The sequence below is a fragment of the Perna viridis genome, chromosome 2 (assembly GCF_037379345.1).
Source record: "Perna viridis isolate PV_CMFRI_1.1 ecotype Kerala chromosome 2, ASM3737934v1, whole genome shotgun sequence".
NCBI classification, from domain to species: Eukaryota; Metazoa; Mollusca; class Bivalvia; order Mytilida; family Mytilidae; genus Perna; species Perna viridis.
This window is the reverse complement of record NC_142446.1, coordinates 35,191,469-35,263,557: the sequence shown is the minus strand read 5'-3', so window position 1 is coordinate 35,263,557 and position 72,089 is coordinate 35,191,469. Positions and strand designations below refer to the sequence as shown.

The 72,089-nt window shown below is 32.6% G+C and overlaps 1 protein-coding gene and 2 long non-coding RNA genes across 5 annotated transcripts; all 3 read left to right on the top strand.

Annotated features, from left to right (window-relative positions):
• The first annotated feature begins 25,945 nt into the window (after positions 1-25,945).
• LOC148624815 (somatostatin receptor type 2-like) lies at positions 25,946-33,965 on the top strand. 3 transcript variants are annotated; one of them, XM_088567736.1, is made up of 3 exons: positions 25,946-26,188; positions 30,389-30,505; positions 32,526-33,965. In XM_088567736.1, exon 3 carries the CDS (start codon positions 32,538-32,540, stop codon positions 33,741-33,743), a length of 1,206 nt encoding a protein of 401 aa, XP_088423862.1. In that variant the 5' UTR covers positions 25,946-26,188; positions 30,389-30,505; positions 32,526-32,537; the 3' UTR covers positions 33,744-33,965. The 3 variants fall into 3 exon arrangements, with proteins under 3 accessions (XP_088423862.1, XP_088423863.1, XP_088423864.1); XM_088567737.1 differs by lacking the exon at positions 30,389-30,505; XM_088567738.1 differs by lacking the exons at positions 25,946-26,188; positions 30,389-30,505 and adding an exon at positions 31,169-31,225.
• A 7,955-nt stretch (positions 33,966-41,920) lies between these two features.
• LOC148624814 (uncharacterized) lies at positions 41,921-63,235 on the top strand. The gene is made up of 3 exons (XR_015920175.1): positions 41,921-42,009; positions 43,215-43,290; positions 63,083-63,235. It is a non-coding gene; the product is annotated as an uncharacterized LOC148624814 (long non-coding RNA).
• Positions 63,236-64,324: 1,089 nt separating this feature from the next.
• LOC148624813 (uncharacterized) lies at positions 64,325-71,846 on the top strand. The gene is made up of 4 exons (XR_015919783.1): positions 64,325-64,455; positions 65,589-65,702; positions 69,001-69,086; positions 70,031-71,846. It is a non-coding gene; the product is annotated as an uncharacterized LOC148624813 (long non-coding RNA).
• Positions 71,847-72,089: the final 243 nt, after the last annotated feature.

Sequence of the window (72,089 nt, the reverse complement as noted above, 5' to 3'; positions counted from 1 at the left end):
GACTTTAATGTTGGAAAATCCAAGTTTTTTGTCTTCTTTAATGTTGGAAAATCCAATTTTTTTGTCTACTTTAATGTTGGAAAATCCAAGTTTTTTGTCTACTTTAATGTTTGAATTTTCAACTTTTTATAGTTTCTTTTTGTTGACTTCAATGTTTGAATTTTCAACTCTAATGTTGGAAATTATAACATCAATGTTAGAAATTCCGACTTTAAAATCAGTACTTTCAACATTTAAGTTGGTAATACCAACATTATAGTTGGTAAGTCCAACATAAATTCGAAAATTCCAACGTTAAAGTTAGTTATTCCAACAATAAGTCGAAAATTCCAACTTGAAAGTCGACAATTCAAAAATTAAATAAGAACAGTGACTCTAATGGGCTTTAACGGAAGCCTATTAGGGCCATCTTTTTTATTTATTTTTTTTTTTCAAATTGCCGACTTCAATCTTGGAATTATCAATTTTAATCTTGGAATTTCCTATGAACGTCGGACGAATGAGTGTCAGACCAGTCGACAATTAGAAAAAAAAGAATGGCCCTAATACGCTTCACCTTCATGTGTCCATAGATTTGAACCTAGGAAGTTTACATGATGAGTAAGTCTAAAACAGACCTTGATTTCATCAAAAAGATGATAGATTTATTAAATCTGTTGACATTTATCTTTTTATCGGTATCAGTAAAATATGATCAAATGGATCAACTATGAAAGGAAACTAGATGGATAATTCTGTCAGAAAAGCAAGATAACTCTATGACTAGTGTTGGAGATCAACAAACTTATTGACATTGTCATAAAATAAAAACAAAGTAAGATCAACACAAAAAGATCATTCATATTTTGGAATCCGCATATAGAACACAATTGTATTACAAAAAAATTAGTTTGTTATGAATTGCATGTTTTATATTTGGACCAATATTATTATCAAAACTCGGCTATTTAAATCGGTCTGCTATACAGTTACCAGTCTCTTCTGCAAACCTTTAACTGCATCATAATTTCCTACATATTTGTCCGCTCTGTTTTACTTTCTGCGCAGTAGATTAACTGTAAAGAAATGTACGTTTTTATGATTGTAAAATGTTATATAAAGTTTATGCTATTACACTATTTACGGACATTGGTTTTGGAACAAACCATTATAACTTATACGTATATATTCTTCACTTAAGTGCATGCTACTATTTGCTTAATCAGTGTATTATTTATTTAATGTGTGTGTGTAAATCTACAAACTCTTAAAATTAAACATTCATGACACCACCAAAATTAAAACATTCTGTGTTTATTAAAAGCAAATATAGCTTTGCAAGTAGGTATATAATTAATTATTTATACGAAAGCAAAAATGTCCACTGGGCGTCTTCGTTTTCAACATGTAAGTGTTATACGTAAAACATGCCATCAGAGTTAAATAATCTGCGAAATAGATTGATACAATACATAGGAACATAAATCTGTATTTAAATATATAAACGAGAGTCATGATGTCTATGTACAAACGATGAAATATACAACATCAAAATAACACTGTTGAGTATTAAGTAGAAGTCTTAGATAAATCAAATGTGCAAAAATTATGAACGAAGCTGATGAAGAAGTTCGCTTTTAAGGTGCTTTCGTACATTTGTAATTAATAACGTTTGTTAGGTTAGGTTTAAAAAACAATTCGTACTGAAAGAACTCGAACTTTATGTATGTTGTTCACTTCACATGTTTTTGTTCAAAGAATTTTAACAGACCTAGCTTTTTTTCTTGTTTTTATTTATTACTTTTGTTTTTCTATTTTCACAGTTTTTGTAGCGCAATTATAATGGAAATTGAAGAATATACTCAGAATCTAACCATTTAATATCGCAATTTTAACCATGAATTTCAAATTTTGCGATAAGCAGAAATATTTTTGTGTTTCGATGTTTTGGAGACAGTTAATGCGAGAGTGACATTACCTAATGTATTTCCCATATAAATTATCAAAAAATTCATTACACATGGAATATTCGTTAAATCAGGTTTCTATATAATAAAAGTGTGTTATCAATTCGGTTGTTAGCTGTATGTTCATCAATTTATATCAATCAATATCTGGTTTTAAAAAGTGCATATTTCCTTAAAAAAAAACAGGTATGCTGTCTTATACAAGATTAAAAAGTTAAATGTACTGAACGTAATACCTTCAAACATGTAAATTATCAATGTTGTCTTGTATTAAGAAAGATTGGTTTATTGCTTGTTGGAGTTTAACGCCCGAGCATCAATATTTCAGCGATATATTGTAGTATTTATACACGAAAGTTTTTAAAATTAGTGAATTTCACTGTTTATTACCTATACTGTTTCTGTAAACCTAAGCTGCTGCACTTTTATTTTGGCACGTAGGCAAACATATACATGGATCATTATAATTCCACTTTTTACCATTTAAAATTTAACATAACAACAATGACTGTTCACGCGCATAGATGTACATTTATATTCACAGCACAGAAAAACTGTCATCATATAGCGTTTAATGACGAAATTTTAGTTAACTTGTTTCGGATGTTATGCATTGGAAATATTAATATTTAACAGTTATGAAATAGGATTGTGTATCCGTTTATTATATCAAAGATATCCGATATAAATAAGATGCACGCCAACAACACCAAATTAATTCAATTAGCAACCAGCATATTGAACGTTAATTGTGATTTTGATTTCCGTCGATGTGACACCATACATCCGGTACAATATTTGAAATACTTTCACATTATGGTTAAATGTTTTCTTGCTTAATTTATTTTGGGACAGACATGTTTAGCTGCGTGTAGTGTTGAATGATTGTGACAGTATTTTGTACAATACGAATAACTATGTCCGGGCTTCTAATGCGGGGGCCCCGTGCAGGTCCGGATGTTAAAAGAATAAACCTGCAGCAGCGCTAAGCTTGTCGTAAAAGGCGACTAAACAGTGCTCAGAAACCTAGCCGGGGGCTAGGCGCTCTGCCCACAGAGCAACTGGGATGTGTGCCCCAGGTGGTGGAATGGGGTACCCCTGGCGTGTTACATGCTGGGGTTGTCAGGCTATAATACGGAAAACCTGACCGCAATCCATAGTGGTGCACCGTGTTGGGAAAGATGCCACGTTCCTCGCACGTTAAAGAACCCTGCTGTGGTATTCGATAGGAGTAGGAACCTTTGCGCTCCGCCACAGGAGGCTTAATTGCCCGACCTTACCCATCCCCCCTTTTTCCAGTGGCAATCAAAATTTGTCGACCCTATTATCCTTGTGACCCATCCTTTCTTTTTTTCATTTCATGTACATTTTATCATCCATTTCATGTTCATTGTCTGAATATAGCTGAAATATTGCTGCTCGGACGTTAAACCCCAACAAACAAACAAACAAACAAACTAATGCGGGGGAACTTTATATTTTGATATTACAGCTGCGATAGCCTTGATATATTGTGGAGTCCACATTAATTGTTACTTTGCTGTTTCTTTTCTATAAATGCTGTATAAGGATCATACTTGACTAGTAAAAGAGTTGAAATGATACAATAGTAATATATAAGATATAATTTGATCGAATTTTTTTAGCACAATTTGTTGAGCAAAGATATGAATCGCTTTATATTTGTTGACATCATCATTTTTGAAACCACCTCTGATATCCCAAACTGACTTACAGCAAAATCTGTTTGTGTAAAGATATGAATATTTTTGACGACAACTCGGATTAATTTATCTTAAAATCAAATGTTGTATGATTAAAAATCATCTGAACTTAGATGGCGTTTACCGGAACGTAATAAGTAAGTTTTATGAGTAAGAATCAAACAACGTATGGTGTAAACATTTAAGTTAAAAAGTGGCTTAGAAAAATAAATTGTTAAACAAAATCATACCATGATACACGTGTAAATGTTTATTAACGGTAGTACAGTTATATGTCAAACCGGTCTCAGCATGTTTGCGAACAAATGTTAACTCTTTACCATATACGTCGATTATTAAGACAGAGTAATTGTTATTTAGAAATTAACACACCAAAGAAAAACACGCAAACGTTTGTAATAAACTACATTGATTTAACTTAAGAGCAATGAACAGCATGGTACCAATTTTATCGCTAAGTCACGCTTACTATAAAAAATATCTTTAAATAACTGGTTACTAATTCTCTACAGCAAAGCACCATTAAGCAACATTAAACAGGCAAGTTGTGTGATCTTATCGTGAAAACTTACAGACAAAAACAACTGTTCAAAAGTTCCCTTCTCGCCCGCTTTACGGGAATATCGACCAGTCATCATGCCCGTGTGTTCACACTATTTTTTGTGACATTTATCAAAGAACTTGATTTCAATTTAAGCAAAATATTTCGGGCAATGAGTTCAAGACAAAATTGTACTCTTGCATTTATGAAGTCTAGGTGTCAATGACAGCTATTGATGTTTCTATATTTTTGATAGTTTGAAAAATTACATTTAATGGGAAAATATTCAGGTTTACTGTGAATAAACTATATGCTGGTCACAAATCAGAAAATAAACACCTAACAATTAGCACAGCAGTTTTAGTTTTAATGCGAGAATGATGATTAATAGAACAAATCTGTAACACAGATTCAATGGTGTGAAAATATGTCTTCAACTTTGAATGCCTGCCTACATTTATTACTTTTGTAAGAATATCAACTGTATTGTTTGTAGTTTAGTATATCAGCGTACTTATTGTCGCCCCATTGCAATTAACACTCTAATTACAGACACATATCTCAAGGAAAAGCATACCTAGTACTTACTATTTAACAACCCTTGAAATGTCAAACACAAAAAATAATGTACTCACAGAAACGATAACAAAGTATGTTGTTTTTTTTTAGGAGGATTGATCGATTGATTGTTGGGGTTTAACGCCCGAGCACCAATATTTCAGCTTTATCCAGGCGATGATGGGTGATAAAATGAAAAGAAAAATGGGATGGCATACAAGGATAGTAGGATCAACCAATGTTGACTGCCACTTGAAATAAGGAGAGGTGGGTCAGGTCTGGCAATTTAGCCTCTGCAGCCGAACGCAAAGGTTTCTACTACTATTGAATACCACAGCAGGGTTCTTTAACGTGCGAGGATCGTGGCTTCTTTCCCAACACGATGCACCGCTATGGTTTGCGGCCAGGGTTTCCATATTATGGTCTGACGACCCCAGCATGTATCACACCACGGGTATCTCATTCCACCACCTGGGCCACACAACCAAGTTGCTCTGTGGGCAGAGGGCCCTAGCCCCGACAAGGTTCTGAGCACTATTTAGCAGTCTTTTACGACAAGCTTAGCGCTGCTGCGGGCCTATTCGTTTGACACCCGGACCCACAAGTGGATATATATATATATATATATATATATATATATATATATATATATATATATATATATATATATATATATATATATATATATATATATATATATATATCGGGGCCTTTATAATGTTTATGATCTATGTAGTTATCGCCAGTAATCGGAACTTCTTAGCCTTTCTAGTTATACATATAGTTATGTTTCAGTGTAGCAGAAATGGCCGAGTAGTTCTGATTGTCATTGCAAGTTGTTTAATCTGGTTCCTAATCTTTTTCACTGATTAATATCATAAGTGACCCAAAGATCGTAATCAGTCTTTTCCGCTACACTAAAAAAAAATAACTCTTTAGTAAAACTAGAAAAGCTGAGGAGTTCGTAGCCAAAGAATTTGTGGATTGAAAACATTACTCGCACTTCCTGGTAACCAGTTGATTTGTTTGAGAAAATGCAGGTCATCACTGTTACAGATGAGTTATTATATCAAGGAAACCAAGAGTCTGACAAAAGTCACCCCATTTTTGAGCAGATCGCATTCGTGCCATTTCGGATGTTGAAAGCAAGCCAAATTCAGTGGTATACAATATTTGACGATTAACTCTTTTGAAGACTCCAGTCATTGATTATTAAGCAATGACATAGTTGAAAGAATATATCATTGTGAGGTCAACGGGTCAGCAATGCTATGAAATTGGAAATAAACCAGCTTGGAGTAATACATCGGAAGTCAAAAAGAAAAGTTGGTAAGCATAGACCCTATAAACAAAATGAACTAAAACCTATACAGATAATGCAAACACTTTAACTAATTAAAAACAAATATCCGTATTTTGCAATGTTTCAGTTTTATATTTTATATTACACAGTGGTACAATGTAGTTTACATCATGAAATTGAACTCTCAGTTGATGTACGATACAGTCCTCTCATCAAGAAGCATATTTAAAAGGGCTTGGGCCAAATTTCCCGTTATTTTGTTCGTTGAAAAGTAAATGATATTAAGCGTTTAAATACGTCACGAATCGATGAGTTATTTGTTTGATTGGAAAACATCTGGAAAACAAATGTAACAACGTGAACTTTTCAAAAGACAAACTTTCCTATGATAAATTATTATAAATAGATTATCTTAAGTAAGCAATGGCATTTAAATAATAACATTTTTACCAAAAAATCGAAACATATAATGTATTCCCGGGTTAAACCCGAACCAAAAACCTTCGCATTTTAACCAATAGAGAGTACGACCACTTTCTAACCACTTTGGCTGCAGACGCTACATGATTAAGGTCGTAATAAGCTAGTAAGCTACATATTGTTTACTGTTTCATTGTCTTGTATTTTTAACGAAAATCATGTTACTTTTTTATCTAAAAGCACATTACCAACCATCTAGTGCTTATAGAAAATGTGTTTTTCTAAAATAACACTACCAAAAAAAATCATACACTGTGATGGTTGCAGATGTGTTCCAATGGAAATTCCCGACTCAAAGTATTCTATTAGACAAAAAATGTGAAAAATGCATTTTCAACGATTTGTGTTGCAAATTTTTGTACTTTTCATTAATCCAAATTTCCACAAATTTGCATTTTTGGCATCAACAAGAGTTTGTTCTATTAACTCCAGTGAAAATTCCGGACAAGTCGATACTTTTTTAAATTGGCCCTACTTATGGTCAGAATCCTGTAGAAAATGGTCCAGGTCCTTTTAATGTTTTACATGTATTTATTCTTATTTTCATTCCGACTGATTTAAATTAAAATACAATTTTATATTAAAACTGGGGACAATTTAAAGCAACAAACCGCAAGTAAGAGCACACGTGCTCCAGAAGGATATGCGTATAAAGGTTAACATGCATATCTTGTGAGGGGTAATCACATAGTACGTATTATTTGAAAAGCGCAAAAACTCAAGTGCGTGAATGCGCAAAATAAAAAGTGCAAATGCTCTGTTTTTTTAACTAAATGAGAGCATTATAGTTGTTTTGATAAAACTTTACTTCAAAATAAGTTAGCATTACATGCCATGTTAATTACCAACTACAATTTTACAACCAATAAACATCAAAATTTCTGGTTATTACAGTTGAATAAAGGCTGATCTATATTTTACCAACCTAATAACATTAACGACACACAGCTCCCGGTGATGATAATATGTATTCAATTTGGCTCTTGATTTTAATTTGCGGTGAAACATTGCAGATTTATTCAATAATGAACAAACGTACTTGAATAAAAATATGTAGAACATTGCTTCAGACGATAAAAAAATCTAACAATTTGAAAAGTAAAAGTGCACGACCAATAAAAGTTATTTCAAGACGTCATTGAAACACTTTACTATGTATACAAAGATTTACACTTCTTTCAATGGGACAATACAATGATAAAGTGAATAACTGCTAGAAAAGGCTATCCGGTAATATCCCCGCACCTCTCTCTAGAAACCGTACAATGCATGATACCCCAACGTGTATTCCGATGGAAAAACCAAATAGGATGTGCACAATGGCAAAAATCGTTCATGCTAATTAAATTCCACACATATAGCAGGTTCATAATTCCATTACTATATTGTTATGTCCATGTACAGGATGATAGTGCTACACAGCAATCTCTAACTGACGTCGAATGCAGACGCTTCATGTGAAAATTCATTGTCCATTAAATAATACAAATATTCAAACTACAAATAGTACTTTCTTTCGAATGTATCAATTAATTCTAATTTTTGAAAATTTTTAATTGGTACAACAGTAACTTAGAGACCCCAACCTTCATATGGCTCATGTTCTTGCTTTATATTGATAATTTGAGACCAATTTACCATGACACTAATTTAATATACACCTTAACCATCTCGGTCATCTATTGGTAGTGTTCGTGTCGAGTGAAAAAAGGTCGATGGTCGATCCAACATTGCGGAATATAGGAAACAGAGTGACGCCTGGTCTGAATTATGTGTCAGAGTGGTGCGGCATCATCCCTGCATGCGACTGTTGCTTCTAGCACCCCCCCCCCAAAAAAAAAAAAACCAAACAAACAAACAAACAAACAAACAAACAAACAAAAATACGAAATCCGACATAGCATGTTAGCGTGTCAGATTAATACACAGCAGTTTCTTTTTTTTTTTTTTTTTGATTGGTCAAACGTTCTTCATAACTCTGTCATAGAACGTTCATGCACTGTCCATCTATTAATATTACTTAAGTCTGAACGTCAGACAATGTCTTTACAGAACAAAGTCGCTACCCATTAAGGGTAACTCATTAGAAAGGTTTCACTTAATACAAAAATATCTTCTTCATCGGAATATTATTTGCGACACTTCCGGTGTTCAACGTAGCCCATCGATTACTTTCAAGAATATATTGTTAATCTTATCAGTGCCTTGCATCCAGTCCGCTCGAGGGTATTTTTGTCACTACAAAATTTGCTATATGTCAACTGTTTTGTCTGATAAGGGTTTATAGGCGACTTGTTATACGATTTAATAAGTCTGTCTCATCATGTCATGTAATCACCCTTCAATTAATTTAATCGGATTTGATCTTCTGACATAATAGAAGGCTGTAAATTATATTTTATTTTTTTAAATAAGCTTGTTCACTGACACGTGTTAAACGCGATGGTTATTGACATTTGTTGAGAATGAAATGCACCGATTTTCTCAGTTCACTTTCTCACAGGGGGATTATTTTATTGGTTTTGACATATTTCTTGATACTAAAAGTTTTAATTGTGACACGTGATAACACTTTGCATTCTCTCTGGTTCACCAATAAGTTGAATTTCAAACTTGTATTATCAAAGAATAAGATACTATTGTGGCATGTCATCGTTACCTAAACATTTATTAATCTATTTATACAAATATTTTACCACTATACTCCGAACCCTTCTATACATGGCAGTATAAGGACAGCATTGCCCGAAATCTACATCATGGAGACTTCGGGTTATAATATGTAAAATCGAAACACATTTCTTAAGTTAAAAAAATCGAAAATAAAGCATCGACCCTTATGTGTGGAATAAGCTATGGGAAACCATGGGAACCAGGATCCGAACGGTAAAAACAATTATCTAGGTATAACGATTTGAAGAAGACAACAGACGACAAAACCAACAAATTACGAATACTGGAACAAAACTTATGAGCACCCCGGACGCCAGTATTAACCGGGAGTAAGTACTACTGCACTGGAAATGTAAGCGGAAACAACCGATATCCAAGGATCTGGCTAAACAGTGGTGCATCTCTTTTGTTGTACGTGTGTATAATGATGTTCTGAGGGCAGCTGCAGCCCATCCTGTGGTATGAGGGTTTACCTGTCGTTCATTGAAAACCAATGGGTGGCCTTGGGCTGAAATTGACAACAGGGTAGGGTTGTTGTCTCTTTGACATATACACCATACCTATCCTCGTTATATGAATATCTTCGTTTGGTCAGTGTATTTTTAGCATGTCAACATGCCTTAGAGTCCTATGGTGCTCTTCTTAACATTCCGAGACTTAAATGGCTCATTGTCAACGATAGTCGAAGTGAATTCAGAAATGCCGACAACGTATACGCATCCGGTTGTATTTTCGAATGAAAAAAAGCTATATTGATCCTCATGTTGGCTTATTTGAAGTCCATATTGGATAGGGCAATAAGACGTATGGGATTTGTTAGTCAATTAAGGTATAAATGCGTAATGTTTCCAATTATGGAGAGTTGTTGGTACTCGGCTGACCACATTAGACTGGTCCTCTTAGTCCATTACGGCTATATTACATTATATAAACCAGATAAACTTATACGAAATTACGATCACAGTGATACATAACTTTTGTATTCTCCAATATTAGGCGAACAGTAAGATGGTACCATATAAGTTTGAAAACAAGTTAATTTCTGTTTCACCTATTCTACACCAGTTACATGTATGAACCGTTTAAATTGATACAGCATAGCAATGCAGAATTGTAAACCCAAATTTGTTCTATCGCTTGACTGTTTTACTCCCAAAAATCAACGACAGTTATTACATTTTTTTTTCAAATTTTTTAATCACCTTCTATCAACTAAATGATTATCTTGGTGACGAATTCGTATTGGCACTATCTTGGTAAGTGCAAGCATTAGTTATGATATTCATAATTTTTTAAGTTTAATTTTTCGGTTAACAACTAGAACTTTCCTCAGAATAACAAAAGACAATCCATTATATGGTGTTAATGAGGTACATGAGAGCTACTTAAATCATAACGGTTTCTCTTGTTGTTTTCCGCTATATTGACCATAGTAGGACATGATTCTATTATATTATACTTCATATAACAATCTTGAATCTGATTGGGTAATGGTTGATGTGATATTTTAGTGTAATCCCTGCACATCCTTATTTGCCCCGCCCCCACTGAACGGTGATTGGCTGCTTGATATATCATCCTACCCCCGTGCAGGTCCGGGTGTTAAAAGAATAGGCCTGCAGCAGCGCTAAGCTTGTCGTATAAGGCGACTAAATAGTGCTCAGAAACCTAGCCGGGGGCTAGGCGCTCTGCCCACAGAGCAACTGGGATGTGTGCCCCAGGTGGTGGAATGGGGTACCCCTGGCGTGTTACATGCTGGGGTTGTCAGGCTATAATACGGAAAACCTGACCGCAAACCATAGTGGTGCACCGTGTTGGGAAAGATGTCACGTTCCTCGCACGTTAAAGAACCCTGCTGTGGTATTCGATAGGAGTAGGAACCTTTGCGCTCCGCCACAGGAGGCTAAATTGCCCGACCTTACCCATCCCCCCTTTTTCCAGTAGCAATCAAAATTTGTCGACCCTATTATCCTTGTGACCCATCCTTTCTTTTTTTCATTTCATGTTCATTTTATCATCCATTTCATGTTCATTGTCTGAATATAGCTGAAATATTGCTGCTCGGACGTTAAACCCCAACAAACAAAACAAAAACAATCTCTCTCCTCTCGATATATCACCCTCCTTTCGGATATATCACCCTCTCGCCTCCCAATATATCACACTCTCCACCGGAAATAGTGTTTCGGACTCGAAAGCGTTCCGGACTTTAAAATAATTTTTGCACTTCTATAAACACCAGACGACAATCAGTCAAATTCAGTATTTCGTATTCTCTTAATTATGGCGACGTTCGCCGACGTTGATGAGGATGATATACAACAACTTCTAGCTGGCAAAGATTCACAACAAGCTAAAAGAGCAGTAGATTTCCTATATGCAAATGAAAATTTACAAAACAGTCCCTTTGACAATTCTATGGATCAGAGCATTCAAAACCAAGCACCAAATCAGGTTATGGCGACATCTTCAAATCAAATGTCCGGCCAAGTTCTCCCTAATCAATTAAACCCGATGCAGTTTAACAATCTTCTGGAATCCACAAACAGGAATGTGGTGCCATATGTGTTGAACAATAATTGTAACGTGAATTTTCACTTTCATTTGAGATAAACTTTCTAATTTTCAAATTTGTTAACCTTTTTTGTTGACACATTACTTTATTAAATTTTTGAAACATAATTTATATTTTATTTTATTTAATGATATGTTAACGATATTTCACCCCTCTCCACCCGATATATCACACTCTCGTATTCAATATAACATATACTGCCTGTAGTAGAGGGTGTTACGCTTCGTATCACACTGTAAATATAACACACTCGACTTCGTCTCGGATGATATATATACCTCGTGTGATACTCTAGAGGCAGTATGTGTATAATGTCAATCAGACGTATGCATATTACTTATTACCAAGTCCAGTAAAATACACATGTAGGTACATGCTTATTTTCATTATATAAAATGATAATGTTTCATAATTGTATAGCGAATGGATATTAGGTAGAGCGTAATCTATTCTGCACCAAAAAAACTTATTGACTACTAAACGTAATTATTTTAGGTAGAAGTGACGTTTAAGTTAAGACATTTAAACAAGTTAAATGATTGGACAAGATAAAAATTTCTTATATTTTTTACCACTGTTGGCACAGACTCAAAAACCCTTTGAATCTTCTGAAAATTGTTCTGATATCATGTTAATAAAAAATAAAAAAACACCTTCTCGAAGTACTGTAACACTTTAGAAAACAATGTCGGTAAGTGGAAGACGATATTAATTTTACTTTCACACAATATGCACATTATCTAAACCACTCGGATGATTGTCGCTCCGTCCTTTGAATAATAGGTAATATACGACTATGCTTATCATAAGTTTGTTAATTGTTAACATGTTATGGAAAAGAAACTGTATAAGATGTTTTAAAGGGTAAATATTGTACTATAATTTTGCCGATTTCAAAGAATGATAACTGCGATTTTATAGTGTTTATTATGTTAAAGTAAATGAGCAACTCTGACTCCGATAAAAACTTGGAGCATGGACGAGGTGCACAGATAGGGTAAGTGTCCTCTGCTTTTCTAGATACACCCTCCGAGTTGCGCATAAAAAGTCAAGTCTGGGATAGACGATAGAGGAAACGAAAACTATAACATGATAAACAAATCGGTTCTTATGGTCAAGATGGATCATAAATCGTAACGATACACGAGTTCATGATTGCGACCTTAAAACTTCGGTAGTGATGACTTCGATCTGGTAGCAATATAACCCTGTTCCAGAAGCCTAATTATAAGAGTCCTAGCGCGATACAAGAAGTCGGCGTAGGTACGACAAGCTCTGGCATAACGTATGAGTTGTAATATGAAAACTCCATACGTAGGTGCTGAAGGGATGTTGCCACAGATGAAAGGTAAGTTGACAATTCTGAATGAAAAGTCATCACGTTTGTCGTAAAGTTTGGTCAATAGTTTTCCTTTACCATCGATCTCTAAGTGTAGGTCAAAATATACGACTGACTTCACAGTGTCTGTAGTATCCTTTATGTCAAGTTCTTGGTAGATGCGATGTATCAAGTCCCCGAAACTAGGATTGTTTAAAGATAATACGTCATCTATGAAACTGAGATTAAAGTATCTAGCTAAACGACATTCGTTCTTTCGGATCAGATCTGCTATAGTCAGCCTCAAAAGAGTGAAGGAATTGGTCAGCAAGTAGAGGAGCACAATTTGTTCCCATTGGAATACCGACCGTTTGTTGAAAAACGCGTCCAACACACTGGACAAATATGTTGTCGATCAAAAACCTCCAGCATTTTAAAAACATCTTCTGTATATTTGGAAGATGAGTTGGAATTATTTTTATACAAAGTATGAGGGATCGAGGAGTACGATCTTTTTTTTTTTTTTTTTTAAGAAACAACGATGTAGTACGTTTTTGAGTAAGAATTTTAACTCAGTATGAGGTGAGGAATATATGTATACAGTGTTGAAAAATCATAGGTTTTAAGTTATCTTTATGATTTTTGGCTAGATATTGTAAGTCTTCCATTGTGCTACAGATTCGAATGGCTTAATGGCTTGACTGTATGATGTTCTTTAGTTTCGTAAGGTGGCATGATTTTTTATGTAGATATAAATGTACATCCGTTGGTTTCGTGTACAGAGTTGCCATGCTGAGCTTTTGTGACTTTTGTGTCCAGAAAGGGGATGTTTGTATCGCTTATTAATTTCTATATATTTAATATTCATGCCAAGTAAGTCCCGGTCACGGGACGTTCACGTTATACCTTTTATATTCTGTTCTACCGCTAAACCGCAATGGTTGTACTTAAGGTGATTTATTAATTTATGTAACAGTCCTGAAGACGCCAACCCCGTGACGAAATTTGTCGGCAAATTAAAATATACCACAACTTGAGATAGCTTAGTATTGTTGTCTTTATAAGTTCATTTAAATTAAGTATTTTTTAAAGTAGGTCATATGAGCTACATTATTGTAGCACAATCATTAGTTCAAGGAATGGAACCTCAGTGTTGTAGGGTTCCGAATTTTGTACTTATATGGCTAAATTATGTATCTTTGTAGCTCACCTGGGCGAAGGCCATGTGAGCCATTGCCTCACTTGGTGTCCGTCGTCGTCGTTAACATTTTTTTAAAACCATCTCCTCTGACACTACTTGACCAATTGGAATTAAACTTGGTATGAATGTTCCTTGGAGTATCCTGCAAAGAAATGATATAGGGAATTCTGATCCGTCGAAAAAAAAAAACAGGCCGCCGTTACAATTAGATTATTTAATATTTTTTCAACGAGAGGGGGTTTCTCATGTTTATCTCGTCGAGCGAAATCTAGCTGTGGTCAAATTTGCGTTTAAATTTGTTAAGCCATGTTGGAGTAATTGCCCTTTTTCGACGTTTTCTGCTAATTTTAATGTTATTTATTTTAAAAATCTCCCCCTCTGACACTACTTAACCAATTGGAATCAAATTTGGTATGAATGTTTCTTAGGTTATCCTACATAGAACTGACATGTGGATTTTTGATTCGTCAAAAACATGGCCGCCGTTACTTAAAATAGAACATAGGAGTTGGACAATAGTTTTTCGCATATTATATCTCCAAAACCGTTAGTTTAATAAAAATTCTTTCTGTTGCTTAAATAATTCTTATTATAAGGTCTTCAAAAGTCTCTAGGGATCTCGAAGTTGTCAGACGACTTCTTGTAAGAGTTTTTGCAGATGAAGGTACGATTTCACGGTTGTTTTTTACAGTTTTTCAGCCAATATCTTGAAAACTATAATAGATATAAATAAACTTTAAATTGCTGAAATGATCCTTATGTTAAGTCCTACCGAAGTCTTTATGAGTCAAAATTGTAGGACTACTCTTTGCCATATTTATTGCCCATAAAAGGCAAAATCCAACCAGGTGAGCGATTCAGGCTCCTAATTGGAACCTATTGTTGAAAGAATTGTCAATGTATTTTTTAGAATGTCAACATGCTGTGTGGTCTTGTGGTGCTCTTCTTAAAATCGTTAATTGGAGTGAATGTACTTGCTGACTTCCTGGTGTTCATGTGCATGCTTGAATCCCTTTTAACCAATTTCGGAAATATTGGGGTTGAAACGATTTTTAAATACCCTGTCACACAAAAAATAACGTTGGCTAGTTGTAATGTAACTTTAAATACCCCGTCACTCAAAAAATTACATCTACTATTTTTAATGTTACGATACGGTATTTAAGGCTCAAAATCGGCAAAAATAGTACGTGGAATCGTACACCTCTTAGTTCGATAATTCGTATTAAATATATGTTAATTTGAGATGAAAGACCATGGTCTCATCGATACTTATGGAAGTTTTCAGTTTTGTACTGTTAAGACACGAGTGTGCTAATTTATTTGTTATACAAAATATAGTAATACATGTATAATTATTGATGTAGTTACGCATATCCAGCATTTCTCATTGTTTTGAAAGAAAATATACTAAAATCTGGAATCGAATGCAGTGTTAACATAAATGAGAAGTACGAATAATAATGAAACTATTTTTAATCCGGGAAATGGTTAAACAATAAGTAACAAAATAAAGTTTTATTCCTCGTCTCTAAAATGACTGCATAGCCAATGTAGACCCGTTACCACATTGAGATCGATCAAAGTTTGTTCTGATAACGGTATGCATTCATGATGATAAAGCGAAAGGGTTAAATTTGACATATTTTTAATTTAGCGTATGTAAATTGAAATAAGATACCTTTTTTTTCATTAAGGAAAACTTTTGTTTACTTTTTTTCTTGCAGACGATATTCATTCCATTTTTACACTGGAATGAAAAACGCTTGTTATATATATGTTTTTTTTCATACACATGATCTTATTTAAATTAATCCTTCCTATAATACAATGTAATATATTTAAAAAGGAATCAAAAGTGTACGACTCTACTGCAAATGCTAATCGAATCCTCCTACAAAGTAGGGCAATTAGCTTCTAAATTATACACGGTACAGCATTGGTTTGTTCCTTAAGAAACGTCTGGCGTTTTTCATGCCAAATTTAAATAGTGTTTATCTGCTTATGAAAATCCCTTTATTGTGTAAGTATTTGATCTAGAAACTCTTCCAAAAGTTTGTATTTTCGTATCTACCCCCCCCCCCCCAATTTCGAGTTACTTTACTCGAGTACGACACGGATTTACTGTCCTAAGTATTTGGTGTAGGATATTTTACAATTTTGTGTTATTGATTGTATATTTGAAATATTGTTTTGTATTGTGTTCAGGAAATAGTGTTTTTTTATTTTGCATTTTGTTGAATTTACCTGCTTTTACTGCCAATAGATTTGTGTTGGAAAGATGCTCATCGTTTGGCAATACACGACAATGCAATAAAACTGGTCAAACTTTAAAGTCATCCCGTAGTAATAAAGGACGGAACAGTAAATTAGCACTCTGACTTGAGCACTTCAAAATGACAGTTTCTGAAACCAACAATCGTCTCCTTTCACCAACACCGAAGGAATAAGAAATTTACGAAACAAAGAGAGACTATCACTTTGGACAACTTAGTCAATCATGAAATCGTGTGGATTCTTCTCTGAAAAGTAACGTAAATACAGATGATTCGCAAAACATTGCAAGAAAAAAGAAAAGCTCTCTAGACATTACAATTCGTTTTTTGTTTCCAAGCTACGAGGCTGCCAAGAAATTCTTAATCAAGACATTACACAACAAAGTGAAGAGGATTCGACTCATCGACTTCTATTATCCCAAAATAAAATATGTGAGGGAAATGGGTTTTTTTAACTGGACAATCATGCTGAACGTTTCTATGTATCGGAAAAGACAACAGATTCAGGTCTTTATCATCGTGATGTAAAGCACCAGGGACAGCACTTCGCCACGGGAGCAATAAGGAGCGTTAGTTACTGGACAGCAGGAGAAAAACGCCTTATTTTGTCGAGTCTTCACAATTGCGTAATTTGTCGATTGAGAGCCAAATCAGAACTTGTGTCGGATTTATCCGAGGATAGAATCACTCCTAGTGCACCACTTCTCTCTATCGGAATAGACACTTTCGGACCTTGGTCCGTCGTAACACTAAAACTCGAGGAGGACAGGCCAACAGTAAATGCTGGACCCAACTGATAACTTGCTTGAATACACGTGCGATCCATATCGATATTTTGATGTTGCGTTGAAAGGCAGTAACGATTAAATTCGTGCAGACCGTGGAACTAATTTTATTGGGTTGATTGACAGCTTGGACGTAAACGCAATAAATGTTGAAGACGGTTGTGTGAGAAACTTTCTTCAGGATAATTGCACAGTTTGGAAGTTCAATCCTCTTTACTCCTCCCACATTTCTGATGTGATTCTTTTGATGAATACCTCTAACTAGCCCAATCATTCTATTGTGACGATTGCATTGAATATCTCATTCATTTTGTTGGTTGAATTGACATTCTATTCATTAGAGTAATTTTGTTTTTGATAAGAGTGGCATCAGACAGATACCAGGTGGGGAGTGTTCTGATTCCCTTTTTATCAGGCGCTCCATTGTTTAAAAAACGCAATTTCCGGTTTCAGTATTTTGGACAAACATCTATATACGTGACAAATGTTCTTTAAATATTTTGTTTGATAATTCCCTAATGTTGAAAGCCCATAGTGTTGAAGACACGAAACAACTTAAATTTGCAAAACACTAAATTGCAAATCTTGCGTCGCTTTTTCTTCAATCTACCATGTCATGTGAGTAACCATTGGATGCAGATTTGCATTGGATTTGATAAAATGCATTTTGTTTTACAATATTTACTAAAATAAATTTGTAGTTACAATTTTAAATTCATGGGATTTTTTTCTCCCATGGGATTTTTTTGTCCGATGGGATTATTTTTGTCCAAATGGATTTTTGTTTGTAATTCAATACAGTTATAAACATAAAAAAAACGGGTACATTTGTATAAAGAGGTATTATGATAAGATACCAGAAAGTACAAACGGATGTGTAGATTGAATGAAGCTATAGAATTTAAATAATTTTACATCTCTATTATTTATAAGCAAGTAATAACCAATGCTTTGTCACATTTAGTAAGTATACAGTGTATTTATTACTTTATTAAATTTTATAAGGAATATGCATGCTTTTATGTATTAAATAATTAAACTAAAAAAAGAATTGAAGCTACATTATCTTGATAAGTGTTATTTCTTGAACATGCTTTATAACAAAATATAGTTCTTTTTTTTTTTGCATTGCAAAAGTACTGATATTGTTGACGAACTACAAAAAGGTTAGTATTTCATAACATTTCATAACCATATCCACATTCAACACTAAAGTATCTGTATTTTTTGGCATTTTATGTCCATTCTTACAGACAAATCATTATATTGAAAAAGTCTATTATGCAGTTCAATACATTCTGTACATTACTGCAGATACAAAAAGTGTTAAAATGCAAAATCAACTTTATTTAATACACCCCCCATTTTGTGTAAAAATTGGGTTGATTTTGTGCAAACTTTTGGCAAAAATGAGCAAACTAAAGCCTGAAAACCCTCTACACCCCTCTTTTATAATTTCTAAGGATATGAAATAGTTGCCCATGCAATACATTTTTTGTAATTTAGTGTTAAAACGTACCTACCTTTCAGAATAAGTGTTTCAGATAATTTTCCATACAGTCAGATATTGATTTTTACACCTAGATACAAATCTATAGTTCTTGGTAGAGATTCCTCATACTTTGTAAGACATAATTCCAAATCATCTTCCAAATATACAGAGGAATATGTTTACAAAATGCTGGAATTTTTAATCGACAACATATTTGTCCAGTGTGGTGGACGTGTTTTTCAACAAACAGTCGGCATTCCAAAGGGAACAAATTGTGCTCTTTTACTTGCTGACCTATTCCTTCACTCTTATGATGCTGACTTCATAGCTGATCTGATCAGAAAGAATATCGTTTAGCTAGATCCTTCAATCTCAGTTTCCGCTATATAGATGACGTATCTTTAAACAATTCTAATATCGGGGATTTGATACATCGCATCTGCTCAAAAGAACTTGAGATAAAGGATACTACAGTCACTGTGAAGTTAGCCTCATATCTTGACCTACACTTAGAAATCGATGATAAAGGAAAACTATTGACCAAACTTTACGACAAACGTGATGACTTTTCATTCAGAATTGTCAACTTTCCTACGCAGACTTTTTGTATCGCGCTAGAACAAATAGGCTTCTGGAACAGGGTTATGTTGCGCTACAAGATTGAAGTCATCACTACAGAAGTTTTATGGTCGTCATCATGAACTCGTGGTTCATTATAGTGTATCCATCAGCACCATGAAAACTGATTTATTCAACGGGTCATAGTTTTCCCTTCCTCGTTTGTCTACCCCGGACTTGACTTTTTATGAGCAACTCGGCGGGTGTTTCTAGAAAAGCAGAGGACGCTTACCCTACCGGTGCACCAGGTCCATGCTCCCAGTTTTTAGTGGAGTCCGAGTTGCTCATTTACTTTTGTTACTTTGTATGTATGATTTTAGTTACTTTATGTTCTTTGTTGTGTATGTCTGTTTTCCATGTCTGGTCTTTGTCCCTGGATTACATTCTTTTGATTACCACTATAACCTTGGTTCCCTTGAATACTCTTTCTATGTAAACATTTTGACAATTACGTATTTTATCAGTTTAATAACTTTTATGTATTATTAATCTGTTTATACTGCCAATAGATTTGTGATGAAAAGATGCTCATCTTTTGGCAATACAAGACATTGCAATAAAACTGGTCAAACGTAAAGTCATTCCCCGGGATGAAGACTGATCAAGGGTGAATGCAAACAACATCAACAAAAAAAATGCAATAGACTTCTGTGTCATTCTTTATAAAAGGAATAAACATACATAAAAGGTTTGACAAATAAGCACATAAATAAAATGAATATGTTTGTTTTTATCTCAGTTTGAAGCAAACGTACTCATAAAACATACCAAGAAAAACTTTTTACGATTTAATAAGATCATGCAACTAACTTAAAGTGTGTTGAATACTTCATTGTAAACAGGCTTTCAAAATTATTAGATTAGTGAAGTATGTGAATACATATTACGTTCCTTGCTATGGGTCACATAAAAACATAAAAGCTTCTTTATACCGAGTTCAAGCAAATTAACCAACACAGACTGGTTAAATATTACTACTTGCTATCTAAAGGCTACGTTTGTATTTGATATCATTTGAATCAATTTACTTCGTATAAAGATATTCACAATATTAAGAGACTGTCCATGTAGAAATCAGAAAATCCCATAAAACATTTGTTCCAGTGTAATGTTTATATCATATGTGTCTAATAGTACAAATATTTTTTTAAAACGACAATGGATGGCTCAGAAAAAATTTTAAAGTTTATTAAGAAAGCAACCAAATTTTGCACAAAATGAAAGAGTTATCTCCCTTTTTAAATGAACTTTAATGTTGTCTGTGTAATTTATTTTTTCAACTGTTGAATTTAATCAAAGACCAGCATTCAACTTTGAGCAAGGATGAATGGATGAATATTTCTTGAAAACTGAAATTGTCATGTGCCACCACCGTCTTGTTGTTAATAAATTAAATAAACAGAAACCTACCCTCATTCCAAGTAACTATAAAGTAAGACTTTGTCAACTATTCTATATTTATAAAAAAAACACATAATAATCATTGTTTCTGTTATAATCCTTCCCCTTCAGTTTTCTATTACATTTTCGTATTCCGATGTTTCATACGACTTGGCTTTTTAGTTCTTGGTAAAGAAATGTTACCAAATGAGTTTCTTTCTCTGGTAATCGTCTTTATTTCATCATATTTCTATCATGTTACCAGAATAAATTGTACCTATCCATTTTATGATTGATGTGTTTTCAATAAGCGTAATATAAACTTAGGTCCTCTGAAAGTATGAAGGTTCAATTTGACATTCCGATTAGCTACGTGGATCCAAATATTTGACAAATTTTTGATTTGAAATGAGGTCTCCACGTCAATATTACAACACCAAAGATACTTCCTGGTGCCATTGAGTAATACAAGTACAAACAAAAAGATACTAATCACATTACATATTACAAATTTGTGTTTACTGTACACGTGTTTGAATGATGTCATCAGCATCATAAGGACCAAATACTTAGTCTTTCTATTTCATATAGAAAATTCAAAGGTAAAGTATAATAATGTGTAATATATATATATAGTTAACACAAAGTTCTCAAAACCAAAAATATTTAAAAAAGAAGCTCGATTAGTTCCGATTAGTACAATGTAAGACAAGATTCGGAAAAATGAACCTCATTATTGTAGCCTAATCTTAATAGAAGGAACTTAAGGGTTTCAAATTTTGTTCTACTGCAAAATTCTGATCGAATCTTCCTAGTAATTTGTGCAATTTTTCATAGAAGGTATTCAATCTGTCCATATATTTACGTCTGGAGTTTATCATGCCGAATCAAGTAATGTGATTATGTTATTATTATCGTTATCTGCGTTTATTGTATTTTTGTTTTCAGTTTTGGGTTGTATTCAGATTGGTCATTGGGGTAGGTGCACACAAAGATAAGTCTATTGGAATATTCCTTTCTGTAAGGTTAATATGACGTGAAAGGCAAGACATTAATAACGCATTAATAAATTGGATATGTTTTATTTTATTGCAATTAGAAACAAACGTGTACAGTGAACACTTCAAAAGACCTACTTGATGTGTCAAGGTCATGCATTGTATGTATGTAATTAAAACTTATCAAATAATTCGTCGTAAACATGCTTTCTATGTTATTAGAGTTGTGCTAAGTCTGTGAATTTATATGTAGTTCCCGACTATGCGTATTCATGATTTAGAAATGTCAGTCAAAGGACGTCTTTCTATCAGACTTACGCAAATTAACCAACGGAGACTCGGTAAATGTTGTTACTTGCTATAAAATGGCTACGTTCGTGTCATATACAAAATGAATCAATGTACTTTGTGTAAACATGTTCTGATAAAGCATTTATTATGCTATTGTACAAATCTTATTCTCTTTTCAACGAACTACTTCCCAATAAGGTTCATTTGTTTCATCTATCTATTGGACGGCTAGATATTTTGCGGTATCACATCACGAGGAAAGTGATATAATAAAATTCGCTGTTTTGATTGGTTGTTATGCAATTGAGACGCATAATCGATTAAATCGTAGAACACCTTGTGACTTCATTGATTTCCGTCAAACGACAAAATATACCAGGGGAAAAGTAGAGGAAAATGTTTCATAACTCGTGAAACTTGAATATTGCAAAATTTCAAGTGGCGTTTTTCAAATTCAACATCACAAGAAACTTTTGTTGATTAAATTACTTGAGTTGATATTTTGCGATATTCAACTTTCACTTGTTATACAATTCATAAGTCAAATATTCTATCTGGAAAAAAATGTCATATGTTAATCAATGTTTTTAGTTATTAAATGTTTTATGTTGAATTTCGTTCTTTTTCGGCGTCTAATTTCGTCTTACAGATGTCTTTCTGTTTTGGTTTTGATTGTAATTTATATAAGAAAAACTCACGTCTATAGTCTTAAAGAAGGGATGACCGTATATACAAATGACTATTTCTGAACTTGACACGATAAGCAATAATAAATGTGTATTCATAATGAGAATCTCACCACTTTTTAAATGAAATTCTCAACTCATACTAAAATAATTGACATTGCAAATATGGCTTTCATGGGAATAGAAACATGTTTTTGTCCAGTGTGGTGGACACATTTTTCAACAAACGGTCGGCATTCCAATAGAGTCAACTTGTGCTCCTCTATTTGCTGGCCTATTCCTTCACTCTTATGTGGCTGACTTTATAGCTGATCTGATCGGAAAGAAAGAATATCGTTTAGCTAGATCCTTTGAACTTAGTTTCCGCTATATAGAGATGACGTATTATTTAAAACAATCCTTATTTTGGGGATTTGATACATCGCATCTATCCTAAAGAACTTGGGATAAAGGATACTACAGACACTATGAAGTCAGCCTCATATCATGACCTTTTCTTAGAAATCGATGGTAAAGGAAAACTATTGATCAAACTTTACGACAAACGTGATGACTTTTTCATTCAAAATTTCCTTTCACCTGTGGCAACACCCCTTCAGCATCTGCGTATGGGGTCATCATATCACAACTCAAATGTTATGCTAGAGCTTACCGAGACTACGCAGACATTTTGTATCGCGCTAGAATTCGAACAAAATGGCTTCTGGAGCAGGGTTATGTTGCTACAAGATTGAGATAATCACTACAAAAGTTATATGGTCGTCATCATGAATTCGTGGATCGTTACGGTGTATCCATCTGCGCCATGAAAACTGATTTGTTCAACGGGTCATAGTTTTCCTTTCCTCTTTCGTCAACCCTGGACTTGATTTTTTTTGTGACCAACTCGGCGGGTGTTTTTGGAAAAGCAGAGGACGCTTACCCTACCTGTGCACATGGTCCATGCTCCCACTTTTGTAGTGGAGTCCGAGTTGCTCATTTGCTTTTGTTACTTTGTATGTATAATTTTAGTTACTTCATTTTCGTCTGTTTTCCATGGCAAGTGTTTGTCCTTGGATTGCATTCTTTTGATTACTGCTATAACTTTGGTGACCTTGATTACTCTTTAATATCCATCCAGTGTGATGAAAAAGGCAAGAAACAAAATTAGTAAACAATTCAATAAACTAAAGGTTGATATCAATAAACAACATAACATTTGCTGTGATTGTTACGCAATAACTTGTTTTGATACCAGTAACTTTCAGACATTAATGTTCAAATTGCATGTTTATAATGTTTACCACAATGCAATGTAACAGAAGACATGAATAATTCCCGTCAAAATATTTTCTTTGAGAAATATTTTTTTTTATATTTATCTAGTTTGTTTCACGCAGATACAAATTTAAAAAAAACACCTATTATGCATTTATTGCTGGGTATATAAATAAAAATCAAAAATATTATTTTATTTCCGAGTCTATAACTCATAAATTGTACATTTGTCATTAATTTTAGATAGTAATACTTATAATCATGTACGAAATAAATATTTATTTTTGTGGCATACTATTGACTGAACAACACATCTCCCTTTCAGACATTAAAATACATTTCCTTTGGCTTAATAGTTTGTTCTGTATTGTTATGGTGCAAACATTATTCAAAGCAGCAGTCACAATGAATTTACAAATGAAACAATTGCTTTTACAAACATTGACTGCATATAATGATGCAAGTTACTGTCTCTTATGAAACCTTGCTATGTTTTTTCTTTCTTGGAGTGATGCCTATCCTGAAATAGTTATGGACTGCCTACAGTGTTCAATAGCGTTCATACTATGGCTGGCAAAAATGTTTTCATGACCTTTCCAAAATTGTTTCCTACAAAATAAATACTAATCTACTACTACGACACTGACAGCTTTGAAATAGTCGTTTTGTATATATTGTAAAGTGTTTGAAATTCAGTCTTACATGTCAAAAGATAAAAATGAATCGTTTAATGCCGGCTTTTGCTTGATTTATTGGAGGAACTATACTTAAGATTCTCACTGCACGGACAAGAAAAATAATTTGAGTACAACTGAACCAATCAAATACCATCCTACTGCCAAATCAGTTCAGTAGTATAACGTTTATCCGTACTTGATACAATTTTCCTTCTTTAAATCAAATTTGATAATCAGCGTTCATTTATTGTGTTCCAGCATTCGATTCGAACAACGATGCAAACAAGTTTCTCCGTTTCAATATTAGGTTACATTTCATATAGAATGCCAGTTTTCCATTTATTAAAATCAACGAATGCATGCTAATAAAAATGCTTTTAGTGCGTAAGTTTGACGTGACGCGAATTCCAATATGTAAATTGAATTGAACGCACAAAAATAACAGTACGAAAAATATGGCTTGTATTTAGATACCATATTTTTAGAAATAAAACATTAAATATTCATAATGCATAATTTAGTGATTTCAATGTTTTTTAACGGTATTCTGAATAGAATTTGATATTGTTAGACGAGTTTTAATTCATATGTTGAAAGATAATAACATAAATAGGCAACCTACGTAACAGTTTATTGGAAAATCTGTATATGTAACAAAAAAGCAACTAACAATTCATTTCCTTCAAAATTATATTTAATACTTTCAGCACATTCGTCTTATATATACACTTGTTGTCACTTTAACAAAATTCTCGTTATATTATTCAAGTTTGCTTGTAAAAGTAAAAACAAAACTTTCAACAGAAGCTTTGTCAATCACATATAATAATACATATTATGTTAATTCCTCAAACATGTTTTACAATCTGACCATTACAATTACATATGTATTTGTTGACATTTATATCTAGTTTTGACAATTACTTATCTTTATTACAATCTTAACTAAAAGCCGGTAATCCTCATCAAGAAGAATTATTGGGTTTTCTACCACTTGAATGCCAGATCCATTACTTTTAAAATAATAAAATGGTATCGCAATACGGATGACTGTTTGCCCTATCGTCATGATGAACCAGTAAAATGTCAATAATCAGTAGTACGTTATAATGAAAGTATTTGACGCTCAGTTTATTGGATAACGTATAGAAGGAAGCTATTCTCTTTCTATGTACGATCTAATGCTAATCAGTAGGTAACCATCGCCAAGTCAGATAAAGAGTCTTTGAACTCGTCTCTTACAATGACTTATACATACGGTCACGGTGAATGAATTAGGCAAATAAATTACTAAAATTGGTTGATATAGACATTCGTATAACTCGGTCTGATTATGTGTTTACAGAAAGTTAACTGATTGCATTCACATGAGGATAAATATGACGCGACGCAATGTTGATAACTTGTAGGTAAGTGAAGTCAGTTATATGACATTGTCAAATTAGGAATTATCCTCAGGAAACGAAAAATTATTTAAATCTTTGAAATATATTGATTATAATTCAGATGTATTTTGATGATTATTTTTCGTACATGTACCTATGGTTACAGATATGATTAGATAATGACCGAATGGTTGTCATAACTGATATTGTCAGTTATATGAGTGATTTTATTGTGAGACTAAATAGCCTATATTCTTTGCAAGTCTTTTAAATTTGGTCGTGGCAATTGTCTCATCAATTGTGCTAACTTATGAATAGACATTTAGCTGCATGTTTCGTTTTTCAGTCTTCAACTGAAGATAATATTCTTTTTATTTATCAAAGTAGTTCGTAGTTCACCTATGTCATTTCAATTAACTTACATATAGTGATAATCTGAAGATTCAGTTACCTCAAAACTAAGCGGGTATCTAATAAATGGTTGTAAATATAATAATATACGTCATCGGACATACACCATTGTTTTAGTATTCTTAACTTCACTCGTATAAAGCTAACGTGTGAAAAAAATACAAACAAAAAACAAATTAAAAATGTTACATGTAGATCCACGATACAGATACAGTTCAAATGTCTTTAAATCATTAAAGTGATTATTTGATGCCTTTTGTTGCCTTAGAATAGAAAAATAGACGACTCAAAATAGATATGAGAAAAGAATACATACAAATGTACATCTATTACAAACTGCTTAATGAGGTAGACCTAGAGTAAGCGACATAACTTTTGAAATCAGTGATATGCTTTTATCATATTCAATTTCACCATGTAAAAAGCTGAATACACACATTCCAATATTTTGTAAGAGTGATATCCATTATCCTAGGTGTACCTCCTTAAGAGTTGTGTCTTTATTTCCGTTCCCAATTGTATAAGTTTTAAACAGTTGTATAATTAAAGGAAAATAGCATCAAAACCTGTATCTGTAAATATCTACATCAAAATGAGGAAAAGATGAAAGCTAATGATTCAATTAGAGAATGAGTGCATTTGCGATATTTAGGAATTCTTATAAATTAGTTTTAAAACATATTTTTATCTTTAAATGTGAGAAAAGTAGCTCTGAGTGTAATTGAATAGGGGCATGTCAATATTTTTTATCTATTGAGATATTACAGAATTATTTTAACCAATCAGATTACAGTATTTATCTCAAATTAATTTATTTCGAATAAATGATATACATGCACCTAATGATAACAATATCGAACTACTTTATTTAAAGAATATACACATGTAATTTAATCGATCATTTATAAAATCATTACAGAGATACATGAAACTTAACGAAAATTACGTTCTTAAGAACGCAACATTTAACCAAATTAAGTATACTTGGAGAGTAAAGAAATTATCACAGCCAATATATGTTACAAAAAATAAAAACTGAAAACCCACGATTTTCAGATCTTGATCGGTACAAGGCATTTCTATTATCATAAAAATTGATACTGCATTTTAAAATTCAAAATCAATATTCTAATTATTGCTCTCCGACAGAACAAACTCGTATTAAAAAATATAATTCTTATTAAGGTTTCACTTATATTTATGGCACAATCATCGAACAACAAAGTATATTTTATAGCACATTGTTATTAACATAATTATTGTCAAATAAATAAAATTACTTTTTGATGTTCAAAACATATCAAATATCCTTATCCCTTATTCGATATGCCATTTCACATCAACTTCTTTTTTCACCATTCATTTTTCCATATTGCTCTTGCCCAAAACATTATGGTATAAGTTGTTTTCATACTAAATGACAATATTCAATTGACTTATCATTATTATTTATTTTATCACAATTTATTTGAATTTAGTTTCTTTATCCTTTTAACTGTAGCCACTTATAAATCATTCATATTGACATTTCAGACTACGATATGGACGTTTTTCAGCATTTCACCTTGAGTGAATTGCATTCTTTCTACCAATATTACTTTTGAAACAATTTGGTAAACATTCAATAATTAGGTCAAATATTTATACCAGCTAATTCTAAATTCCACTTCTTATACAATATAAGTTATGCTTTCAATGTGTCCTGTTTAAAAGATCAGGATTATTCTTCGATCTGGAGAGATTTAATGGAGAAAAGGACTTCAGCCTCAAACGATATCGCGACAGGCAATTGCAAGTGTTACATTAAAAGAAGCCGGTCTTACAGGCAATCAAGTCAACACTTGCATTTTTCCGACGCAGTCGGTACAGTTTTTACCCTTTGACCTTAAAGACGCTCTTCTATGGAAACGCAAGTCATTGGATCGCAATTCTGTTTCCCGATTGGTAAAATACTGATAACTTAGTGGTGTTCAGAAAACGGTATCGAAATTTTGAAATTGCGTTCGAAACAAAAGCTGTCGAAAATTTGAAATTGCGTGGCATGTGTTATTTACTTGAAAGAAATGTAGAAACTTAGAAATAAAATTTTACTGCGTCGATAGTACTTGTTTAATTTAAGAGCAAAGAAGCGATTCTTTATATCAAGTATCTTTTGGCTTTTACTTTTCACTATTTCAGATCAGACTAGAAGTTTCGTTTATTTCCTCCAAATCATTTTTTAAGTAGGAGATCTGTGTTAAGAATTGAAACACCCATTTGTGCAAAAAAGCTTTTTAACAGGTATTAAACCAGACGGATTGTCATTAGAAATATGCTTAACACAGACGTATTCTGACATAATATATCAAAGCTACCGTAGAGCCATTTTAAACACTTCAGGAAAACGATATATTCTTTTAAACTTAATTAACGCATTGTATGTAGCTGTTGTGCAAATATTCATTTAAGTTCAGTCGAAAACGTGGCGGTTTGCACTCACATCTTCTCAGTATTACTCATGATCAATTTAATATTTTAGACTTGGCAAAACCTGCAGCTTAATTTATGGCAAACCCATTTTGGGTACTTAGCTTACCTATGTTGGTAGAGAATCTGACTACTTCTCATAATTTATAAAAAAAAAAAAAAAAAAAAAAAAAGATTGGTCGCATTTACGTCATGCAAACTAATATCTGTGCTTGACCTCCGGGACCTGCAGCAGGCTTTAGTGTTGCTTAGTTCTCTTCACTCTGCTAATTTGTTTGTTACATGTTATAATAGTGTTCTATGGATGATTTTCGATAAACTTGATTTTTCATCATTACCTTAAATCGCAAGTTTCTTAGCTGAATACTTTTATATTAATTCCTTACGATTTCTGAATGTTTAAACAATGATAATGATAATACTTAGATAATGTTAAAAAAAGGTGGGTGTAACCAAAGGTGTAACCGTCAACACGTAAAGTCGCAGATAATGTTAATGATAAGTGGGCTGAGAAGTTCTGATAAAAAAAGTCTTAAAGTATGTCAAAACCAAGATTCAGAACTTGCATTATTTTAAGCAGCTTACGGAATAATTACAACATGCTCATATGCATTATATCTTTGCAAGCCACAATCAAAAGACGGTTTAATCTTACCGAGTCTTTGACATTTGCTATCTCGTTTAAATGTAAGAATCTTTGAGATGAATGACAAAATGTCCTAATCAAAGGACCACAGAATTTAATGTAGTGCTTTAACTCGTGCAAAGATGAAATCCCCTTCAACAATGAGATTGTACTTAAAACAAACTTCTTAAATATCAATTCACGCTAACTTGTGTGTTTTTTATTACAAAATATATTGAACTTGGTGTTTTTTGTATAAATAGAATGTATGTTGCACGTTGTGAAATTGCAAAAAAATACATTAAAAAAAAAGAAATCTACTTATTAGTGTGCGCTTTCTTCATGTTTTTCGTTAAGCCCAGGTTTGTGTCCGATGACCCCAAAACGCCTATGATTTTATAGACGAAGAGGTCAATCCAATATTAAACTAAGTACTAGCCCGTCCACTAAATTATTATTGAATTATTAAATTCACATGGGTTAACTCTTCACCTCTAATTATACCATATTTTGTCAATTTGTGCCATAGTCAATATTTATAACCATGGCTCTCCTGTTTCAATCTATGTCAATAAGTATTTAAAGCTCAACTAGGGAAATCAATGTCAGTGAGTGGAACATCTAGGAATATTTTCAGATTTTAATGGGATTTATTTTTATTTATTTTGATTTTGGAACCTATATTATCAATACAGTTGCTTTGTTTTTGTTTCTTTTTTCAGGTAACTATTTGTATCTTTCTCTTTAAAACCTGATTGACTATACAGCAAATCGGCATTTTCATTATTTGCGATTAAAGATACAGTTTTGTCCCCTTTAATATTCAGTCCCTGAAAAAGGTAAGCAGCCTGTAAAACAATTGCACAAAATAATATATTATATATATTTATTAAATAGGCTTCTGGAACAGGGTTATATTGCTACAAGATTAAAGTAATCACTACAGAAGTTCTATGGTCGTCATCATGAACTCGTGGATCGTTATGGTGTATCCATCTGCACCATGAAAACTGATTTATTCAATGGGTCATAGTTTTCCTTTCCTCGTTTGTCTACCTCGGACTTGACTTTTTGTGAGCAACTCGGCGGGTGTTTTTGGAAAAGCAGAGGACGCTTACCATACTTGTGCACCTGGTCCATGCTCCCAGTTATCCGAGTTCCTCATTTGTTTTTATTACTTTGTATGTATGATTTTAGTTACTATATGTTCTTTGTTGTGTATGTTTGTTTTCCATGTCTGGTCTTTGTCCCTGGATTACATTCTTTTGATTACCGCTACAACCTTGGTTCCCTTGATTACTGTTATACGTTGTTTAATATCACATTCCTTACAAATCCATCGTAAGAGTAAATGCAAACATAAAATATGAAAGGTACCGAACATATACTTAAAAAAGTAACATATTCATAGACGATTTTATGACATATAATAACTGACAGGATTTCAGATGAAATACTATTCGACTGAAATTGCAAATTTTCTTTTATAATTTTTTTTAAATAAGGTCTACAGTCATGTAAAAGCACAAGCTGTAATGAAAGGTTTATGAAAAATACAGGTTCGTAATAATTTTAAAGCCAAGACAGAAAATCTTCAGATCATTTTGATGTTGTCATGTCTCTAGATTATACAAATTTCGGTTATCATATTTGCTGTACATGTAACCGTGACTTTTTATACGGTCGCTAAAAATTCGCCGCCGTTGTCCGTGTCATAGTTGTTTATAAAAATTTGCTTTTGTGGGACAACTTGGGTTTTAGATGATTGATCTTTGTACAATTTTGTAAGCGGTTAGGAACTACGAAATGAAGGTTGGTATTGATTGTTTTGGGTTTTAAAATAAATCGTTTGGATGAAGGAGCCAAACAAGGGTCATAGCAAGCAGTATATTTAATTTAACTATATTCATGTATGACTCCTGTATAAGATATGGATGCCGATGATATTGTTCTATAATATTTTGCGGGTGTTTCAAAAAAAGCACAGGACGCTTACCCTACCGGTGCACCTGATCCATGCTCCCAGTGTTTAGTGGACTCCGAGTTGCCTTTTTGCTTTTGTTACTTTGTATGTATGATTTTAGTTACTTTATGATCTTTGTAGTGTATGTTTGTTTTCCATGTCTGGTCTTTGTCCCTAGATTACATTCTTTTGATTACCGCTGTAACCTTGGTTCCTTTGATTACTCTTGTACCACAAAGGTCAAACTAGTATTGGTTTGTTGGCGTTATGAATTGAGCCAAAAAGGAATGAGAGACCAATAAATGCCAGAAACAAACACTCTCTTGATGTCAAGACGATATTATTTAGTAACAATGAATAAATCTACTTTATTTGACTATACGGAATATATTAGGAGGGGTTGTGTGAGTCAAGTATGAATCTAGAACAGAAGAGCCAGAGACGAGCAGTTTCTTTAATTCCGACAATAAATAAACTATTCGTACTTCGTAAATGAACCTCTTTAGAATTGTACCAAAAGGGGTCATATTTATTTTGGAGGTTTTGAAAGGAACTATTTAAAGAATGAAAAGTGACCACTTCGCTTCCTTTCTGTATCAAATTCTAATCGCTACCAAAATTCAAATTTGTATCAAGCTTGAATGGTGTGTCTGTACTTGCACAAACAGATCGGGTTTACATCTTGTAAAGCGCTTTATCGTTAAGTATGTAACATAATGTAATGAAAATACATTCCATGAACTGTTTATTCACTGTAAAATTATAATACATTCCTTTCACCTTTAATGCATTCTTACTATGTTGTTTTTATTAATACTATAGATATAATGATATTTTGATAACTCCACTGGCATGGAAATCGGCTATAATTAAAGTTCCAAATATATTTTTTTCAGAGGTAAATAGGAATGAGTGAAACTACGATGAATTTTACGTTTTTTGAGTACACGACAGATATATACGGTCATTATCAGATGATGAACTCCATTCCTGACCATAGAGTTAATATAAGCTCGGCATTAAATAGGACATCAAAGTCAGAGGTACCATTTATAGCACCAACTGATGGACCGGATTTTCTTTTAAGGAAGTATTCACTTCCATTTTTATGCGTTGTTGGTTTTTTGGGAAATACGCTTTCAGCTTTCCTATTTTTAGGGAAATCTTTGAGAAAGTTTTCTTGTTGTGTTTTTCTTGGCGTGCGATCAATTGCTGATACCGGATTTCTTGCCACACTTTTGATTGTGTGGTTGGATTTCATAGATGTACGAATTTTTCATTCCGATGGTGTTTGCCATATGGTCGTTTTCCTTTCCTATATATGTTGTTTTGTTGCAGTTTGGTGTGTAGTGTTCGTGACAGTGGAAAATTACGTCCGAATCTGTCATCCATTAGTGATTAAAATGTACTGTTCGTCAAAGACGGCTATAACCATCATATTTGTACTGATTTTTGTTTCTATATGCTTGTACAATATGCCACTCTGGAGCAATGAAATTTTGGAATTGTCACAAAAACAATATTGTATGACTAAAAAGAAATTTCGCAATCATGAATTGGTGCTTACATATATAGACACGGCCATGACACTTATAATACCTTTGCTCATAATTCTGACTCTTATGCTGATCATCGTGTACAAGGGGGTACAGGATTCAAAAAGAAAACTCAGATTAGGACACCATGGAAGTAAATATATCCGACGCCCGTCTTACGGAACAGTTGCTGCCTTACTGACTGCCGTTTCGATTACGTTTGTGTTTTTACATACCCCTATACACATTTTCAGGCTAAAGGTCATTATCGAGACCGTAACCGGGAGGTATAATGTTGCCAGTCAAGCAGACCGGACTATTGGGAACATTTTACAGGTGCTTTATTATTTGAACTCATCCGCAAACTTTCTTGTATATTTCATATGTGGACGTAACTTTAGAAGAGTATGTAGAGAAATTCTTAAAAGAAAAATTGCACATATTCTATATTGCTGTAATGATGATTCACAAAATGGAGACAGAGTGTCGGATTCTGGAACGTCACAGATACTTGTAGTATTTGAAAAAAGTAGCTCAAACTCTATGAAGTCAATAAGAAGATGTAGTTATGTACGTTAAGAATGGTAATTAGCACGAGTAAAATATAAGTTGTATGAGAAAGCCTTGATTTCAATATTTTTCTCCTATGAAATTTCGTTTGATTTCTTTCATGACATGTCAGTATGTCTTTTGATCTCGTAACATGTTTTTAAACGAATTTGAATTTTCGTGTTAATGGTTTTATAATTGTATATGTATTGTGTAAGTTATCTGGTTGAGTAAAGAATATGAGAATTACAAGTCAATGTGCTTCGGAGACAACCTCGAAACTTCAATATCCTATGAAAACCCTTATGTTTATTTTTCTTTGTCTTCTCGTTCAATTTGTAACTAGAAGCCTAAGCTGCATAACACCAAATTGATCACATGCCCATTGTTTTTTCCAAAAGCTTAAAATGTTAACATAAGTATTAAATCAACACAAAAGGTTTAAAAGGTAAATAATAAAAAAAGATATTAATTGCTCAGAAATCAGTCGTTAATGTACTACATTTTGTGATTAGCATTTGGCAGATGTCTTGTACAAATACTAGTACCTTCATATAATCAAACTAGATATAGCAGTTTAAATATAAACGAATATGAACTTGATGATCTTTTGTAAACATGGCCCAGTTGGTGGTTTCCTGGCGAATTGGTGTCTTGATTTCCGGCAACTATCATTGCAAACAGTGACTTCCGGTTGGTTTCGAATCATATTCAAGATATAAAAAAGTCTGGTTAGAATGAGTACTTTCATATTACAGCGTCGGAATGGTATAAATCAGTATCGATCCTATTGCTAAAATTAATATTCTCTTTCTACAATCAGTCTATTTTTCAATATGTTTTATTGTTATCATAACATGAATGTACCATGTACGTGACATTTTTGTCCTGATAAACATTTCAATAAAAGGGTAAGTTATAAAAATATTTTTTTCATCATTTAAAGAGCTGCGAGGTAAGCGTACGTATGAAAAATTCAATTGCCGAAGATTACTCGCTAATCTGTCTGCAGAAGCATAATTAAAAAGATCTTACGAAACGTTTGAAGGAGAAATAATATAGTAAAAATTAAAGCTTAATGGCGAAAATGGTTTCCGCTTTATTTGTTTTTGTTTTTTTGTTTTTTTTGTTTTTTGTTTTTTGTTTTTGTTTTTGTTTTGTTTTATTTTATTTTATTTTTTGTTTTATTTTTTTGTTTTGTTTTTGTTTTTTTTTTTGTGTTTTTGTTTTTTGTTTTTTGTTTTTTTTAGTCGCCCAACATCAGTGTACCACATGATTGGCAAGTCCAGAAAGAATTTCATTTGTTTTCAGTGGAAATTTTATTAATGTTGCATTATGATAATGAATAAATTGTTACATTAACCCCCCCATATAGTCAACAACAAGGTCAGTTTGGGTTTTTTTACGAAGAAAAGTTTATCAGCTATGTTGCTTATGATTAAATAGAAGCAAATGACTACCATGCAAATGTCGCCAACATATGACGGCAAAATCTATACAAAAATTCCAAACCTGTCTACTACATCAACACTCTATTTGTTTACATTGTATTCGTTACTTTCTGAATAATTGAGTAGCACTCCATATAAGAATCACGCAAAATGTTATTCATGGTTGGAAAGACTATATTTTTTATTTTTCATATTTTGTTTAAAATGTAGTAGTTAAGAGAATTAACTTATGGCTTTCCATACAACCAATTCTCATAGGAGATTTCCATGTGGATTATTTTCCAAGAGCATAGCTATGGGAAAAAAGTATAGATTTCATCATACAGGCCTTTCAAGCAACGTCATAACGAATGGAAATACGTAGCCTTTTTTAGGTGTATCCCATTTTACAGAATTTGCATGCTTCTTAAAAAGACTTACGTAACCATTTTAAATCGTAGAGCTTAAGTCAACAATATGTTATTTCTGATAATGCATTTGAATGATTTTTGAAATGAATACCTAGGACAATCAGTAATGTGCCATATGCTCATATCAAGTAAATTTACTTTGTACACTTAAGGAAACTTACAGTCATGGCCACGTATAGACTTTCATAGTTTTTTCAAATTTATGTTAGTCGGATTCGAAATTCTGTGAATTGTATCGAACGCTTTGGCTTCAATGGAATTTTGAACTGTTGGTTGCTAATTGACTAGATAGTTTGCTTGTTTTGGGGATTAGAGGTCATCAAGTGTAAATGGTACATGTAACTGGTTTATCTGTATAATGATATATCTTATCATGTAACAGTTTTACGACTAACCAATGCATAATTTACAATGGCAATAATGTGAGTTTTACTCTTACAAGATTCTTTGTTGCTCAATCGGCGTGTCGAAAGCCGCTTGGGAAATTATAGTTATACAAAGTCTGATAGCTATCAATTTTACAGTTAACCCATTTCCCTTACTATTATATGACAATAAGGACTACTGATATATTGCTAAATATTTTAAAATTAATCAATCAATTCTGATATTTCTATGTTAACTTAAAAGGCTTAACAAATTAAAACATTTAAACAAATTAAATGGTAAACAACAAGCAAATCGAAAATACTAAACAAAAGTTATTAACTGACAAAAGTAAATTAAGCTAAAGGTATCTAATTACAAATGTTGAGTAAGTAAAATGAAATAAACCTACTGTAAAAACTGTCAGCTAGCACGGTTAACTTCAATTAAAAGTTACAACTTGTGATTTTCCAACTCTTTGTACTTCTATTCTGCATACTCAGTGACAATCCCTACTCAAAAACATTATACATCGACGTTACCATAAAAAAAGAAGGGACATGTAGATACAAATATGTTGTTCTTTGGTAGGGAATCCTCAAACCTTGTAAAAATAATCCCAAATTATTTTTCAAACATACCGAAGAAGATGCTTTCAATATTCTCATTTTTATATATATTTGTCCAGTGTCGGCATTCCAATGGAACAAACTGTGCTCCTTAACTTGCAGACCTATTCCGTCACTCTTATGTGACTGACTTTATGGCTGATCTGATCCAAAGAAATAACATCGTTTAGCTAGATCCTTTAGTCTCAGTTCCTGTATACAAATTATCAAAAGCCTTCGTAAAAACAAGAAACAAATATGACCGGACAGGAAATGGGCTTTAAATCCATTATTTCACCTTGAAATTAAAGGTCAAAGTCCTCGACTTTGGTAGGGGACGCATCGTCTGCATAATTAGAATCATTCTACTACTATTTCAAACTCCAAAAGCCTGAGTCAAAAGATAAAAACATTATGACGCTATATAGATGACCTATTATAGTTAAACAATCCTAGTTTCGGGGATTTTATACATGACATCTACTCCAAAGAACTTGAGATAATGGATGCACATCAAGCATTATGTCTAGACATTATTCATAAAACAAACAAAAGGTAAAAAAAAACTTCATAGGAGCGGTATGACACTATAGATAAGAATTTAAAATGCGAATTTTATCTTCAAGGTTATAATTTTGCTAAAATTAATCAAATTCCCAGTTTTCAGCATTTTTTTTGTCTTTAACATTAACACTCCATTGACTGGATGATGTTAAATAGAAAGAATCTGTATGACTCTTACAATTCACATTTTAATCGTCAGTGTGTCTGATCTTGTGTTTGTGTACCCGAGTAAATTGTTTGACAAAAAGTTGTTTTATCTCAATCAATGGCTACTGCACGAAGTTTAAACAAACGTCTGTTTCGAGGATAAAAGTGTCCACACTTATATCTTGAGAGTATTGTATTTTATTTGTTACACATTTATGTTCGGTGAAACATTCTGTGATATAACTATATTCCTATGATAAATGTTACAAATAATGTTATTTATTAAAAATGAATAAAACTTATAAATAAATGAGAAATTTTACCGTCTTTACTTATTCTAAAATTGTAAAACTGGCATAGTTCCTATCCTTTGGCGTTTGGTTTGTTCCAAGACAATTGCGTAATATACTCAATTATTTATATATATGTTTGTTCATTTGCTTTTGTTACTTTGTATGTATGATTTTAGTTGCTTTATGTTTTTGGTGTTTATGTCTGTTTTCCATGTCTGGTATTTGTCCCTGGATTACATTTTTTGATTACCGCTATAACCTTGGTTCCCTTGATTACTCTTTTGCTATTTTGGGATTGCTAGTGGAAACATCAATTTCTTTACGTGAAATTATTAGCCATTTTCTCAAGTACAAAACAGATAAGAAAACAATAGAAATTATTTAAAATATCAACCCCAAAGACGCTAAAAACAATATATGCACACACAAAAATGTTGTACGAAATTAGCAAAACAATGTGGGATTGACTTGACTTGAGACAGTTAACAGATACAATGAAGTAGTCGTTTATATCATATAATTAAATGCGCAGTAACATGAGAAACAAAATGACAAGAGTACCAAGATACATTTTAATCAATTTTGATGATTGTACAAATTTGTTAAGACGGCATTAGTTAGAAGTAGAACTTAAATCAATATGTCAGAAACTTACAACAATTACGCAACCACAAGCCTGTGTAATTTCTTATCAATAAATAAAATGCGGGTAAATTTTAAATTCATAATGCATACTTTAACAACGTTGACTAGCACTATGTACAATTTAGTATTTGATGACACTAATCAGTACATTCATAAACTTTGGAATCAACTAAAATTTCTAAATAATTTAAAAATAATTTTAAATTTTCAATTCCTTGTTTTACTTTTTAGACTATGATAGGACTTTGTGTAATATGGTTGTAGTTACTTATCTGTACCTATAATTACAATCAGAACACCCTCGTTTTCGCAATGCATAATCACGGTTGCACCTGCTGCGAATTTTATCTGATGGTTTATTTTATTATTATTCCACACTGATTGAATCATTCAACCTAACTTTTTATAAAACAAATATGATTTCGCCGAAATTTTTTTTCATTTGTAGATGTATAGACTGAAAAGTATTTAGAGAATCGCAAAATGAACACACATAATGAAAACAAGTTTTCTTCATCCGAGATTTCAACTGTATTCAAAATGACCAGATAGTTCCGATTGTCGTTTTCTATATTAATTATTGGATCAACTGACATGTAATTATTAGGAGAAAGTACCTTTATAACCTCAGAAATAATTATATGTTCCAGACCAATACTTTTTTCAAAGACTACGCTAAGATACGGCTTATTCAAGGAAGAGGTCATAATTGCAAGAACTAAGCAATATGATGAGACAATAATTTAATTTTAGAATTAACACGCTTTCTGATAAAAAAAAATATGTTCTTCATCTCATAGACCAAATGTTTTGATTTGACTAAGACGTAATCAACCTTTTTTTAAATATTGCACTTGTTGAATTTGAATACTAAAGTTAAACATACGGAATGCTTGTTATATTTTTAGGTCTATTTGAAATAACCTCAAAGCATGTGGTGAACACTTAAGGATAATCTGCCACGCAGGTTTTTTTTAGTGTGCACCACGTGACCGATAGACTTATTACAAAAACGACATAAAAATGTACTAAGGTACAGACACAAGTTATTTTTTTGAAATTAAGAAATACGTATTGGATGGAGCAAAGCCTTAATGTTTGCTTTGATTTAATCCATGTGAATTAAGTAAACTATTTTGGCATTTTATTTGTGATTTTCATATTTGTTTTTATAACGTTAAAACGATAATTTTATTATGAATCTTTGTTATTGTTCCCCAATAGCTCAGTCTCAATGACAATCTTCAAGGATATTGGTTTCACTTTTATTGGTAAAATATTCAATCTATATTTCAATTCCGAATATTGCACGCACACATTACATAATATCTCTTCACATTCAACTTCCGACCTTAAACATTGCAAAAATTACAAAAAGACTCACAAAAGCCTGAATCGCTAAACTGTTCAGTATTAGAGTATTACCATATTCAGCTCTTTTTTTACTCTTTATTTCATTTATTGTTATTTTACATTTCACTTCGATATATCACTTCCGGACGATAAAGTTTTGTTCTCATCATTTTGCACCTCGCTAACTTTTACTTGAGTGTTGTCGTAGAGATCTCCGCTCTCGCGGTGCTCGTAATTGGTGACATATATACATATTCAGCAACTTCGGTTTTCTAGATAACATTCAACAATTTAAAAATCCTTTAAAAAGCATTTTAGAGGCCATCACTTAAAAAATTATACAGTTATAATTGATTAGAAAACCAAAACAAAATGTAAAAAAAGTTAAGCTCAAAAAATTGAATCTACTGTAAATTTGGAGGGTAGATAGATCTCGTCGAAGCCGAAGAAGTCTTATATTTCATCTATCTGTTAAGATGTACGTACAAAATATATGGTGAAACCCTTATTCTCTATATTTAGTAACAATGACAACGTTTTTCAGCAAGGAATATAATGTGGGAGTAGACATGCTAAGGATTATTGGGACCAAGTTTCATAAAATTCAGTTTAGTGATTTTAGAGGAGATTTTATAAGATTTGTTAAAAATGGACGACAGCGACGACGACGGGCGCCAAGGACAAAAGCTCACATTGCCTTTCAAGCCAGCTTAGCTAAAAAAAATTTCTTTCAATGGCAATGACTTTAACAAGTAGTCGTCCTACAACTTTGACGCAGTGGAGACCGTTGAAGGCCTTATCATAAGGATAATTTTATCGATTGAAATTTCTTTATATCTATTGTAGTTTTCAAGATATTGACTAAAAACTACAAAAAAATCATCGTTTTAACCTTTCAATGGCAATAACTCTGTCAAGGAGTCTTCCGACAACTTTGATCCAATAAGACTTTTGTAGGCCTTATCATATGGATGATTTCATTCATTGAAAGATGTTTTTTTCGTTCTTTTATAATTTTCAGAATATTAGCCGAAAACCGCAAAAAAAGGCCCGTCCTCAAATAACTTTAACAAGAAGTCGCCCCACAACTTTGATCCAATACAGCCTTTTGTAGCGCTCTTCAAGCTGAAGAAGGAGAGTCACATTTATTTTCAAATATTTCAAATGATCGATACAGTTTCTAAAGTAGATATCCTAAGGATGCTGGTGACCAAGTTTGATAATAATTCGCTGAGTGGTTTCAAAGAGGATTGTATTTAAAAGTTAACGACGGACGACATACGTCGACTGCGAAGATTGACCCCAAAAGGTGACAAAAGCTCGCATGGCTTTTTAAGGCCAGGTGAGCTAAAAAGACGCAAAGATTTCAAGTTAAGGTAATGAAAAGACAACTGTGCAAGATTGAATAAGTCATTGAAACTTACTGTGCCGACACTGACTTTTTATTGATATCAAAACCAATATAAAAAATTCAATACACCAGCCTTTGTTTTAAAGTAACATACAAATAGGAAAAGAAAATATTATTACAAAATCTACACATTATTCCATTAAAATTCGTTTTATATTTATAAGACTCAAAATTTGCTGTCTCATCTGAATTGTAAATATTAGGAACCTCCTGCATCTCTTCAGACAATTGTCATTAACTTTATTATAGTGCTATATGCAATTTTAATTAAGTGTTGGAAATATATTGACTTAGGCCTTCTGTTTGTTTGAACCAATTAATAAAACAGTGAAAATGGTTATTTAAAATAAGGTAGCATCAAATTGCGAGACTCTTGACAAAAAAGAGTTTGTATTTCAAAACCTTTATATTGAGAGTTAAATTTCCTAAAATTCTTGAATATCGTGTTTCTTTATTGTTCTGAAATATGTAAAAATCATAACTATACAGTATGTTGAAAGTAATATTTCGTATTTTGCGACGTATATTTTAAAAATAAAAAATTAAAAACATATAAAACCGCAGCCAACAAAGAATAAAATATAACAAAACAATAATTTGCTGGAATTTGATGGATAATCAGGAAATGGAAGCTTTATCTACTCAGTACCGTAGACAAGTTCAGAAGAACTTTTTATGTTCATTGAAATGGATCAAAAATAAAATACACCTCCTTTATACAATTTTAATTAAACATGAATTTAAATGATATCAACCCAATTTGAAGATAAGTTTTAAGACTTTTTGATATTCTTATGCACAAGACATCATATTCAACGACGCAAAACTAATGTCTTTACGAAATGGATTTACCATGCTAGCTATTTTGGAAAGATTCATCTCCAGGCAACTTACGAGTCTTATTTTTGAATTCATATCAAATGTAAAGTGAAAAGTCTATCTTCCGAGTGAGATTAAATGGCTTAACTATAAACCTTTATCATTCCATGTGACAGTAACGGTCTTTTCTACTTTTGTTTTTGAGTGTGTATTATCTAAGTTACAAATCGTAAGTGCACATTTTAATATATTATCTTGCAGCGTAGTAAGACTTCAAAACATGTCACAACAACTTTATTGTTAAATTTCATTTTTCCAATATTAGTGAACTTGTACATAATTTGCCCCGGAATTCTGCCAATCAATTATCAAGTAAAACATATACAAGACATGTAACGGGAAAATCAAAAGATTGATTGATTCATTGAGTGTTGGGGTTAAACGTCCGAGCAGCAATATTTCAGCTATATTCAGACAATAAAAATGGTACGTATTAAATATTCAAACACCTAAAATGTACAGACATTTTACCGAACCAAGGAAACACCACAATTGATACTTGAATTAGATTCAAATGCATGAATTTACGGCACATCGTATGAATATCGCGTTTACTATCGTTTTGACTGCACAATGTTTGACACAGCAAATCGCATAAAGCTACCCGAGAACATATCGATATAAACATAATATAAATTTATATCTGCCTGAAACAAGTGAGAAATGTTTGCGGTAAGACGATTATGTTCACTGTTTTCTTCGTGTAGTTTTCAATTTGAATTGCATATTTGATGAGGAGTTTAATTTTAATTAAAAGGAAACGCTTTTATTTCAATCAACGCTTACATTTATGTTCATGAACTTGAATCTCCTCGGTAATACATAATATCACAAAAAATATATTAAACATTTAAGTATCGTATTTATGATCTGTTTTATAGAATGAGTTTGTAGTTCAATTTGTCCTTTCTTTCAAAGTAATAATTAAATCATAGCAAAGATTGTTGGAAATTTCAAATTGTTATTCGATTTGTTTAAGAGGAAGCAAAATATGCTCTAGGATGTCGAAAATTATCATTTTTAAGATGCATATGTAGATTTTAAAATGACTGATGGTGAAATTATATAAGCATTAACATAATGATACATGTACAATAACATCCAAACATCAAAGAAACACACCTTCTGTAAGTCATATCGTTTGCGTGCTAACGTGTACTTTGGAACGTTAATTTTACAGATGAAATTAAACAAGAGACTATTGCATTGATTTCTAAGTAATAGCTTTGTCTGTAGCACAATCTTAGCTAGGTTTAAGTTGTTTACTTCCATAATAATTAGTCATATATACATGTCATCCAATTTCCTGAATTACTTATTCATGTCAGTGATTAAGTAATTTTCTTTTCCATTTATCTTTCAATGGACTGGTAGAAGTGAGTTCAAGGCTGTATATCATCTGTATACTATCACACCACTTCGCCGATTACTGAGAGAGGTACCTATACTTGTGAGTATCAATAGTGACAGAAAATTGTCGATTCATGGTTTGTCCATGCTGGTTTGAATTCCTAGAGGATAACCTCTACTTCATTGATAGCAATGTCATATTTTGCTCATAATTCCTTTTCCTAAATAGTGGAAGTGAAAACACTGCAGTACCGGAAACAGTAGATGATTTTTTAGAAAGCATGTGTTTGGAATCTTTAATAAATAAACATTGAACAAACGCAATAATTTTGCATGTGCAACTTTCTGTTGTGGACACCCTCTTAAACACTTATAACAACTGAAATTAAGTACAAAGTACAAGTACACAGGCAAATGTGCCACACATGAGAATCATATGGTTTGCATCATATGATTATCATGTAAATCGAGCACCATATGATAATCATATGTTTCAGTATACAGTACCTGTATGGGATAAACTTCCCATTTTATGGGCATGGGGCAATGGGTAATGTGGCATAGGGAATGGGGTAAATGAATAGGGGAATGGGGCGAGGGAATAATTTTGATTGGTCAATCAAACAAATTGTTCTGCTTTTTTTCGCAAGCAACGTACATATCATAATTCTCTGACATCAATTAAAATAATTTTTAAACAAGATTGATTTAGAGTAATTTTTAATTATTACAGGTGTCGAAGTTCATTATTCATTGACATATTTTTAAATATTAACCGGAAGTACATTTGTTATTGATTGAAAATGTTCGCGATCATACGATTTCCAAGAGTAATTGTTTTCTTTTCAAAGTTTATACTGAAATAATTTTGTGTCGGAGAGACCAAAAATGCTTATTCCCTTAGCTTTCAATTAACATTAAAATTAAAATTGTTCGCACCCATACAATCTGCAGAAATATTATATTTTTGGGAAATTTGACTGAAATTGATGTGTCAAAGCATCACAGACGACAATTTTAACATTTTAAACAATAATATAAGACCAGTAAGGATACTTAAAGTTGGCATTCATTCAATTTGCGAAAAATATCTCATTTTCAAGAATTTGGTCGGAAAAATATGTATTACAGCCATCAACATAATAATGATATAGACAATTTTTAACATGTTTACATTAATTTTAGACTTAGGTATATTAAAAGTGTTATCAAAGAGTAATCAAGGGAACCAAGGCTACATCAAACATACTTTGCAAAAATATGTCTTTTTGAAGATTTATGACTGAAATATGAGTGTCGCAACCACCAACCAGATACAAATATTGCCATTTTTAATATTGTTGTACCATTATTGTAATTAAAATTGTTCACACCCTTATAATTTGCAGAAATATGTCATTTTGGAGAAATTTGATTGAAATAAATGTATCACAGCCCATATGTAATGCTTATTTTAAAAAAGTTAACATTTTAAACAATTAGTTAAGACTATTAAGATAATTTTAAGTGTTGGCAATCATCTAATTTGGAAAACATATCTCATGTTCAAGAATTTGGTCTGAAATATGGGTATAACAACAATCAACAAAAACCTTATCTGGACAATTTTAACATTTTTAAGAATAATTTTAGAAATCAAATTCATTCACAATTTATACATTATATCTATATTTTTAAGAATATTGTGCATGATTATTTCTCATGCAGCTCGGAGTGTCGATAATACATGTTAACAATGCAAATATTGCGTGATTACGGTCATTCTCGAACTCACCGGCAGATTCTAAAATCAATATTGATTGCATAAAACTTTTTGCATCCTTATCTTTTATTTGTGTTTGATAGAACATTTACTATACTTTTTCTTTTCGGAAGGGGGAAAGCCATTTGACAACGGGATATAAGTCGATGCAATGGGGGATGGAGCAATGGGAAATGGGGCTATACGGAATAAGGTAATGGGGCAATGGGGGATGGGGCAATGGGGAATGGTGTGTGGGGCAATGGGGGTGGAGCAATGGGGGATGGAGCATTGGGGATGGGGTTGATCCCATACATGGGCTGTACATATGATTATTGCATGATTATCATATGATGATCATATGTTTTTCACGAACATATGATTGTCATATGTTTTAAGCCAAAATTACCATATGAGAATCATATGATAATCATATGACTATCATATGTTCAATATCATAGAATTGTCATATGATTACCATATGATTGTCATATGATTACCATATGATTATCATATGAATCGAGCACCATATGATTATCATAGGTGGCACATTTGGCTGTGTATAACTTGAACTAACGCAAAACACGACAAATTCAAGACATGCATTTGAAGCGATGAACACATATCGATCCTTAGATACCTGGCCTAGTAGTGAATAGCTCAAATATGTAAAACGATGTAAATGAGGCCAAAAACACTGCAAAAATAGTCCACTCTATCAATATTCATCAAATGAAAGACATCAAATCAATCAAAACAACATTACTTTTATTTGATAAGAATTTATTCGTGTCAAGTATTGAGATCATGACAATTTAAAAAACATCAATTCATTCTTAACACGACACGTCCCATTTTATTTTATTTTAGTAACAATACCAAACAATGAATTTTTATTCGATACCAAAGTCATTGATTCCTTCCAATTGTAAATCACTGAGTTGACTTCCTATTTTCCTTCTTTATTGTAAGATCATGTAGATCGCACGAATAAGATCGAAAGCATGTAGGATATTACCAAGAAAATGTTTTAGTTCAATCAAAATTATGTAATTTCACAACCAAACCGAATGATCCTTCTAAACAAAATTAGAGTGCAAGGACATATTTTAGATAGGCATTTACATTATTTCAAACGATCCTAGGCAGAAGTTCGGTCCAATGTTGCGTAACCAAACGATATCATTTTGAATAGCCGAACACAAGATTGATTCATTAAAATGTTCAATAAATATTACTAAGTCTTGTTTTATTTTGGTCAAATCATTGAATGTGTGCCTACACTTAATGGAGATCTTTTAGTGATCGCTTGAAGTATTTACTATCTTTATAAAGGTTATACGATAGTGCATTTGTGGTGTTTCACCATTTCTGTTCTTTATACTTTTGATTATTTTCACTATGTCCCATGTATAAACTTTATGTACACTAAAATACTTGCCATATCGTCTGCGGACATACAAATTTCTAACTCTTTGGTTAAATATGAATACAAAATTTACAGTCATAAATGAACATACCCGAATTTAAGAAAAAAATTAATGCTGAAATCGAAAAATTACCAGTACAATTGAAAATTGATAAACTTCAATATGTTGTCAAAATTTTTAAATGATACTTAATACAAACATTGCAATCGTATAATCGAAACTATTCTCGTTTCGCTATTTAGCAAATTATACATCCTTCCGACATATGGTTGTAATTTCATATTGCACATACTACTGCGCCGAGATTGAATGACAAGTGTCAGACACTTTAATTATTGATTTGAACATTCCTTTGCACAGAGTTAATGTTTGTTGGAAGAATATTACAATTGATACAAAATGTTTGATGGAGGCGATTTTCTATATAAGTCTTTTATCGATAGTTGCGCGATGAAACAAATAAATATGGATTATATTGAATAACGTTCGATTATTAGCCTGAGTATGATCAAAACTGCCAATACGATACAAAATACAAAAGTGTGCCAATACGGAATATAGCCGTCCAATACTGGATTTAGCCATCCAATACGTCATATTGGTCTGGGTATAATCCATTTGACTAGATAGTCAATAAAGTTATAATTGCGTAAGGCTTTTCATATTGGCTGAGTTTTTGGTCCTCGGGTAGCAATATCGAACTTCTGCTACGCCTCAATTGAATATGGCTAGCCTCGGACCTTAACTGAGCCAATGTAGAAAACCTTGCTAAAAATATATTATGTGGGAATCTCGTATTAATAGTAGAAATTACACAGAAGACACTTATAATACGTTTGTTAAGTCGACTACAAATGTTCAAACGAAAAACATCAGTTGGATTTGTAGCATTTTATCTTATTAATATCCCTATATCATATTTGTTTTAACAACTACACTTTATTATAAATGTTACATTCTAAGCACACGATGCTCAAAATAAATCACATATAAACATATTGCTGGTCGATAATCATTTATTATGATATAGTTTAAGCTTATATTTAATCATATAGAGACCTTTGGGCTCATATTTTTCAATATTTTTACATTTTATACATTTTGTATTTGTATTTAGCTCCTTGTTTTACCTTTTAAACGTGGCTATTGTTCACTAATTCATTATTCGAATTGTATATCATTGTTATGCAATTTTGTCATCATTTCTTGAGACAATAATAAACTTGTCCATCATGACGTCAATGTGATTTTTATTTAATTGTAATGTCGACTGTATAATCATAAAACTGATATTATTGAGTTACATTCAAATTACATCAATTTGAATTATGTAATTCAGAATTACAACAAACGATTCGTCTTTCTTTTGCATAACAACACGTATAATTGATATTTTGCAAGACAAATTTTAAATGTCATTTAAAGCTATTAATTTTCAACTTATTGGTATCGAAGTTCATTGACTATTCTATATTTGGACGACGATCTATAAAATCTTCTCATGCTATAATCACTTACATAGCTTTGAAAGTTCTTTTAATTACGTCTATTGTTTAAATGAAACAAAACATCAACTGCATCACATTGATGATATAAAAGCAATTTTAAAATTAGGAAAGAGAAGTAAAAATTTAACAAGAAAATATTCAATTCTAACCATTTTGTCCTGAAGAAAGTAAATTCATGTTAGATAATATGTTAGCAGTCAACGAATTGGTGATTACATACGCTGATCTAGTATTTCATACATCAAATTTTGAGTTTGCAAAATAATGACTGACCTTATGCAAATAAAATCCGAACTTTGAACCTTTTGTCACTACTGGTAACACCAGTACCACGGCGTTTGATGGGCGATTTAAAAATATGCAACGTTTGTTATTTTGCTATTGACTTGTTTACGATGGCAAACATCTTTTTTCCGGAAGAAGCTGGCGGTAGACCCAATTTACGTCACAAGGATACTCGTGTTTTCCTTGCAAAGGGGAATTACTCTTGTAAGACAGACGCTTAACTGATGATTTTGTCAGCATTGTTTGTTTACATACAATTACGGAATATTTTAATTGCATAATGACAAAGGCAGATGAGATAAAAGATATAATCATTAAAAAAAAAAGAATAAGAACTCCTAGTCTTTGAATTTCTTTGCATTTTTTTAGGTTAAATTTAAATATGATAATTGTTAACAATAAATTCAATGCTTTAAGGAATTGCTTCTAGTTGTCCAGTCATTTTTAATGTGAATTAAGAAATGAATTATAGCTTATGAGTCAATTACATGGGAATGCAGATTTGTCAGCGTCCAGATTTATCTATGTCAATGCTAGATTTAATTGAAAAGAATTACGAATAAAATCTCGACATCAATTTCGCAGGTGTACATAATTCAGTTTAAGGTGAAAGTTGGAAGTTAATCTTGTAATTTTTTCGTAACGAATTTCTATACGTCTTTAAAAAGAAATTATTTATATAAAATATCGCGTAGAAAACAAAAAACCAATAGTACAGACAGTTTATTAATGCCTCCTACTAAAACTAATAAGCTGGATTTACAAAACAAACCTTCCAATATTGGAATTAAGCAAATGGAGGCTCTGATTCAGAAAATTGCAAAACCTAAAGTGATAGTGCGGTAATTGTTGAAACTGAAAATGTAGGTATATATTCTTCTTGTACTTGTACCACAAATAGTGACATTAAGGAGTTACTAACTACCGTGGAAAATCCCAGTGAAACGACAGGGGGAACTTTTTGAAGAGCGCATTAACATCCCAGCGGCCATAGATCGGGAAAGTTGTTCTATAAATTCAATGCACGATCCATATGCTGTTTCATCGCAAAACAGGTTACGGGTGGAATCTTCTCGCACTTGCATCCAGTCATAACACTTGAGACAAAAGACAGCCGCTTACAATGAGATATTGCATTTCAAGAATTTATTGAAGGCTTCAATACCACCGACAGACACGGTCGTCCAAAATTGTTTTTCAAAGGCAAAGAGGTCTGTAACCATTTTTAGCCGACCATAGGTAACATTTGTCTTTATGCTCATTTTGAAACTAATCAACTGAACCCGAAGTCTGCTAATCAACAGATACAGCCTTATGTATCTTTGTCAAAAACAAGCCACCTAGATCTAAATAACTTCTTGCTAGTAACGTCGCTTTTAAAGCAAGTACTCCAGTTGACGTTTCAAGAATTGGTTCTGAATTACTAAACCATCCCAACACAAATCTAGTTCAGTTTGTAATTTATGGTTTTACCAACGTTTTTTCACAGGCTTGTCCAACTTGCCAGCATCTATATTTGAATTTAAAAAAATTATTACCAACTAAGCAATATTCCGATGACGTATCTAAAAGAAACGAAAATGCAAAATGACTATATTGCTGGTCCAGTTAAAGCATCAACGTTTACAGTGCATAGAGTTATCCCTATTGGAATTGTAGTAGGAAAGTATTCAAAGAAAAAGCGACTTACTCTCGATTTATCAGCTTCCCATAATACTTCTTTTCATAGATGTCTTAATGATCTCATAAACAAGTAGATATATATCAAATATACTTCACCTGTAGGACGACTTTATAACGATTGGCAACATTGGTCTTTTCAATGCGAACAAAACAATGCAACGTTCATATTTTATGTGTTCGATTCTTTGAATGTTCCACACAAAACGGTTAGACCGGTCACAAAAATTGAATATTTAGGTATCATATTAGACACCGACAATATGTTTGCAAAGCTGCCTGAAGATAAATTATGTCGGATTAAATACTTTTTGTTTTCGTTTTTTAAACGACGGATACGTACCAAACGAATTTCTGTATGTCTTTTAGGCCGTCTTAACTTTACAATGAGAATAATTCCACGTGGAAAATCGTTTAAATCTTTTCTAGTTAATAATGCACATTCCGTTAAAGAGCTACACTATCATGTATCAATCACCGCTGGGTTTCTATAAGATTTAGATATATGGATTAAGTTTCTGGATCAATGGAATTTTGTTTCTTTCTTCATAGACAATGATGTAATTTCATCCGCAGATTATGATTTATGTACTGGTGCCAGCTTGCAATGTGGTTTTGGGGCATACTTTTGAAAGAGTAATCAAGGAAACCAAGTTTATAGCGGAAATCAAAAGAATGTAATCCGGGACAAAACCAGACATGGAAAACAGACATACACAACAAAGAACATACAGTTACTAAAATCATACATACAAATTAACACAAGCAAATGAGCAACTCAGACTCCACTAAAAACTGGGAGCATGGATCAGGTGCATCGGTAGGGTAAGCATCCTCTCCTTTTCTTGAAACAGCCGCCGAGTTGTTCATAAAAAGTCAAGTCCGGAGTAGACAATCTAGGAACGGAAAACTATGACACGCTGAATAAATCAGTTTTCATGGTGCAGATGGATACACCGTAACGATCCACGAGTTCATGATGACGACCATAAAGCTTCTGTAGTGAAGTTTTCAATCTTGTAGCAACATAAAACAGTTCCAGAAGCCTATTTGTTAGAGTTCTAGCGCGATACAAAAAGGTCGGCGTAGTTTCGGCAAGCTCTGGCATAACGTTTGAGTTGTGATATGAACACTCCATACGCAGGTGGTGAAGGGAAGTTGTCACAGATGAAATGAAAGTTGACAACTTTGAATGAAAAGTCATCATGTTTGTCGTAAAGTTTGGTAAATAGTTTTATTTACCATTGATTTCCAAGTGTAGGTCAAGATATGAGGCTGACTTCACAGTGTCTGTAGTATCCTTTATCTCGAGTAATTTGGATTAGATGCGATGTATCAAATCCCCGAAATTAGCATTATGTAAAGATAATACGTCATCTATATAGCGGAAGCTGAGATCAGAGGATCAGATCAGCTATAAAGTCAGCCTCATAAGAGTGAAGGAATAGGTCAGGAAGTTAAGGAGCACAATTTGTTCCCATTGGAATGCCGACCATTTGTTGAAAAAACACGTCCACCACACTGGACAAATATATTGTCGATTAAAAATTCCAGCATTTTGTAAACATCTTTCTTTGTATATTTTGAAGATGATTTGGAATTACTTCTTACAAAGTATAAGGAATCTCTACCAAGAAGTATATTTGTATCTACGTGAACCATCTTTTTTGGAAAAACAACGATGTATAATGTTGTTAAGTCGGGATTTTAACTGAGTGTGGGGAATAGAAGTGTACATTGTTGAAAATTCATAGGTTTAAATGCTATTATATTCAGAAAATAGTTTTGAATATAATTGTCTCCAAAAGATCTTTCGAATTTTTCAGGATCCACATTGAATTAATACCACTACGGGAGTAACAAGTGTTGTGGTAAGACTGCAGACCCTCTTTGACAGTTGTGAGTATAGAAGTTAAATGTTTTGAAAGAGGTTTGGTGGTACATTTTGCAGATCCGGCTATGAAACGTTGTTTGTATGGATTCTTGTGGAGTTTAGGAATCCAGTACATAGACGGTAAATCACAATCATCGTCCTTGGTAGAGAGACCAAAAGAGGATAGCACAGATTTATGGTTTTGCACAATATCTTCGTGGAGAGTGTGGTAGCAGTATAGGTCGTATCAATGCTATCATTTCTACGTCTACCTCTGATAATAAACATTGGATGTAAAACGTTTTGCAGACGAAAACAATGTTGTTTTGGGCTTTGTCTGCTGGTACGATAACATACTTGTCATGTATAGTAGACAATGTTTTTGCTATATCGGGGTCTTTAAAAACCGATGTAAGCCTTGGCACTCATTGACCTACTTAAAACTTTCATTCGTTGAAAATTAAAGACATCACGGGCTTTAACCACTCTGACATAATATCAATGTCTTCTTGTTCTCGTTTTATCCATTTTCTTGCATAGTCCTCGACGGCATCCATAAGAACTTTAAAGTAATAATTCCAATTTATGGAGCGTAGTTCACGGTACTTGGGACCTTTAGAAAGGATATTACGCAGAGATTCGATTTTGAAGATGATTAAATCTCCCGTAACGACGTGACCAGAAGGACCATATTTGAATAGAGAGTTTTTGTAAGAACAGTCAGGTGGTTTAACCTTGAAGTCCTCGATCTCGAGGTTCTGCGATAGCCTTTTATAATTGAAAATTTTGGATACAATGTGAAGTATAGGAATATGAAATAATTGGTATGGGTTTGTCTTTGAAATATGGGGGAATTTTGTTGGTAACGTTTTTATGATGGAGGATGTTAGCCAAATTAATTGCATCTATACCTTCGTTGACAAACGATGGTGGAAGAAATAATCGTTTTTTCTTCATCTTGACTTTTCACACAAACAGGTTTAAAGATTATGTGGAAACCAATTTCCAAAATGATGGCAACAAGTCTGTATAATGATGAGGTGGGGTCAGAAATAGGAGTGTCTAGACTTGTATTGTAAAGGGAGTGTAGTAGAGTGAGAGCTATAGAATAAAGTTTTCGTTCTAATGTGATGAAGTCCAAGAGGTTTTTATATGAAAGGAAGGAGACCATATATGGATACATCAGGTAACTTAGATGACGTCTTGGATTTTTGTCAAATAAATTCATCACATGTATGCTATTGTTATATTGGCTTGAAACCGATGGTTTCAAGGAGCAGGGCTAAAGGAAATTATTCTTGAAACCAATGGATCATCAATGGCCTACATGTTATTTTCGCTGCGATATGGTGTCATGAGTGGACTGGCAAACAAATCATGTTTCACTGCGATAACAAGGTTTTTATTATCCAAAAATCTAGGTCGAGTTCTGTAGACGTTACGAAATTAATGAGACGCCTTACGTGGTGTTCTTCAAAAGTTAATTTTGTTGTGCATGCTGAGTTTGTTTATGGTAAAGATAACAATATAGTTGATGCGCTCTCTCGATTTCAAATGGATCTTTTCCGACGTCTGTGTCCGAATGCATCTACCTTCCAGCCACATTCAAAAATCGTTCAGTTGATAACTTGTTGGATAGAAGTATCAATGATAATACACGCAGTGTATATTTATCAGGATTTAATTGCTTATGTCAGTTTATGAATTCCAAATTCCCGGCTCAGGAGGTAAATCGTGTTTTAACCCATATGTCAGAGGATATCCTTATTTGTATTGTGTCAAATTGTCATTCGGTGTTAAATTTGAAGCATTCTACCATTAAACTACATTTATCGAGGATTCGTTATTTTTGTATTTTTTTGTGTAATCGTAACTCATTAGTAAACATACATGGTAATTCATTGAAGAACTAGAACATATTATTGTAGGTATTCATGAAAGTGGTTTAATAGTGTAAATCAAAAGTTATAATATGATGTTTTGTATAAATTACAAAAACATTTTGAGAATAACATTTTCAACAAACATATGGTCTTCACCACCGCGTTCTTTGTTTTGTTTTGTTTTGGTTTTTTTTTTTTGTTTTTGTTTTGTTTTTGTTTTTGTTTTTTTTGTAAGATGTGACGAATTAACGTGCAGACATTCGTTTGAGCCTAACTGCATTTTGACAGTTGGTGACATTAAGGTAGTGTCCAATATGCAAGTGAATATACGTCGCAAAGTGTCGAAAACTTTTTTGGCATGGTGTTCTGATTAAACTTATTAAGACAAACTATCTGAACAGGCTACGACGTGTAGTTCTACTTTCGTACAAAACAATATGATAAAGACATAAGATCATTAGAAGTCAGACTGTTTCACCAGATATATTAGAATATCAGATACAGATATTACTGAGGCTCTTCGACACATTTTAACAATGCGATATCGTCACAATAGTAAAGACGTAATCTCTTATCAACTGCAAAACTTTAAAATAATTTGGGGGACACTCGTTGCGTTACATGGCATCACCAGTGTAACTACTCATTTGGGCATTGTAAATTGATGTTCCATTTATTTATTGTCCCAAATTATTCACTCAAAATATTAGACGGTGCTTTTAGGATTTACAAGTTTAAACCTTTCGGTAAAAACCCTAGGATATAAGCCTATAGGTATAAGCCATTTGGTATAAGCCTTTAGGTATAAGCCCTTGTGCCTTGAATCGCTCCGATGTTAATTCAGAACATAGCTGGAAACATATATCAATTCATGAAGATTGCCCCAAGTCGGGTGATAAAGTAAGAACTGCGAACTGGGCTGGGCCAGCGCCAAACTGTTCCGCTTTATTTTACTCCCACTTAATTAATAGAGTCCTTACTTTACACTTAAATTCACTATGTTGGTGATACCCCTCCATTGTAGATTCGGGTGTCGGCTGGGTTTGTTACTTCATTCCTTGTTACCTTAACAAAGAATACTCAAGGGAACCAAGATTCTAGTGGAAATCAAACGAATGTAATTCAGAGACAAAGACCAGACATGGAAAACAGACAAACACAACAAAGAGCATACAGTAACTAAAATAATACATACAAAGAAACAAACGTAAATGAGCAATTCTGACTCCACTAAACACTGGGAGCATGGTCGTAAACAATGTACACAAGAAATATGCATTCTTACCACACTGCGAGCCCCAAAAGCTCAGCGACAGAGGCCCATAGTTTTTAATGTAAGCATAATGTAAATTAATAAAAGATATTGTACAATTACAGTTAAATGTATATCGAAAGCATTGGTATATTACACGTAGCGTCAAATTGTATTTTGTTTACTTGTTTAATTGTATTTTGAAATTTTATTGAATTATTGTTGTTTGATATAACCTGCATGATAAGCTATCCTGTACTTACTAAACATATGCCACTTTATATCTGAGTTTACAATGTATACCAAAAAGATATTCGCAACACTTCTGTCTGTGGTCGTCATCATGAACAAGGGTATTGTAATAAGTTTAATTACAATGGGTATTGTAAAATGTGCAACAGCTACATTGAACCGGACAACAGCTGCATTTACAGCTTTATTTGACGACCTATAGATATGGTGAAGTGAGAGCGGAATCAATCATAATTAGGAGCCATGCCATGCAGAGTATCAATCGTTGTACTAGTCTTTAAAACCAACCTTTACGACAAATGTGATCACTTTTCATTCAGAATTGTTAACATTTCTTTCATCTGTGGCAACATCCCTTCAGCATGTGCGTATGGAGTGTTCATATCACAACTCATCCGTTATGCCAGAGCTTGCCGAAACTACGCAGACGTTTTGTATCGCGCAAGAATTCTATCAAATAAGCTTCTGGAACAGGGTTATGTTGCTAGGTATACAAGATTGAAAACATCACTACAGAAGTTTCATGGTCGTCATCATGAACTCGTGGATCGTTACGGTGTATCCATCTGCGCCATGGAAACTGATTTGTTCAATGTGTCATAGTTTTCCTTTCCTCTTTCGTCTCCCCCTGACTTCGATTTTTTATGAGCACTCGGCGGGAAAGCAGAGGACGGATATCCTACCGGTACACCTGGTCAAGCCTTCAAGTTTTTAGTGGAGTCCGAGCTGCTCATTTACTTTTGTTACTTTGTATGTATTATTTTGGCTATTTTATGTTCTTTGTTGTGTATGTGTCTATTTTCCATGCCTGGTGATTTTCCCTGGATTACATTCTTTTGATTTCTGCATGAATCTTGGTTCCTTTTTTTACTCTTTGAAAGTAACTGTCTGGTATTGACGGTCAATATCAAAATTCATACTGCTACTTATTGGTGAGTTATACCCATTATAAAAGGTGCATGAATGACTTTGACATGTTAATGATTGGTACACACGTACATCAATGCAATTAGTCATTTTACCTCCCCCTTTTTTACGAAAGAAAATGAGAAATTGTGCATGTTATTCTCAAAACATGCACACCTATAGAAATCTGCATATACTATATACATAAATTACCACAACTTATGGTTTAGCATTGAGAATAAAGACCTGCTTTCTTGGCTTCACTGGTTTCCTGTGCATGTATATAAATTCACATCTTTTTTAAAGAACGTTTTACCAATAAAAAACTGTTAGCACTATATAATACACACACACACACACACACACACACACACAAACATATATATCTTATGAAACATTTAACATGCATGCATCTAGGTCTGTTTCTAGGAATAAAATTCAGGTTCTACACAATTGCTACAGTAGAAAAGGGTACAGATATGATTTAACGCAAAAAAGGCAATAGTGAATAATCTAACTACAAAATAGTAAATACTCCCCAAAAACAAAGATTTCTTCTATAAGTGTAAACACACTTTTAAACACACTTTTTTTATCATATCACTAAAGGTACACTATCCCAGATCTTTTTCGTTACAATGCCGACATTCTGAGCCATGCAGGCTTCTTACAGTTAGACTTCTGGAACAATTTTATGTTGCTACCAGATTGAAGACATCATGAACGCGATCAGGATCGTTAGTGTGTATCCATCTTACCATGAGAACCGATTTGTTCACCGTGTCATTACTTACCCTTCATCATTCGTCTATCCCTAACGTAAAATTTTATGAGCAACTCTGAGGATTAAAATAGAAAAGCAGACAACTTCTAATCTACCTGTTCAGCTGGTTTAAGCTCTTAGTTGTTATTGGAGTAAAGGTTGATCATTAAATCTTGTTTCTTGGTTATTGTATTTTCTTTATTGTGTCTATTTTCCCTATTTAGTCTTTATTCTTGTAATACATGTACATCCTTTTGGTTTTCACTCTAATCTTGTTGTTGCCTCGACGGGTAAATCTCTTGTAGTTCCATTAAATAACAGGCCTTTGTCGAATGCAAAGCCTCTACGTTGGCATTTTGAAATAGCTTGAGCAAAATATTGTTCTTTGTTGTTTCAATTTGTCTTTTAAATTCATTTAGATAGTCATTTAACTTACAATTAAAACTGCAATCGGTATGCCTCAAAGAAGTATTTGAATTTCTAGGTTAGTAGCTGTCTGTAGAAGTGAGATACAATTTAATTCGCTTTTACTTCTATATTACTCTGTTTTAAAAATATATTTCTACCAGCATTTAAGTGTACAACCACACTTATAGATTGATATTTACCATCGAAACAACGGCATGATGCATTATTTGTGACTTCCATATTAGCTAAATACTTAAATAACTGCATGAAGTGCATTCTCCATGAAAGAACTAATGCCGATGTTATTTCCAATTATACTTTTTTTCACTCATGCAAGTTGTCATAACAAATCTGTATAAAATATATTATTAGCAAGAAGTGGTATACAATACAAGTTACGAAAAGAAATCCATTGACAAAGCAATACCAGAAACATAAAAAGATGCAAAAAAACAAGTACAGGATGAAATATAACTAATTATCCTCATACATATACAAAAACGTACAAAAGTGTTCACCATAAACCTAATAAGCCAGGAGTGAAGTCGAAAATGGATACTAATCATGCCTCTACAATTAAGACAGGTAAACACTGATTACAAAAGCAATCTATTCACTTATTTTAGTAATACATTTAAAATCGTTATCAAAGTCAAGACCACGACTAATTACGGACCTATTTCTCCACGCCGTCTTTGATGTGATCAAATAGATGTTTAACAAATTGTCGTTCTTAGTTTAAAATATTGAAAGACAACATGTTTTAGCATTATTCGGGGCTATTAATTGAATATAATTGGTTTAAGAGGATTCAATTTAATGACATATATAAAATTAAGGATGGCCTGTTGTCTTTTTTGAATAACAAATTATTGGTTTTGACAATACAAGGAGAACTAGAAAAGAGTGTATCGCATTACAAATCCTTCTCATGGAGCTTGGTATATTTTACATTCCGCTTAAAACTACAGTGTTTTTTTTTTTAATTCATAATAGCATAGTAAGTAGATAATACAACAGCCGTCTCTTTATTTAATTATATCTTTTACATCTATTTTGATGTGATTTCTATGAAACACAAGACACTGGGGGGCCTGTTGTTGTCATACATATCATTATCAGCGTGTCAAATACTTGAAAACGTAATGTCAAGTTGAGTTATGGAATATTCTCCCTGACTAAAAGTAGATCTGCTATAAAATGCAGCGTTTAACGGAATAATTAGGAGAATTTCACTCGTTCCTACTGAACATGTTAGATTTGTCCACACTTCAGAAATAAATTGTCGTGTTTGCATTTGTTCAACAGCCCTTCTCTCATAAAAAGACATTTTCAACAAACAAGTAGAAAAGCAAGATCTTCAATACTTCCCTCACCGCAAAAAAAAACAAATGACAATTTGAAAAAAAAATAAATGTGACTTCAGGTTGGATACAAGGAAGGTTATAATCTATCAATCATTTAATGTTCAATTTGTTATACCTAAACGAGTACTGTTCTTTTGATGTACCTTTTTTTATATTTATGATACTTTCTGAAGAGGCAATAGAAATCATACGTGTTTCAGTCTGAATCAATTTGGAGGATTTTGAATTCTGTTCTTTGAAGTAAAAGCAGTGGTATGATACTTGACTCATTCTATTACATTCGAACTAGTCCTTAAATAATACTCCGACAAAACATTAACTCGTTGATAATTGCAGTGAACTAAAAAGAAATACCACATAAATAAGCTATTAATTGCCTCAGAAACATAGAGGACATTACGTTTCAATCATTCTTTAAACCACTTCGGTATTACGTCAATCCATGCTTCAATTACCTTTGCTATTGAACGGAAAGGAAATGAAACAAATGATAGTAGTCTATTTCTTGTACTCAAATGTATTCCTTAAAAACTTTAAGATGAAAGCTTGAATTCGCAGTGAATTAAACATTGCTGCCGTTGCATTAATTCGTAACGTCACTCAGGGTTTGTACATATTCAGCAAAGAATGTAAGTGATACAAATAAATTTGCTTTCGGTGTTTGGGGTACTTATATAATAGTATAAATTGTTGCGATTCATTTAGCTCAATCTTGGGAAAAGACGCATCGTACTCATACAATGTATAAATCGGTTTTATGGCTAGTGGAAACGACCTTGTTTGGCCAATCATAAGTAGATCTCATGAGCATAGTTTTAGCGATGATATATTATTCTACAAGCCAACTCTATCTCATCGTAAATTTGTATAAACATATCCTTTGCTTTGAGTTTCTGATAATGTTAATATAAGTAAAATGACTAAAACAAGAAAACAGTGGTTTCAAATTGCAGTTTACACATTTACAAGAAAACGAACAGTCGTTATTATTACGTAGCTCCCTCAGAAATACATTTACCGTTGAATGCCCAACAAATTTGAATGGAGTGTTTTTACAATAAATCAGCCATCAATAAAAATAGTTTTGTATAAATGTTCGGTTTTGTTAGTTTTGAATTTTTGAAAGCCGCATAATCACCGTTAATATAATATGTTTGTCCAAGCGCCCATTATTTATGTATATGAAAGATCAGCAGACATTTATAATCAGCCACTTTAATCCAGGTTTTTAGTTGTTTACACCAATGCTAATGAATTTCGTTGCACACACGTCAACTTGTTTACCGGAATTCTGATTGTCAACAAACATAACGGATTTGTGGTAGTTATGACAAATGATTGACCTAAAAAATCCAGCTCTATTCTGAAATAAGAAACCTATCAATGTTTTCGACAACTTGAAGTCTTGTCGATGGTTACTGCTTATTTGTCTCGCCCATTTATGTTGCGACATTTGAATACGAACTCGAATGATTATTAATGATTGCATGGACTCATTACTTTCAATATATCTAGATTCTTTTTTTCTTGATCTCAATCGTTAACATTACTTTTGTTTCATTCCTTGCGAAATAAGTTCATATAAGCATAATAGCTTTACAAAATAAAGACACTTTGCATTTAATTATCAATAATGTAACCTTTGTATGTGACATCTCGTGTTAGCGTTAAGTTTTGATTCATATAAAACATCAAAGTCTAAGTTAATATAATACATGTAACATTTACCAATATAATAATAAAAAACACTTGGTCTGTCAATAATCTTTTTCATTAATTGATTGCGTTTGTTCTCGGTGAAATATCAGCTTTACAAAATCTCACTTTGTTTTCATAAAGTCTAATTTTAAGTCACTTCATATCATTGAATGTGAGTGTGTGTGTGTGTTTACAATAACGGATGCTGTGTAGTTAGTTTTCGTTTCTTTGTCATAATAAATTCTTTCAAAGCTAATCAAATATTAACAAAGATTCAGAAGCCTAAATATGACTGGAATGACAAATAAAGTTATTATCTGAACGAAATATCTTCATGCTCTTCATCCAAAGAAAGTTATGCATTCATTGTACACCTTAACAAAGTATAAAGGTTAATCCCTTTAAGTGTTATACAAATTGGAAAAAAAATTGATACTAATTTCGATGTAAAACTGGTTGGGCTATTGAAGTCTGCCATACATTATACTTCGGTAACTTTCTATATCACCACACGTGTTCTGTATTAATTGTTTTATCGTGAGATCTCGAATGATACATTAATGTTAGCTTTGTGTATGCCTTTTTTTCTGATGAGTGTTAATTTTTATTGTTTGCTTCTTGTTCTTTTTTTTATTATTTAATTCATTTGTTTCGTCTGTTCCATTTCGTTGAAAGTTTTTTACCTTTAGCTGAATGATCCTTACCTTTGAATCACGCATAGAACGCTCTATCTTTGACCTTTAAACCGTTACGTGTAAATAAAGAATGGTAGCATATCTTGGGCCAAAATTTTATCCTTGGTTACAGTAAATGGCATCTTAATAATCATTGCTTGACGAAAACGTCATTTGTTTCTTTGACTGACTGGTTGACATCAATGCAACCTTTATTCTGATTATGACAATAGATTGACATAAAAAACAGACATTATATATTTAACCCGATAAAGTTGCTGACAGCAGAAAGTCGTAACAAGCTCAGACTGAATCGAATCAAAAAATCGTTTCGCCCATGTGTGATTTGTTTTTCAAGTACCATTATTTTTAACATACAATACTCATTTTGTATCAAAATCATTAAAATGGAAAATAATTTTCAGTCTGTTTTCCGCTTGCTTTACAATAACAGGGTCGTTAACTTCAGCTAAGGTTTATTATTAAATTTCCGGAAAAATATATGTTGTTAGATAAAAGCCAGCTGACTTTAATAAGCACGGTACCAGCAATGACTGGTAAATTAAAAATTGATAAAATATGTTTTAAATTACATTTTATAAAAGTAAACAATTACCATTTCCTTTTTAAGAAATAATACAGTTTTATATGCCTACTTGTGCAATGTAGCATGCCATGCAGGGCATGCTACATTGCACATATTTTGTGTACGGGTGATTTGTAATCCTTTCTGCAGAGTTAGATGTAAGGTCAGTAATAAACTATTATAAATCAGCAAATAATATTCACAAACCAATTATTAAAAATATGGAATGAGCTATGTGTAGCACTCTTACACCGATTCTTTCAGACATTACGTACAAATAACTGATTCAGAAATCATACATTCAAACAAGTCAAAAATAGGACAGGCACAGACTTACATAACAATCAATACTGCCCTGAAAGAAGACAAATAGTTGACCAGTTGCAGCAAAATGGCGACATGAGCTGTATGATTTTATTAAAAAAAAATATCATGTAAATATGATATGTTTGTTGTGGTAAATTAATGGTTAGACATTTTGTTTAAGTATGTTGAAAGCATGTAAGCATGAATAGGTAAGGAATTCTATACTTTTGCTGCCTAAAACCCTCCTCGTGCCGTTCTGTCGAATCATGGCTTTGAATTTCTCAGGATAATAAGAATTAGCTTTTGAAGTAATGATAAATTGCAGAATTTCTATGAAAGATTTTTTAAGAATTTATGTTAATCTCATATAGTGATTTATTGATTGTTCTTACATTTATTGATAGAAACTACATGTATTATAATAATTATTGATGAAACACAATTCTTTTCCATGCAATTTTTCAATATTGTTTGAGTTTTGGACAATAGCTGTGGTAGAACAGAACAGATTCATGGGCGATTAGAATTGTTGGTATTTAGAATTAAAATTCAACTTAAATTGAATAGTAACTGCTAAATATGGAAAACAGACATACACAATAAAGAACATAAAGTAACTAAAATCATACATACAAAGTAACAAAAGCAAATGAGCAACTCGGACCCCACTAAAAATTGGGAGCATAGACCAAAGCAAGTGATAAAATTCGTAAGTCAAATTTAAAAAAAAAACGAATTGAGAAACTCGGAAGTCAAAGACAACAGCGTCACGATCATAAACAGCATAATAAAACCGAAAGAATAATTCATAAAATGATATTTTTTAAGAATACGGACCTTTATAAAAACTAGAGCATAGATCATGTCCAATGCACCGACAGATATATACCGATGATTTAATTGCCATGTGCATTTCGAAACACCAAATGTAGACAAAATTACATAATTAACTAAATTCAATCTATCATTATTAGAATTATAAAACGACAAAACTGCTATCGGATATAATGAACAGATATTGTTGTCAAGATTCAATCCAAATATCTATATATCTATCGAACCCACAGAAGCTATTAACTTCTTTTTAAAATAGTTGATAATCTTCGACAGAACAATATCGCAAAATCTAGCTTCTGCTATCGTATGGAGAAAGTTGAAATCTTTTATCTTTCATGTCTAAAACAAACAGGACCTATATTTGCCCTGATAATTATATAAATCCATTATTTCAATCATTATAAATGCATTAGAAAGACACTTATCTTTTAGATCTGTTTCAGGTTAATTGTGTCCGACGAGGAAGTGCAAAGAAATCACATAGTTTCCAGTGAGTGAGTATACAGAAATATCAAACTTTATGTACCAAGAAAAAAATGAAAATGCGATTAAGTGATAAGATAACGTTCGATGAATTAGTAAATAATATTGTCTTCGCATATACTTCATCCTATGAAATGGGTTTAAAACAAAGTTTTTCAACGGATAGATAATTTTTTTAAATACAGCTTAACAAGTGGAGAAATAAACTGAATAGAATTCACTTGACATAATTTATAAACGAATATCACCCTACATACGCGCATTAATAATTTACCTCATGTGAACAAATACATGTACACATGGCATTTTGTTTTTGTTAGTTTTTTATATGTTTAGTCGTCATTAATCTAAAAGTGTCAGTGAAATAGACGTCAGACAATACTTTCTAAATATACATCTTTATGTAAAGTTGATCATCAGATAACACGGTAGATCTATTTTTGGTTTAAATTTAATTTTAACATTGGTGATTATCGCGTTTTTTTTTTTTTTTTTTTTTTTTTTTTTTGTCTATGACAAGTCTATGAAATTTATAGATTTAACAATATAAATAACGATACAAATATATGCATGAGTTGGTATATAATTATATGCATTTCTCCTCATGACTGGATTATATAGAATTTTGTTAGATTTTATTTAGACGATCTATCTTAAACATGAAACTTTTAAGACTGGTACTGACGTCTGTACCATACATTGAGTATTTCTTTTACAGACGTTCAATGGTTGGTTAAGTTTATAACAATGTTATTTGCCCAAATGGGGCAAATGATATAGAACACAAGTTTGAGGTCTTATTTTTTTACAAACAAATTTTACTCTAATTGTAGCAATGGCCTTAAATTTCTACTGAGAAAAGATTTGGGAAAAAATCTGCAGAAATCTATGAATGCATTTTACGCTTTAATAAATCAACATACATCTTATTATATACACCATTCCAATATTTTTATCGAAGTTAGATGTAAAAAATTACTAACGGTAACAAGACTGTTGGAATAGTTGAAAAAAAACTATATTCGTGTGTTTATATATATATGTGTGTAACTATTTTCCATGTCAAGTAGTTATTCTGGACAAACAGATTTTAGATGATACATTTTCATAATGTCTACAGATTATTATTAGTTTTTACTTGTATATTTTTATCACCTCATCATAAACCTGACGCACTTTTCACACAAAGGACAAGACTTATTATAAGATTTACATTTTTGTATTTATTTGTTTTAATAATTTTCATGGTATGTGTATGTGTATTTTATAACTTTTATTGTCGGAGTCTTTCAGAGCTTAATTGAAGGTATGTTTATTCTTGTTGAAGATCTCTGTAAGTATTTACTATTTTTATAGGGGTAATAGGATGGTACATGTGTTTCCTTTCATCATATGCGTTCCTTTTTCTATATACTTATTTCCTATATACTGTTTCACAATTTTTTATTGTTGGCAATTTTAAGCTGCCCATTTGTGTTAAAATACGCCGGAAATAATGAAATGTAATGGAAGAGTAAGCTTCAGCGCGCTTAAAAAAACTGGTTTAACCCACCTTTCATTTTTGGAAATGCTTGGACCAAGTAAGGACCATTGCGGTGGTTTCCACCTTTTCGATTTTTACTTTTATATTACCATTTGATTTATTGACTTCTTTATTTACTATTCCTTTTGACCACTGTCTAGATTTTATTTTATTTATTACATTATAAATTCATTACGAATTTCAAAAAGTTATGAATCACCTTCATGTTCAAAGATCTGTACGTAAAACAACTACATTACTGTTCAAGAATGACTAGTGTATGAAAATATTGCGGTCTAATATTGTTACCCAATATCTTGTCTTTACACTCAAAACCAGTATGTGTGCCGTTTAACATTTTCTACAGTCCTGAAACAAGATTAATCCAATGCCTTTTGATATTCTCTCTGCGTGTCTCAAAAACATTTATATTTTCTATAAAGAACTCCAGTAGAAAAAGGAGATCTCGAAAGATGAACGGTTATATCTAATTAAGGCATTTTATTTCGTGCAATGAAAAGTAATAGACATAATTATGAAATTAAAACAAAAATATTCAGTTAATTTTTTGTGGGTGTGTGAAACAATAAGGATTCAGTTTCTCTCCCAAATATCGTTATGAATAACTCACTTAAATCACTCCAAATTATTTCTCTGTATCTTGGAACATTGTAAAAAAGCACAAACAGAACACTTTATAATGGCTGAAAGATTGAGAAATGATAAACAATATATAAATATGGATTTTGACATTAGAGTTAGTTACTATTCCCTGCAAAGTAGTGAATTGGTTATTTTAAAGCTTTGATATCATAGCCATATATTGTGTTATACCACGTCTCTTTTTGCAAATGAGTACAGTATATCGGAAATAACGTCGAACTGTTATTATCAGTACTGATCATTCTAAAATAATTTTAAAACGTAAATGAAATATTTTATAGGTCTTCGGAGGAATTCAGATCCTTATTGAGTAGTGCTCATGCCTTGTGAAAATATCAACACGCTGTAAACTAGTGAGGAAATGGTATACGTAGTCCATCGGGAAAATGTTATAGGTTTGTGAGGTTGAATTAGAGACTATGGAAGGTTTCTACTTTTTACTCCCTAGAAAGTATTTACAATTGTTACGTATCATTTTTTTATGAGAAGTCGTTCAATGTAAATGTAAATCATACTTTAATGATGAAAGTAGGCAGCTGTTGTGTGTCAAAAATGTACTAAGTTTGTTTTCTCATTTCCTGGATATAATAACAGGAATATAATTTTATAATATTTTAGGATAGAGTACTTTTCAGTTATAAGACACTATATCGTCTATAAAATCTTTGATACTCTCCATGGAATCAGCTTCATGTAGAAATGACTTTGTCGGATATAGAAACGACTAGTGTTTTGGAGTAGGTATATATATATATATATTTTTCTTGTTGATTAGATAAAAGTTTCTTTGGATAGAACATAATTTGAAAACACTTATATGATATAACATATGTATACAAAATTGAATTTTTGTACTTGTCACTTGTACATATGTGTGTTACATTTGGAAAAATGTTTTTCATAAATTATCGCTATATTTACTCGTTTGTTATGTATATGGTGTCTTTATCATAAAAAACGCCGAACAGTAATCATTGTCACCGATGTTAATCAAATTATTACCAGCGACTATTTCAGGATAGTCAAATTATTTGTGTTCTGTGTAGTTATAAATGTTTAGTAGTACGATAAATCTTGGATTGATTGTTTGATTGTTGGGATTTAACGTCCGAGCACCAATATCTTAGCTATATTTAAACGATGAACATGAAATGGATGATAAAATGAACATGAAATGAATGAAATGAAAAATGGGACGGGACACAAGGACAATAGGGTCGACAAATTTTAATTGCCACTAGAAAAAAGACATGGATGGGTAAGGTCGGACAATTTAGCCTCCTGTGGCGGAGCGCAAAGGTTCCTAATCCTATCGAATACCACAGCAAGGTTCTTTAACGTGCGAGGAACGTGGCATCTTTCGCAATACGGTGCACTACTATGGTTTGCTGTCAGGTTTTCCGTATTATAGCCTGACAACCCCAGCATGTTACCCACCAGGGGTACCCCATTCCACCACCTGAGGCACACATCCCAGTTGCTCTGTGGGCAGAGTGCCTAGCCCCGGCCATGTTTCTGAGTACTATTTAGTCGCCTTTTACGACAAGCTTAGCGCTGCTGCAGGTCTATTCCTTTGACACCCGGACCTGCACGGGGCGATAAATCTTGGATTAAAGGTCTCACTAACCACTTCCGGGTCAAATGGCCACCCCATTATATAGTACCAAAACACACTGAACCTAGGCATATGCATCGTAAGTGCATTATTTGCGTGTATTATGATTAAAAATAGTCAAAATAAAGCTGAGAATGTGTACATTAAAATCATATATGTAATTAACTACAAAAGTGTATGAATATTGTTTACATGTGTGAGTAATTTCCCTCCATACTGTCAGTTAGCAGAACAGGTAAAAATGAGGATTGTCAGTATTATTTATTCAAGAAAATTTTGTGACGAATTTCTACAATCATCGTACTATTAGCATAATGATTTTGGAACCTTATTTTCCAAGATTTGCAGCGGTATGCAACTTTAAGATGTCATTTGTCCTGGGAATTCACAGTGAAACATTGAAAATTACTTTTTTAACATGTAAAGTAATGGAAACGTTAGAAGTGGTTAGTGAGACCAAAATAAACTGAACTAGTTGGCGGTGTACCACACGCCGTAATACTACAGAGTAACATGACTTTGCTAAATTATATAAATTCTAAGAAAACTGCTAATTAATGGAAATGTATCAGACCATCGAATAATAAATCTAGAGAATGAATAATTGATACAAATAGCCTAACATTAGTCCCCCACATAGAAATTTCAACCACAAGTAACAAGTTCAATTAGTGATTCTATACCAGGAAAGATCGTGTAACTGCTAATGCTCTTTTAAAAACGCAAACCCAAGAGATCATTTCTTAATGCAAAATAACTTTTATATCAGTTTTCAGTCTGATCATTCTACATCTAGTGCATCCGTTCTTGCAATGTCAATTTGATTTTTCCCTATTTTTGTTTTTTTCAAACTGCGTCACGTCAATTTGTAATCATTCAACGCTATCAAATTAAATATATAATATCAATGTTCAACTTACAAACGATGAACGTGCTATTGCTCGTGTGGTAGCTACTGCTATGATGTCAGTGATCTAGTCAATCAACGAAATATTGCAAAAGATAACGATTCATTCTAAATGTCATTTTTACCATGGATAGCAATAAAGCACTTTCAGAAATATTTCTGCTGCTAAAACATTCAAAATATTATTAACAAGTTTCAAGGGAAAATAATAAGAAAGAATATTACAAAGAAGCAATACGGTTTACTTTGTGTCTTATAATTTGATACACTGTTCTTAACGCATCAGTCTGAAAAGGAAATCAAAAGAACCAGATTTGATCAGTATTCCACTAAACACTGGGAGCATGAACCAGATGCATATGTAGGATAAGGCTACTCTGCATTTTTTGGAAACATCCACCGAGTTGCTTATAAAATATCACGTCCGGTACAGACAAAAGAGGAAAGGAAGAGAAACTATCAAACATTGAACAAACCGTTTAACGAGGTGCAGATGGGTACACCATACCTATCCACGTTGATGACAACAATAAAAATTTGTAGAGATGACTGTTATCTTTGGACAACATGTCCCAGAAACCTAATAGTAAGAGGTCTGTCACGATGCAAAAACATCGTGTTTTTCGCATAGGTTGGTCATGAGTTTTCACTTGCCATCAATTTCTTAAAGTACAGCAAAATACGAGACTGGCTTTAAGTGCCAGTAGTGTCTTATATTTCAAATTCCTTAGCTTAGAAACGATGTATAATATCCCCAAAACTATGACGAATTACAGACAAAATGTGATCTACATTGCGGAAACTGAAATCAGAAGATCTAAATGGTTTCTGAATCCTTATGAGAGACTGAAGTAATAGGTCAGCGGTTAGCGGAGCACAATTGTTCACATTGGAATACCGACTGTCTATTTAATATTCTGGACAAATGTTCGAGCATTTGATAACATATCCTTTGGTAAATTTAGAGGATGATGTCGAATCATTTTGTTTTGGAAAATCGTATTATGTATATGTATGTTGGAGATTCATCTCTTTTAGAGTAACAACAATATATGATGATTTTTGAGTCAACATGGTATGGGGAATAGTTGCATAAAGAGTTGAAAAAATTGGTCTTGATGCCATTTTATTCCTATAAAAATCTATCGTGAAGGGTTTCGTTTTTTTTCAGGATCAACATTGTATTGATAACACTACTTGAATAACAAGTGTCGCATTAAGACTGAAAGACTTCTAGGACAGCTGTGAGCATGGAAGGTAAAAGCTACATGTCCAAAAGAGATTTGGTGGTACAATTTGCAGATATAAAACCTTTTTATTGATTCTTGTGAAGTTTTGGAATCCAGTACATTCACGAAAGATCAAAATCCAAGTTTATGTATTTATATTTATTTGTTCTATTTAATAATATTTTATTAATCCATGTATCTTGATTCTTCATCATCACATCTCTAAAGATGTAACAAATAAAATCTTCAATTAAAAACAGATTAACCTAAAATAGATACTTTTCTTGCATTCAAAAGGTGATCTAAAATGACAAGCTCAATATTCAAAACACCATTTGTCTTTTACATTTTTGTACTTGTATCCTGGAGAGATATCTAATGGCGTCATAATGGTGTCAATATTTAAACTAACCTAACGTGAAAACACAAGTACACAATCAAAATACAGTTAAAGAGATCATTTCATTTTACTTTATATATTAAATTCCTAAATGTCCTATTCCTTAACGTTGTTCAACTTCCTAACATTCGACATTGGATTATAGTATTCTGAAATCCTGATGCTCATTTCATTATGATTATACTCCAGCTTGAAATGTGGGGTATATAGTGATTGGAGTTTCCGTCGCCATTCCAACCACCAGTAACAAAAATTTCCGTCACTGATGTATTGGCTTCTATTGAAGGGAATGATCGGAAATTTGGTATATGGCTTACACATGATGACTTGTACCGTGTCTCTCTTTCCAGCTTTCTAGATCAATTAATTTCTCCTGTTTTCCGAGCGACTTAAAGATTTTGCATGTGCGGTATTGGTAAATTACCCCTTGCAGATTTCTCAGCATTCATTGGCAGGATTGATTAGATGTTTGGTAATAAAGTGGTTAGATGAGCTTTTAAGATACTTTTATATTCAGAATGCAGCTTTATGTAACATTTTATTTAATTATTTATAATTTCTGTTATTAACAGGAGCCCATGAAGCCACTGAAGAAATTCATTCAACCAAACACACATCAAAGGCTACATGTACATAACATTTTTTAATATACTTGTATGATAAAAGAATGGATTTTGAATGTCAAAGAGACAATATCCCAACTAGGGTTAAATAAATCGGAATTTCATTGACACTTTTAATACCAAAATAATCTTTATTTTTTTATGTCGGCACTGTACTTAGCCTACAATTAAGATTGCTGTGTATATGGTCATTTTTGGGAAAGTGGGGGTATAGTTTTAGTACGCATTAATCACGTTTTTTTTAGGTTATTTCAAGCACAATTGTTTTTAATTAAACGACATATAGAAGTGTGAAAACATTCTTTCCCAATTCACCATTTTGTATGGTTGAAAATGTGTAATTTTGCAGGTAAAGGTGTGTGCAAGCAATTATGAACCTCTTTGTATATGAAAACATGGGTTGGTATTTAAAATACTCAGAAGAGTTATTCGATACCAAAAATAGTTCACTGGTGTTACGTCTACTGCAATCTGTACAAGTTATCTAGGTGATTTATTCAGCCAATTACGTTTAAAACAACCAGGTTATGTATTTCTCGCACATTCTTAAGTAAGGAAATCCTGTCTAGTGGTCGTCTTGTCACCTCCATTTTGACATGATGTTTTGTCTTGACTAATGTAAGGCGATTTAAAAAAAAAAGAGCGTATAAATAACTAATGGTGAGTAGTGAAAAAAGTACTTCAGTAAACTGTAGTTAGTCGATTTATGTGCACATTTTATCAGGAGTGAGTGTCGACAGCAAATTTCCCCCATAATGATAAAACTTTAAAGGTACAAAAAGACTTTAAAGACTAACGAGTTATCTTCAAATCACGAATAAATTTGCTTCAAAGCTAAACCATGATGACTAATCATAGTTTAATTTTTTAGAACTCTTTTTATTTGGTGAAGATGCACAAAACAAACGAACCGGGAATGGAAAAAATGTGCAATTACATTAACTGTAATTTTGGAGAAATCAAATCACAAAAAAAAACGGGTTGTTTACTCCATCGGTTTGATTATTATATTGATTTCGTTGCGACTTTCCAATAAAACAACAATTCAATTCATGAAACTGCATCACATTGACAATCTTTTCGCATGTTTAAAACTTTCTGATATTTGCTGTTCTTACAGCAATTTCTCTTAAACACATTGCAGTTAAGGGCTGCATTTGTTCTTACATTGTTAATTAAAATTGCTACTATTTACACACCCATAGGTAATCGATGGATGTTTTAACTCCTCATGCCTTTACAACTGCATGCACATATATATTAAAAGCTAACTTAGATAATATCAAGAAGGAACAATGATCGCCAAGATGGAAACAACAACAAACAAAAAATATTTTGAATATTTAATAAATAAAAAAAACTAAACTAAACTTTTTCTATATACACACTCCATCGGATCTAGGGCATACAATAAAATTTTACAATTGCTAAACATCACTTATGCAAAAGGACATCTTTACCCAATTCGTAAGTGGTTTTGTATTTTGTGAGCTGCAAAAATGTGGAAAAAAATATTAAAAATATGTAGAAAATATTGTGAAAGGTACAAGTACATTGTTTACTTTTGACTCAAATAAAAGCGTGAAAACAAAAAAAAACTTTTTCAATAGGCATATTGTTTGATATGTATTGTATGTTACCAATGAAAACACATTTGCGGAAACTTATCAAAGTTTGTAATTTGTTACATTTTCATCCTCCATTAATTCATAACTGTATTTGATGGTAGTTGTGTAATAGATCAGGTAATAAATCAGGATTTCTTTTTTGTTATCTTATTACATACATTTGTAACACTGCTCATTTGCATATTCCGAAGTTAACGCTATAAAGCTGTCGAGGTTTAAACTGTAGAGCAACCATTAGTGTATTTCTCGTTATGTCATTTAAACCAGTTTTGAATAAAAATAAGAATAGAAGACTCTTAAGAGTGACATGTTGTAAAGAAACTCCAACGTTTGTAACTTGGTTTCTGAAAAAAATCGTATACAGTTTACTAGTGAGAAGA

Bases quoted from the DNA above. Each gene is read 5' to 3' on its own strand.
- LOC148624815 (XM_088567737.1), top strand. From the start codon at position 32,538: ATGAGTGAAACTACGATGAATTTTACGTTTTTTGAGTACACGACAGAT.